Consider the following 65,489-nt stretch of genomic DNA (forward strand, 5'->3'; position numbering starts at 1 on the left):
ATCTTTCTTGGTGACAGGTGTGTATGATACTTGAATGGAGGGGTACAGATAAAGAGGAATATCAGAGACTGGTAGATTGCACTTAAAAGGAATGTTAAGTTTAATGAGATTGTAAGCATTGTTTCTCAGCCAATTATCATAAAAGGAGTGAGTTGGTATGTCGGCACCAGTCAAAAGGGTGTTAACAGCACTAAATAATTTGTCTCTGAGCAATGCAGGAGATGTAGGATCTCTCATGACTTTAAGACAGAAGGTAGTGTTAACTTGCATTATTCTCTCTAGTATGGTTGGAAACTTCAGTTCTTCCCTCATGTTGATGATTCTTGTGCATCTTGGGGCACCAAGAATTATCCTCATGGCCTCGTTCTGTATTACTTCAAGTTTGTCCAACACAGAGGAGGGGAAATTAATTAAGTGCAAAGCATTATAATCAACGAGAGATCTAACAAACATCATATAGAATAGTCTAGCATATTTAATATTGATACCAATATTCTTACCAGTAAGTGTTCTCAATGGTTTTAGTCTTTCTTTTAACCTACGGTGTAGATCATTTACAATGTCACTGTTAATACCAACTCCAAGGTATTTGTGCTGCCCACACGTCTCAATGTTCTGGCTGTTGACCTTGAAAGCTATAGGGACATGAGTTTTCTCTTGGGGATGGAGAACTCTGGATTTAGTTATAGAGATAACAAGACCACATTCAATGCTTTTAGCAGCGAATGAATCAAGTAGAGCTTGCAGTCTAGTTTGGGTATTTGCAACAATGCATATATCATCGGCATAACAAATGACGGCTTCGTCAGGTAGTGTGGGAATATCAATTGTTAATTTATGCATCAGAACATTGAACAGTGTGGGACTTAGCACTCCACCCTGGGGTGTACCCAACTCAAAGGGTGCACAGAGTTTACTTTTGACCCCCTTGAAAAGGACTGAGGCGGTTCTGTTACTCAGGTACCCCCTGAGCCATGTCAACAGTCTTCCCTTAACTCCAAAAGAGGCTAGCTGTTCTAGGATTATTTCTTTGTTTGCTGTATCAAAAGCAGTTTGGAGATCAATAAATGCCGCCTGAGAGTTTGGTCCCCCTCTGATAAAATACTCAGCAAAGCAAGTTTGTGTGCATCTTCCAGGAAGGAAACCATACAGGTTAGGTGCAAGGTGGGGCTTGATTTGAAACATTAGTCTGTCGAGAATAATTCTCTCAAGAACTTTACACATGCACGACGTCAGAGAAATGGGTCTAAATTTTTGTGAATTAGGCTTGGGTATGGGTATTATGAGTCCTTGTGTCCAGCGGTCAGGTAAGACACCCTGCCTTAGACTTTGATTAAACAATTCTAGCAAAGGGCTGTTTGGCAGCTCAGCAAGTACTCTCATGGTGTTGTATGTGATGCCATCCTCTCCAGGAGAGGTAGCCTTACCTTTCTTGAGTGCATTTTTAATTTCAAAGGGGGTTATGCCATAGTTATCATCAGGCCCTATTTCACTACAGGCAATTTCAATATTGAAGTTACGATTTATTTTGGTACTAGCCAGATAGTTTTGCACATCTAGGGGCAGGCTGCTTATACTAGCAGTGCTTGCATATTGCTGAAGCAGCATGTCGGCATAGTCTACAGGTGAATGGTGATCAAGTTGACGACTGCTAGGACGAGAAATCTTTTTAATTTTATTCCACATTTGGGATGAGGATGTTGCATGATTGATGCCTTGCAGAAACTGTTCCCAGTGCTGGTTATACACCTGTTCCTTTAGCTCTCTAAACTCTCGGCTGGCTTTAAGAAATATGTTGAGGGTGTCAGCTGTTTTATGTGTTTTATACTGCTCAGCTAGGAATAGAACTCTGTCATGCAGGGGCTTAAGGCGTGAGTCAGTGAACCACCTCTGTCCCTTCCTCACTGGTTTGGGTCTTGTGGATTTTACAACATTGTCATAAAAAGCGGTTACTTCAGTGACCAGCTCCTCATATAATGCATTGACGGTAGTAAAGCAGTAAGTGTTACACCATTCAGAAATGCGGAATTTGAAGAGCATGTGTAAATTTTCAGGGATATTAATTATTTTTTTTCCAAAGCTTAGGGGTTTGACATTATTGATAGTGTATGAACTGAATATGGCAAAGTGATCACTAACTAATTCGTGAACAATTGATCCTCCGACAGCATTATCAATGAGGCCGTGACCAATGACATAATCAAGCCTGCCACCCCTGAGGTGTGTGACGTTAGAGGAGTCAAAGTTGAATACGGACATGTTATTATCTCTTAAGTATTTTACAAAGACTCTGCCATTCCCGTTTGTTTTGGTGCCACCCAGGCTAGTGTGTCTAGCATTAAAATCACCCATTACAATGGTTTGAGAGCTGCTGGTATTTTTTGGGAGAGAAGCTTCCACCATTTGATCACACCTTACATATACATTAACTAAGTTAAGAAACCCGGTCGCTGTAGCAATCTGAAACTGCTGATAATATGAGTCGTCACTTTTGTGGTTTTTAACATGTTTACACACTAGGTTACTTTTAACATACGTCAAGATACCGACATCATGGGAACCAACATTTGAGAAAGCTACATAACCTGGCAGTTTGGGTGGCGTTTTATTTTTTGTGTTTGCAGTGTATGGTTCCTGCAGGCACAGTACATCAATGTTGTTGGCACCAGCGTACATCATTAGATCAAACAGCCTCCTTCGCACGCTTCTCACATTCCACGTGAGAAATTTAAGAGTGAGTTGGTCGTGGGTAATGGTGTTCATAAACCTGACGAAGAGAAGTGTTTATAAGATTCACAAGTTGTAGACTATTGCTTACAAATACCAATTGTTCATCGTCATTAATGGCAAAGAGTTCTTTCACCTGTTTCAAGCTCAGCTGGCTGCCTGTATTTTTCCTATCATTTACAATCATTTCATGTTCGTTAGGAATCGTAGACACACAAGCGGTATTGTTTTTAATGAGTTCTTGAGTGAATTTGTTAAATACATCTAAGATACACGGGTTTTCATATGTTTCACTCGACACAACGGTACTTACAGCACTGGAGGAGGCGTCAAGACTTGCTCGAGACGTGTCAACACTTACAGCACTGGAGAGGGGGTCAATACTTGCTGGAGACGGGTCAACACTTATAGCACTGGAAGGCATTTCACTAGAGACTCGGACGTTCGCTTCACTCCTCGGGCTGGCGAGATGATCGCTTGAACACTGACTCGGGTTGTCCATGGTGATCTTAGCATAAATGCTGTTGAGACCATTTTCAATCTTCGTGAGTGTTTCTTGGAGCTTATTGACGGTAATTTCTATTTTGTTCATGCGAGCTGGAAGTTCTAACACCTCCCTCTGCAGGCTGGCGTCAGGCTTCCCAGGTAGGCCAGGGAAGGTTGTCAGGCTGTTGGTGTCAGGAACGGTGGTGGGGTCATTCCGGGTGTGGGGGCGGGTAGGTTTAGTGGTGGGGCCACCCCGGGTGGGGGGGGGTTGACTGGGGTGGTGGAGGGTTGCCCCACTGTGCTGTGCGGGGGAGGCCGCCTGACACAGTCCTTGTGCCAGGCGGTTACTCCCTCCCGCAAGCACCTGGAACACTTGTGCTTGGTGGCTGAGGTACATCGCCTGCGCAGACACGGAGTAAAGTCTGCGGACAATACAACCCAACATTCAACACACTGACAGCATAACATGTTTGGAATCACCTCGGGTCAACTGAAAGTGATATAGTGGAAGATGTCCAGCATCTAACTAAATGTTGATAATAATGTTCAACATGTAGCATGACTGTAACATCCAGTGTACTATATCAAGAGAACATTAAGGTACATCCGGGCGAGGACAAATACACATATAGAACAAGCTGATCAACCCCACACCACTGCCATGTCCCAACTCAGTTCGCCAGTGTTAATCGTACACAACAACTTATCTAACAGCTAAACTCACGGTGTACTTTACATTCTGAAATGCAATGCCCCAAATGACCCCTCAGAGAATGTACAATTAATTACCATAATCATGTACTCACCTAATTGTGCTTGCGGGATTTGAGCTTTGGCTCTTTGGTCCCGCCTCTCAACTGTCAATCAACTGGTGTACAGATTCCTGAGCCTACTGGGCTCTATCATATCTACATTTGAAACTGTGTATGGAGTCAGCCTCCACCACATCACTGCCTAGTGCATTCCATTTATTAACTACTCTGAGGACGTATGGTAATGCATGGTGCTGCAACTGCAGACTGTTGAGCACCAGCTGGTAACTCATCAACACACACACGACTGGTAGCAATAATAGTCATCATGTTCTGAGACACGTGTAGTGGCCAGATGATGACTCCCGGAGCCCAAGAACTTACTCATTTTGTTGTTATTGTGAGATGGTTTTCTTTTATTAGTAGAGGAGTAACTGAAATATCTCACTACATTAAAACATGGCCATAAGCATGGTTAATAAGTGAACACACACATGACTGGTTAAGAGTGTACACACATGACTGGTTAAGAGTGTACACACACACATGACTGGTTAAGAGTGCACACACATGACTGGTTAAGAGTGTACACACATGACTGGTTAAGAGTGTACACACGTGACTGGTTAAGAGTGTACACACATGACTGGTTAAGAGTGCACACACGTGACTGGTTAAGAGTGCACACACGTGACTGGTTAAGAGTGCACACACATGACTGGTTAAGAGTGTACACACATGACTGGTTAAGAGTGCACACACGTGACTGGTTAAGAGTGCACACACATGACTGGTTAAGAGTGCACACACATGACTGGTTAAGAGTGCACACACATGACTGGTTAAGAGTGTACACACATGACTGGTTAAGAGTGTACACACGTGACTGGTTAAGAGTGCACACACATGACTGGTTAAGAGTGCACACACGGGACTGGTTAAGAGTGCACACACGGGACTGGTTAAGAGTGCACACACGTGACTGCGACCTGACCATAGCAACACACACAAAGCAGAACCATCTGCGCCAACAGTTCCCCATATAAGTATTTCAAGTAATACCTGATCACAACACGTACCAGTCCGGTCCTCCTAAGTTAACAGAAACATAGAATTATGCTTCAACTCTCATACAATATTTTGAATAATTTACTAACAACATGCCAGCAATAATAATGATAACATTAACAATAAAAAACTAAGCTAATTATTAATATACACAAATAATAACAAGATAGTAAAATAGAACGTGAACATTATATTAAATCATACACACACACACACACACACACACACACACACACACACACACACACACACACACACAGGTACCAGCACACACACACACACACACACACACACACACACACACACACACACACACACACAGGTACCAGCACACACACACACACACACACACACACACACACACACACACACACACACACACACACACACACACACACAATGACGCAAATTTTGATTTGCGTCATTGCGTTTGAATGAATTTTGCAGATGACGCAAAATTAATGAGAAGAGTTGTGACAGACGAGGATTGTAGGATCCTCCAAGAGGACTTAAACAGGCTGCAGAGATGGTCAGGGAAATGGCTACTGGAGTTTAACACCAGTAAATGTAAAGTTATGGAAATGGGATTAGGTGACAGGAGACCAAAGGGACAGTACACAATGAAGGGGAACAGCCTACCTGTAACGATTCGAGAAAGAGACCTGGGAGTGGATGTGACACCTAATCTAACTCCTGAGGCACATATAAATAGGATAACGACAGCAGCGTACTCTACACTGGCGAAAATTAGAACTTCATTCAGAAACCTAAATGAGGAAGCTTTTAGGGCACTTTACACTGCCTACGTGAGACCCGTCTTAGAGTATGCCGCGCCATCATGGAGCCCCCACCTGAAGAAACACATAAAGAAACTGGAGAAGGTTCAGAGGTTTGCGACGAGGCTTGTCCCAGAGCTACGAGGGATGGGATATGAAGAGCGGCTGAAGGAACTGAACCTTACGACACTAGAGAAAAGAAGGGAGAGAGGAGATATGATAGGGACATATAAAATACTCAGGGGAATTGACAAAGTGGAAATAGATGAAATGTTCACACGTAATAATAACAGAACGAGGGGACATGGGTGGAAACTGGAAACTCAGATGAGTCACAGAGATGTTAGGAAGTTTTCTTTTAGCGTGAGAGTAGTAGAAAAATGGAATGCACTTGGGGAACAGGTTGTGGAAGCAAGTACTATTCATACTTTTAAAACTAGGCATGATAGGGAAATGGGACAGGAGTCATTGCTGTAAACAACCGATAGCTAGAAAGGCGGAATCCAAGAGTCAATGCTCGATCCTGCAAGCACATATAGGTGAGTACATATAGGTGAGTACACACACACACACACACACACACACACACACACACACACACACACACACACACACACACACACACACACACACACACACACACACACACACAGGTTCGAAATTACAAGAGATGAGGTCAAGAAGAAGCACCTATTGGAGCTGGACGTGAGAAAAGCTGTTGGGCCGGACGGAATCTCACCATGGGTATTGAAAGAGTGTGCAGGAGCACTTTGCTTGCCACTCTCCATAGTGTATAGTAGGTCACTGGAAACGGGAGACCTACCAGAAATATGGAAGACTGCTAATGTAGTCCCAATATACAAAAAGGGTGACAGACAAGAGGCACTGAACTTCAGGTCAGTGTCCTTAACTTGTATACCATGCAAGGTGATGGAGAAGATTGTGAGAAAAAACCTAGTAACACATCTGGAGAGAAGAGACTTCGTGACAACCCATCAACATGGGTTCAGGGAGGGTAAATCTTGCCTTACAGGCTTGATAGAATTCTACGATCAGGTGACAAAGATTAAGCAAGAAAGAGAAGGATGGGCGGACTGCATTTTTTTGGACTGTCGGAAAGCCTTTGACACAGTACCCCATAAAAGGTTGATGCATAAGCTGGAGAAACAGGCAGGAGTAACTGGTAGGGCCCTCCAGTGGATAAGGGAGTACCTAAGCAATAGGAAGCAGAGAGTTACAGTGAGGGAAGAGACCTCAGAATGGCGTGAAGTCGCCAGTGGAATCCCACAGGGCTTTGTGCTTGGACCTATCCTGTTTCTGATAAACGTAAATGATCTCCCAGAGGGTATAGACTCATTCCTCTCAATGTTTGCTGACGACGCCAAATTTATGAGAAGGATTAAGACAGAGGAGGACAGCTTGAGGCTTCAAGAAGACCTGGACAAGCTGTAGGAATGGTCGAACAAATGGCTGTTAGAGTTTAACCCAAGCAAATGTAATGTAATGAAGATAGGGGTAGGAAGCAAGAGACCAGATACAAGGTATCATTTGGAAGATGAGATACTTCAAGAGTGAGAGAGAGAAAGACCTGGGGGTTGATATCACGCCAGACCTGTCCCCTGAAGATCATATCAAGAGGATAACATCAGCAGCATATGCCAGGTTGGCTAACATAAGAACGGCCTTTAGAAACTTGTGTAAGGAATCTTTCAAAACATTATATACCACATATGTCAGACCAATCCTGGAGTATGCGGCTCCAGTATGGAGTCCATATCTAGTCAAGCATAAGACTAAACTGGAAAAGGTTCAAAGGTTTGCCACCAGACTAGTACCCGAGCTGAGAGGTATGAGCTACGAGGAGAGACTACGGGAATTAAACCTCACTTCGTTGGAAGACAGAAGTGTTAGGGGGGACATGATCACCACATTCAAGATTCTCAAGGGAATCGACAGGGTTGATAAAGACAGACTATTTAACACAAGGAGCACACGCACAAGGGGACACAGGTGGAAACTGAGTGCCCAAATGAGCCACAGAGATGTTAGAAAGAACTTTTTTAGTGTCAGAGTGGTTGACAAATGGAATGCATTAGGAAGTAATGTGGTGGAGGCTGACTCCATACACAGTTTCAAGTGTATATATGATAGAGCCCAATAGGCTCAGGAACCTGTACACCTGTTGATTGACGGTTGAGAGGCGGGATCAAAGAGCCAGAGCTCAACCCCCGCAAGCCTGCAAGCACAACTAGGTGAGTACACACACACACACACACACACACACACACACACACACACACACACACACACACACACACACACACACACACACACACACACACACACACACACACACACACACACACTTGAAAGTTTCAATAGCAAGGTATATATGTACGTGGTAAATATGTACACCTGCCCCTACAAAGAATGTAACCTGCAATCTAAATACATAGGTATGCAACCCGTTCTCGCAAATTCGTAAAGTCAATATTGACTTATTAACTACGTGCATAGGTGATATACTAAACATAATAGATACCCTTAAAAAGATTCATAGAAAACACCGACCTTACCTAACCTTGTTAGTATCTTAAGATAAGCATCTTATTGCTTCGTAATTACAATTATTACTTAACCTATACCTATTATAGGTTAGGTAATAATTGTAATTACGAAGCAATAAGATGCTTATCTTAACATACTAAGTAGGTTAGGTAAGGTCAGTGTTTTCTATGAATCTTTTTAAGGGTATCTATTATGTTAAGTATGTCACCTATGCACATATTTAATAAGTCAATATTGACTAATTAAATTTGCGAGAACGGGTTGAGGTATGACGTCGACCAAGCTGACGAGGCGTTTGACCTGTCATCTTCAATCCGGTGCCCCAAAATATCACATGAGACAAGCCCATGACATCACCCTAACAAGAGAAATGTTGAATGAAAACACTTGTATAATAGACAAAACCCAAGATGTAAGATTACAAATTCTTGAAGCAATCCATATAAAAGTTGAACAACCCACCATAAATACTCAAACAACGGAACTATTCACTCTACCCACCATGAGAGTGAGAACACTCTACCCACCATGAGAGGGAGAACACTCTACCCACCATGAGAGGGAGAACACTCTACCCACCATGAGAGGGAGAACACTACCCACCATGAGAGTGAGAACACTCTACCCACCATGAGAGTGAGAACACTCTACCCACCATGAGAGTGAGAACACTCTACCCACCATGAGAGGGAGAACACTCTACCCACCATGAGAGGGAGAACACTCTACCCACCATGAGAGGGAGAACACTCTACCCACCATGAGAGGGAGAACACTCTACCCACCATGAGAGTGGGAAAACTCTACCCACCATGAGAGGGAGAACACTGTACCCACCATGAGAGTGAGAACACTCTACCCACCATGAGAGTGAGAACACTCTACCCACCATGAGAGTGAGAACACTCTACCCACCATGAGAGTGAGAACACTCTACCCACCATGAGAGGGAGAACACTCTACCCACCATGAGAGTGAGAACACTCTACCCACCATGAGAGTGAGAACACTCTACCCACCATGAGAGTGAGAACACTCTACCCACCATGAGAGGGAGAACACTCTACCCACCATGAGAGGGAGAACACACTACCCACCATGAGAGTGAGAACACTCTACCCACCATGAGAGTGAGAACACTCTACCCACCATGAGAGTGAGAACACTCTACTCACCATGAGAGGGAGAACACTCTACCCACCATGAGAGGGAGAACACTCTACCCACCATGAGAGTGAGAACACTCTACCCACCATGAGAGTGAGAACACTCTACCCACCATGAGAGTGAGAACACTCTACCCACCATGAGAGTGAGAACACACTACCCACCATGAGAGTGAGAACACTCTACCCACCATGAGAGTGAGAACAAGACAAACGCGAAGTTGACAACACTGACGTCACTTCTCAAACATCACGTCCACTACACCGAACTGATCTTTGGACGTATTGGCCCATGTCTCTTACCTTAACTCATTACTCGTCACCTAATTGTATGTACCTGACCTCCCAGCGATATAAATTGGATGTTACCTCCTGGCTCCTAGAGCCAAGCCCGACATTAGAGGCAGATATAACATAACCACAGCTAATCCGGATATAATCACAAACCTCAGGAACACAGAACACCTAGTGGAACTGAAACCAGAAGAAAAAATCACCAAAATGATAGTTCAAAATTTCCCGGTCGAAAGTCATGCAAACAGACTCCTAGACTGCCCAAATGTCACAACGGCGGAAAGATGCAAGCACAACAATATCGAAACAAGACAGGTTCTTGTAACAATAAAAGGACCTCGCCTGAACACTCTGAGTGTTGGGTTCTATGGTCAATTCAGGCCGAGACTGTACAACCCAGAACCCATGCGCTGTTACAGATGTCAGCGCTTCGGCCACCACAAAGATGGCTGCAGAGGCCCGGAACGATGTGGTGTATGTAGCGAGCTCCACAATACAGACATATGCAAGAATCTGCACAAAGAAGGCAAACAAACGAAAGCAAAATGCCCAAACTGCGGGGATACACATCACGCCTGGAACAAACGATGTCCAGAAAGGGTAAAAAGAATACTAGCTTTCGGATCAACCCAGCAACCCAAAGTCACAACTTCTAGACCACAATCGACCAGACCCTCGGTAAAAAGCCAGTGGTACACTCCTCGGCAAGTCCGAATACATAAAGATCAGCAACAGTCTGACGCACCAAATCCTTCTAGTCTGAGCAAGGACAGGACCTCCAATAACTAAAGAAAACAAAATATTACTCCACAAGGCAACAGCAACAGAATAGATCAGGGCAGCAATAGATCAGGGCAGCAATAGATCAGGGCAGCAATAGATCAGGGCAGCAATAGATCAGGGCAGCAATAGATCAGGGCAGCAATAGATCAGGGCAGCAATAGATCAGGGCAGCAAAACGAATATACCTGCTATTGCCTCCAAGACCTCCCAAGCAGAAATGATGATCACTACATCATCAAATGCCACAGTAGCTGGATGTAGCAAAGACGCCACGACCCAACCAAGAGTTTCCTCACCCACCAAGAAAAAAGTCTCCACTCCAGCCAAGAAGACACAAGCCGTCGGGAAAATCAGCACTTTAAAAACTACCATGAACTCAATGACTCCACTATAACGGAATAATGGACAATCTCAAGATTATACAATGGAATATTCAAGGATTCAAAAACAAAGCACAAACACTCAGAGCAGTGCTTCTCAAGAACAACATTGATATTGTTCTACTTCAAGAAACACTCACCAGGACTAAAAGAAATATCAATGTACAGGATATCAAGGTTTCCACTGCCCTATGGCACAAGGTGGCACCAGAGGCATTTCAATTCTAGTAAGAAATCATATCAATGCCACGGCAATCACAGACCTGCCCAACTTTGGCGAGAACGTCGAAATTATGGGAGTTAATCTCACTATGAGGAACTCAACGCTGTCCATCTTCAATGTATACAAGAGCCAGAGAGAACACGACATGGATCTCTCTGCAATCTTTGAAATAGCAGTCACTACACCTACTATCATCTCTGGCGACTTCAACACTCATAGTGAATTACTTCTTGATTCACCAAGAACCGACGCCAACGGAAGACATATTGAACACCTTTTGGATGAAGTGCCAAAAATCAGTCTGCTTAATTCGACGGAACCAACCCACACTGGTGGGGGAAAGTTGGATCTCACGTTTGTTTCCACCAGTATTTATGAGTTGTGTCATTGGTCAGTGGATCACGGTCTGACTAGTGACCACTTTGCTACAAAAACAGTTATTAATATAGCACTACCTCCCAGACCTCCAGCTCCCGAGCCCGGATGGGACTTTATCAAAGCAGACTGGACGAAGTTTCAGGAAGCTCTCGAAACTTGGCACCAAAACTACACTCCTCCTGACAACACCGAAGAAATGGAAAAAGATTTAGTAAATGCAATACATAGAGCAGCAAATCACGCCATCCCCAAGAGGAAAACAATTACCCAACAACACAAGGGGCCTCGTAGCCTGGTGGATAGCGCGCAGGACTCGTATTTCTGTGGCGCGGGTTCGATTCCCGCACGAGGCAGAAACAAATGGGCAAAGTTTCTTTCACCCTAAGTGCCCCTGTTACCTAGCAGTAAATAGGTACCTGGGAGTTAGTCAGCTGTCACGGGTTGCTTCCTGGGGTGTGTGTGTGTGTGTGTGTGTGTGTGTGGTGTGAAAAAAAAAAAAAAAAGTAGTTAGTAAACAGTTGATTGACAGTTGAGAGGCGGGCCGAAAGAGCAAAGCTCAACCCCCGCAAAAACACAACTAGTAAACACAACTAGTAAACACAAGGACCATTGGTATTACTGTGATAGGATCAAAGAGCTACATAATAGACTAAATTGTGCACGAAAGCATTTCAGAAGAGATAGAACCAAAGCTAATCTAGGACTTCTTAGAGCTGTCCGAGATCATGTGCACGAAGAAACAGCAAAAATCAGAGAAGGAAAATGGCTCGAGTGGTGTGCCAAGCTAAATCAGCATACGTCCTTGGGCGACATCTGGAGGCAGATCAACAAAGCCAAAGGAAAATCGCCATCTGCTCTGCCGCATCATGTTCATCCAGAGCAAGAAGCAGAAAGGTTAGCAAATCTATTTGCTTCAAGAGCCAATTCCACTCAACTTCTTCAAGAAACTCTGACTCACCGACAAAGACTTCAAGCAGCAAGATGTAAAAAAAAATAGATGATGCTTTAGCTTTACCTGACGAACTAGACCAACCTTTCAATCTGAAAGAACTCAGAAGTGCTACAAAGAAAACTAAAAATACAGCTCCAGGTGAGGACAAAATCACTTACAACATGCTGGCCAAGCTAGGAGAAAAGGGTGAAGAAGCCTTCTTGAATCTCATCAACAGAGTATGGGCGACAAGAACTCGACCACTCTCTTGGAACAGTGCAATTATAGTTCCCATTCCAAAACCTAAAGACCCAGGAAATCCAAGACCCATCTCATTAACAAGCTGTCTGGCCAAAACTGCATAAAGAATGGCCCTTAATCGAATTAAGTGGAAGCCAATCCACCGCACCAAAATATGTTTGCTTACAGAAAAGATGTTGGAACCACAGAATGTCTTTCCTCTCTCCTGGATAAAATCAATGACAAACCTGGAATCCTAATTTTTCTAGACCTTGAAAAAGCCTTCGAGTTAGCCAGTGCTCCAGCTACACTGTGCTGCCTGGTGGATAAGGAAATCAAAGAACACGCTCTTGCTTTTGCGAAAGGAAGCCTGCTTAACCGAGAAGCTACAGTCAAATTCCAAGGAAAAACGTCGTCCTCATAGAGGCTGGAAAATGGAACTCCGCAGGGAGGAATACTCCTCCCTCCTCCCCTTTCTCTTCGACTGTCTCATGGAACACTTCATGAAGCTCAAGTTACCAAAGGCCAAACTACTTAACTATGCAGACGACTTTGTGGTCATCATCAATGGCAAAGTCGCCAGGAACCATGCACAAAATGCCTAGATATTATCATCGAGGAAGCGGAACGCATAGCAGTGAAAATAAACAGCAATAAAACCAAAGCAATGGCCGTTAAAATGAGAACTCAAGACATCAGACTCGCAATACAAGGACATGAAATTGAGTGGGTTACCTCTTTTCAATATCTTTGAGTCATAATAGACAGCCAGTTAAAATTCACTCAAGAAATTGAATATCTTCGGCAACGCTGTAAAGCCAGAAACTCAGCTTTGCGCTCCCTGACAAGTCTTAGAGATGGTGCATCTCTACCAGTACTCAAAATATACTACGTTCAAGCAGTTAGGTCACTTATTGACTATGCTGCAAGGGAGGGAATCATTCGCCATCTCACAGTGAACGATCTTGTAAAATCAACGCAACACAGGTTTGTTAAAAATATATCCTATCGTACAAACCTGCTCACATTTTTGGAAACGGTAAACATATGTTCATACAAGGGACTTAGATGTTGTATACATGGACTTTGCTACAGCTTTTGATAAGGTACCACATGAAAGATACCAAGGAAATTACAGGCACATGGAATAAATGGAAGAATACTAGAATGGCTAAAACAAAAGGTCGTGCTAAAGGAAATTAATCTGATTGAGGAAATATGGTGAGCGGGGTACCACCGAGGTCCGTTTTGGGGCCTACCCTTTTTGTCAATGACTTAGACGAAAATTTTACAAATGTCAAATTTGCAGATGACGGTAAAGATGATGCAGATGACTTATGGTAAATTGGGAAGTGAAAATTATATTGAATCCTTACAAAGAGATCTACATGAGATCCACAAATGGTCAGATTAAGACTGGCAAATATATATTAATATCGAAAAGTGCTGGACCTTGCATGTGGGCCGTAACAATCCACGTTACAACTACCAAATTAATAATAATAATAATTATATAATAATAATAATTTTTATTTAGGTAAAGGAACATACATAAAGAGATTTTACAAAGTTTGTTGGCTTTATAGATAGAGCTAGTACATACAATGCCTAAAGCCACTATTACGCAAAGCGTTTCGGGCATTAACATTACCTTGCAGATTGCTGAAGAGAAGGACCTTGAGTCAGAATCTACCATTCACTGAAAGTTGCACAAGTGGGAACAGTAATAAAGAAAACTACCCAAACACTAGAAAGAGTCTAGCGAACCTTTGATTTTAAGGAAAAGAAGATAGTTATTCAGTTGTATAAATCTCTGGTGCCCGGTGCGCCTCCATTTGGCTTATTGTATCCAAGAATGGAGACCTCAACTTCAGGCAGACATAGCTGCCTTGGAGAACGTTTATCACCGGGTAACAAAAATAATTCCAGAACTAAATCGACTCTCATACCAAAGTTGAGCGCTATGGGCTAATATCGAAATTTTGAAAATATTGAACAATTTGGAGGATATTGATCCATACAACTTCTTCAAAAGGTCAGATATAACACTAACAAGGAACAACGGTTTCAAGCTCAACAAGCCACAATATAGGTAAGAAAATATATGCTTTTTCAGCCACAGGGTTATAAACCCATGGAACCGCCTACCTGTCGAAGCCGTAAATGCCAAAACACTATTGAATTTCAGGAATATCTGCGATATAGACGCCTCTAAATTCTTAGATTTGTTTTTAAATTATAATTTAAGATCTCACTAATATATGACGTTAGTGTGGTTTCCTTATGTAACAGACTTAATGCTCCCGCTAAATTCTAGTAAAAAGATGTTGTACCTATTTCAGCGTTGCTTCTTGAGACTTGTCTTGTTTTCTTAAAGTGATCCAAAATTTGAATATATTGTTTAATTAAACAACTTACAAGATATTTGACATAATTTATCTTTCATAAAACAGAAAATTAGGGTTATATTCAATAATATTATCAAATTTAATTTTTTTCTAATTATATTTTGTATTTTACATGAGCTAAGATGCTTGGTTAACATTTTATTAACTATATTAATAGCTATTATATATAACATATGTATAAATGTTATGGAAAAATGATATTTTAGTAATGTAGCGGTTTGAAAAGATGCTCTGCTCCATCCCGTCATTTCCCTTGGAGTGGTGGAGGTAGCGGTGGACCGCGCGGCCTTTTTCCCACAGGCCACTTGTCGTATTTTACACACTTTCTGTCTACTGTACCTGTGTGCGTTCCATGCAATAGATCCTTCAAGATGTCGAGATCATATCAGAGGCCGGAGAATGCCCTCAAACGGGCCAGCGGTAAGTAATGCGATGTAATATGGTGGTGTGTAGGGGCCATGTTTATATTCCGTCCAGCTGGGGGAGGGAGGAAAATGTGCTCGCTGATGGCAGTGACTGGAGCTGTGATGGGCGGCGCTGGGCTCGCTGCTGAGCCTAGGAGGGTGTGGGTGATGTGGGTGTGGTGTGGGTGGCCAGTGAGGTCTTAACACAGTAAAGGGCTTCGTCACGCCTGCCGGGGTCACGAGCAACACACACATGGACGTTTCGTACAAGGCTTGTGTCCTATTTTGTGTATCTGTATGTTGGGGTTACGTCAGGTTGGGCTGGGCAGGAAAGATGTAGCTTTATCAAATATGTCTTATATTACACTATTAACCTTTCATTACACAGTGGTGTCCAGTAATGCCATTACCCCCCCCCCCCCCCCAGTCATAGCTAGTATAGGTACTGTCAGAGGAACGTACTTTGGCTTACCATTACATAGCCTTTCTGGCTTGGTGCCTTCTTTTGATAATTGCTTACCATTGATATGCCCCTACACAGTTTTACTATAGACCATTGGGCACCTGTGGTAGGACATCCACGCACACTACCCATTCTCAAGTTCATCGACTTGAGAATGGCCCAGGACGGACCGAAACGTCGTCGTCCCTTCACTTTGTAGTGTGTGGTGTGGTGAGCAGTACCTTGACAGTACAGTGTTACAAGTAGTACTGTCTGACCTGGCGGCTCTCACAACACTGCCTAAATATAACAGTTAAAGTGGTGAGGAACTAAGAGGGAGAGAATCTTAAAAATATGGAAAAAGTATATATTTTTATATGTATTTAAGGAAATTTAAATATATCATAGCATTGAGATTATTTGTGCTAGGTGAAGCTTTAGGTAAAATGAAAAATGTTACCTGCAAGAGTGATGAACACTAGCAATAACTGATTACCCACAAAATGATTCATGAATGCAAGTAACAACACAACAGTAATTAACAAATGGAATGCATTAAAGTAGTGTTGTGGTGGAGGCAGGCTCCATACACAGTTTAAAATATAGATATGATAGAGCCCAGTAGGCTCAGGAATCTGTATGATAGTTGATTGACAGTTGAGAGGTGGAACCAAAGAGCCAGAGCTCAACCCCCTCAAACACAACTTGGTGAGTACATTCAACAATATTCAGAGTAACGTACTTACAGGTACCACCACCTTCCTAGGAAATAAAGCAAGACATTATTGTCTGATGTTTTGTCTAAATATGTAAAATGGAAAATAGCCAAAGTCTAAGATGTGAGAACTATTCAGAGTTTAAAGTAGTAAGCTTAGCCGAGTGTCTCGGACTAGTTCCTACCTTGTACTCACCCACCTAATTGGGTGGGTGAACCCTGTTCATATCTTATAATGTTGTTCTGGCCATGTTATCCTGGAGCTGCCATAAGCTTTGAACATAACGAGTGAACTCCCTAGTGCCACAGCACACACTGGTGTAAACACATGATCAACTTCGATGAGATAGTTAGCATTGTTGTAGGCAAGTAAATACAATACATTATTATACAGTGGTACCTCGGAATGCGATTGTCCCTGTATGCGAGGTTTTCGGAAGGCGAGGTGTATTTACTCCAAAAATTTGTCTCGGAAGGCGATGGTTACTTCGGGAGGCGAGTTTGGACGCGAGTTTGTTGATACGCGTACAGCCGACCTAGCGCGTTCGTCGCCCCTCCGCCCCTCAGTTTATTATTGTCTCGCGCTCAGTGACTACTCCCACATCAATTCTTCTCGCGGATTTTCAGTGTTTTGTTGGATTTTTGGTGATTTGTCTATACAATTTGTTATTATATATCTCACCATGGGTCCCAAGAAAGTCAGTGGTAAGGATAAAGGCCAGAAAGCTCATGTGAGGATGACAATAGAGGAGAAACAAGAGATCATTCGGAAGCATGAGAACGGTACACGTGTTGTTGAACTTTGTAGGCAGTACAACAAAGCCACATCAACAATATGCACTATACTTAAGAAGAAAAATAAGATTATGGGTGCTAAAGTGGCAAAAGGAGTAAGAACATTAACGGCACAAAGACCACAAATACTTGAAGAAGTGGAAAAGTTATTAATTTGGATACACGACAAGGAGTTGAGGGGTGATAGTGTTTCGGAGGCCATTATTTGTGAGAAAGCCAGGGTGTTGCACGAAGACCTTCTAAAGAATACCCCTGCAACGAGTGATGCAGATAAGAAAGAGTTTAAGGCAAGCAGGGGCTGGTTTGAAAAATTTAGAAAGAGAAGTGGTATCCATAGTGTTACAAGGCATGGGGTTATGTGATGTGATTATGGAAGGGGACTCCCCTTCCAAACAGTAACTCCTCTCCTCCTCCCCCCTCCTCACCATCTTCCATACGCCTACAGCACTCGACAGCAAGGTAAGTAATAACTGGAACACAGTTTTGTAGGTTTATTTAGATGAATTAGGTATAAAAATTTAGTTTGATGTGGGGTTTTTGGGGTATTCAGGAACGGATTAATTCATTTCCCTTTATTTCTTATGGGGAAATTAACTTCGGAATGCGAGTTTTCGGAAGGCGAGGCGTCTCCAGGAACGGATTAAACTCTTATTCTGAGGTATGCCTGTACATTCTATACTTTTACGTAACACTAAACATGTAGTTATAATTATTAATATTATGTTGGGTAGATATAACAGTAACTAAAGAACATTATACTGGACTTTTAAGTAATATTTATACAATTAAATACTGTATTGTATAAATATTCACCCTACCACACCTTGTTTACCCCCCCCCCCACACCTTTCGCAGCCGGCAATGCCACTTGGTAAGGCACAGAAGAGAGGGGAGAGCCGATACCCAAAGTAGTTGGTCATAGCATTATCTCTCAACACCATCTCATAGGATAATGGAATGTAGCGACTTGTCTGCACAATTCATGTCAGTCTCATTGGTTCAAATTTCGGCTTTCAAATGGGGAATGTTCTAATGTTATTCACGTCACATCGTCCATTGGCCTCCTGTACCCTAGTTGCCTCACTGGTGTGTAAAGACAGGTCAGTTGACATTTATTAGCACCTAGTTACATCACTTAAAGCTGGTTATGTAACACTTAAAAAAAAAATGGGCACTAAAAGATTTCATAGATAATCATGTACAAAATCCAATTTTATTATGGTGTGTCTTGAAACTAATGTTACTTCAGTTTACTAAATACTTGACTCCATGTAAATAATAGCTTATTCTATATTTTTGAGAGATGGACAAACTTAGGTAAACCATATTGTGACCTGCTGGCGTGTTGCAAATATCCTACAATTGTTCACTTATAGTTCCTTGTCTACATTGTACCATCCAAGTGTTATAACTTCTCCAGCTTTGTGCTATATCATGATAATTAAATTAAATTTAATGTTCAAGTAAATAGCATAGTTGTCATTTATGTACAATATCCGATAAACAAGCAGAGGGAACCCAGAGGGTTTACACCCAGACAACCCTGGGTGTAAACTATAGTATAGCAGCAATAAAGGGTTACATCTGATGGAGCAGCACAATGAAGGATGACATTGTTGCATGCAACTATAATTGCATAGACTAATTACCTTAATTTTTTTCAGAATTCATTGATGTTGGGAAGCCTAACAGGGCCTTGGAGGTCCTCTATGAGGTCATCAAGAGAGGCAAGATGCGTAACACATTCTCCGAAAAACTCCTTGAGCCAATCATGTTCAAGTACCTGGAGTTGTGTGTTGACCTCAAGAAGTCTCATCTGGCCAAAGAAGGCCTTTACCAGTATCGAAATATTTTTCAAAGCGTGAGTATTTAATATTTAACTTGAATTACATGTTAAAGAAAGGGTTGCCGTGACTTTTACCCATTGTTAGTTATACTTTTTCTTATCAAGTTTCCATCCATTGTCTGGAATACCTCATGTTGATTGGGAATTTAAAACTCATTAGTACAGTATGAACAAAAATGTATAGGTGCTAACAAAACTGAGGAATGTACCAATATTGGGAATGCTTATCTTGAGGTTATCTTGAGATGATTTCGGGGCTTTAGTGTCCCCGCGGCCCGGTCCTCGACCAGGCCTCCACCCCCAGGAAGCAGCCCGTGACAGCTGACTAACACCCAGGTACCTATTTTACTGCTCGGTAACAGGGGCATAGGGTGAAAGAAACTCTGCCCATTGTTTCTTGCCGGCACCTGGGATCGAACCCAGGACCACTGTAACGGGGGGTGGGGGAAATAGCTCTATCTTGTCCATTATTCCACCCCCCAGTTAACTAACGAAGCCGGGGGAAACAGCTCTCTCTAGTCCGTTATCCCGTCCCCAGTTAGCTAACTATTCTAGAGCACTCCCAGAGTTCCTACGGCAGCCTCTCATGTTCAACACCTTGTAACCTAGGTATTTGACTACCTAGGTGCTAAGACTACAAGGCGCCGTAACTTGATCAGTTACCCGAAACTCTAGAGAGAACTCTAGAATACATTTCACTGCCACAAATGTATAAGAGAAAACGAAAGGAAAGAAACGAAAGAAATGAATAGTGAAGTAATTAGTGAGGGTTTGGGGTGAGAGGTAGAGAGATGGGAGGAGCGAGGAGGGTCATTAGTTGAAAGTGAGAGTTTAGAGAGGGGTGGAGGGAGAGTTGTAGATAGGTAGAAGTAGAAGAGTAGATAGTGGAAGTAGAAGAGTAGATAGTGGAAGTAGAAATAGGAAATGCTGCCACCATCCATTCTAGACCATTACATACAAGACAAGGAATGGAACTTGTCTGTATCAAAATATTCTCAAAAGATGTTATTACCATGTATCAACTCCAAACATGTACTCATTAATATCATGAACCAGTAACCACAGAGGCTTTCTCACCTCAACTCACAAACTCTAGGGAACAAAGTTAAACCCAATTTAAATAATAAATTCATAATTATATTTCACATGAAGTATCATAATTTAGCAATTCAATTAAAATGTTCCAGTTTAATATGCAAAGTGAGTCATCGCCCAAGAATTTGAGAACCCTACAACTTGATTGCCCCTGATCATCACACAACATATGTAAACACGACCAAGTCACCTTAATGTTCAACTTACCAAGTGTCTGCCTATAGCTGGATTGAGAGGAGGGGGAGGTCTGTAGTTGATAGAGACTGTCCCGCCCTGCCGGCCGACAGCCTCCCTGCTAGGCCATCTTCTCTCCTCTGCTGGCTGCTGTTCTTCTCTGTCTCGTTAATGCTCTCGAATCGATCGCTCTCCGAGTATATATTGGGGAACCTAGTAACTAACTCTGCCCACAAGTAGATAGCCTCCGGCTCTCTACCAAGCCACTCCTTAAACGTCGGCATGTTTGAAGGCTACCAGGCTCCAATTATAAGATTAGCAGAAGCAAGGTGAAATTCGCATGATCTGACCTCAGGTCACTTGGGGTCATTAACGCTTAGAGGTGTGAGTTTCCGGTTGACAAACTGGCGCCTTCTCAAATCCCTGTCTGTGACTCCTGAATCTCTATGTATTTTAAATACAACTAAACCAAACACCTTTTACAGTGTTACACCACAAGTCTCGCGTGTGTATCATATTGTCCCGCTTATGTGTATCATATTGAAATATCTAGATTTGTTTCATAGGAATACAGTAGTAGTTAGGTCTTGTAGCAGATTTTAAAAGTGCAATAACTTGCCTGTGTCCGGTAATGGCAACTGTATCCTCCTCAATCAGTTTACAATGTATTTTACATTTAGAATTTACTATACAGTACATTACTGTACCATTATTAACAGTATTTGTATTGAGATTTGCCTAGGATGGGAACTGGGAATTTCTTATGATCAGCTGTGATTAAAACATGTTTACAGCAGTTTGGAGTTTTTCTGTTGAAAGTAATTGATGGGATACACAGTTGTAAACTAATTTTCTTTTAGGTAAATGTGTCTTCCTTGGAGACTGTAGTCCGTCACTACTTAACACTGGCTGATGAGCGAACAGAAGCAGCTCGTAAGGAGAGTCACCAAGCTGTTGTAGATGTTGATGATTTGGACAACCTGGCAACACCAGAAGAAATTTTGTTGTCTGCTGTATCAGGAGAGGATGCTCAGGTTTGTTTTGAAGGCATCATCCTCTTTTGTTTTCTTTCTCCTCCCTCAAGCCTTGCAGTTTGGATTGCATCATCTCACAAGTTACATTGCTTGTAGTTTAATACATGTATGTGTCCTTTCCCACTTGTTATCTATGCATGTGCACATTCACATAGGACAAGTTTTGTTTACAATTTGTATATGTGGACAAAGTATGAAGCGATACAAGCGTGCATGTGTTTTCCGTGGACTTGTTTGATGAAAATATAAAATGTACTTTGATATTCAAAAACAAATATTTGATAAAATTTAAGATTTTCTCCTTGCCCCGTTACAGGACCGTAGTGATAGGACAATCTTAACACCATGGGTCAAGTTTCTTTGGGAGAGCTACCGGCAGTGTTTGGAGCTGCTCCGTACAAATTCCCGGGTCGAGCGACTTTACCATGACATTGCTAAGCAGGTAGAGGAATTGAGACTTGTGTAAAGTTTATTACAAATGTATTAGTATGTTAATATGAAATAGGGATTTAATTTTTTGGCAGAATCGGGCCAGTCAACAAATACAGCTTGGTGGAACAGACATGATATTCCATTTCACTAAGTGGGTCAGTTGGCCAATTCTTTCCAGAATCACTGTCATCCATTTGAGCAAAGTCCCAGTGTAGATAGAATACTCTTTTTTTCAGTTAACACAGGAATTGGGATAAATCCATTTCAGCTGTTAAAGAATACTGTACAGGTAAGTTGCCTAGAATCATTGTTGTACTGTAATTATTTACAACTGTCATCTGAGGATAATGTAGTTTCTTATTATTTTTGTTTTCTTAACAGGCCTTCAAATTCTGTGAGAAGTACAGTCGTAAAACAGAGTTCCGCAAGCTTTGTGATAATTTGCGTACACACTTGTCCCACATCCAGAAGCAGCAGGGGTCAGCAACTGCAGTCAACCTTAATAATCCAGAAACCCAGCAGGTAATGATTTTATAGGTATTTATGTTAAATATTGAACATAAGTTTGGTGCACTGTCATGGTATGAAAATTCATAGTGTATAAGATAAGGCAACATTTAGATATGATTTCTTGTTAATATTTGTTGGCAGTTAATTTTCATCTTCATAATTGGAGCACAAGGGTTATAGTGGTCACTGAATAAAGAAAAAATGGAAGAATTACTGTACAGGAATGAAAATCACTCACATACATTGTCATTCCCTCATTTTCCAGGTTTTGGGGGTAGAAAGGCATTATCGTAGAGAATAATGCTGACAAGCGTAGGATTCTGAGCCCAGATACCAAATATCAGTTGGACAATGTTGAAATTTCCAAATTGGAATGTAGAAAAGATCTAGAAGTAATGACTAATAGGGATCTTAAGTTAAAACATCAATGTATAGAATACAGTAGTGTAAATATAATACAGGGATTCATATCTAAAAGCATTAACAATCAGACATCAAATGTTATTCATGAGCTTAATCTTGGCCTTGTTATTGCCTCTTAGATTATGCAGTTCAGCCATTAGGGGACACAAGGGGCTTTAACTGTATTTTAACTATTGGTTGCAAGTTGTTAATGCAGTTTTATTCTACAGACGCTATCTGAAATTACTTTTTTTGTGAACCACCTCTGCTTGCAATGTCAGCAGTTGCAATATGGCCAACAGCTCAGAGGTTATGCTAGGGGTAAAGCATGTCACCCCATTGCGAGGTGTTGTTTTCTTGGAAGGTAAACCACTCAACAGAGGTGTCCAAGTGAACTCTGCTGGAGTGTTGGTTGTCTACTCGACCTGTATTTAGGCAGAGAGCTAGAGGCTGGGTTTACATGGTTTTCTTTTTGGTGTATTGCTAGCATAAACAAGGTTCCCAGATGGGGACGACAGTTAAGGGGGGGGGAAGGTTCACCGATATGACTATGTGTAAATTTACTATTTATTACTGCTTAATCCTACACACATGGTTTGGTGATTTCTCTTTACTTTATGAAGTATCGTGCACAAAACTAAACGGTGATATGTATCTCGCCCGGCAAAAGATACTCGACCCACATGAGGGATCCTACCTTAATGTTTACCTAGGATGCACTTCACACTATGGTTTCCTAATTACTGCTGCAATTAAGAGGATTACAGGAGTTCCAATGGGGATACTTGAGACATGAATTTACATGCACAAACATAAAAATATCCTACACATGGTGTAGCTACATATGGTCTGATAATCTATACATCTGCTCTACTTAACTGCACTTGTGGAAGTCATCACTCAATGCAGGGCACATAAGGCTTTAAAATGGAATATCTCCAGTTGCTCAGATTCCACCACCACCTATTTCAGGTGTGTGTGTGTGTATAGGTGAATCAAACTGAGCTATCCCATGGGTTGTCATGAATGCAAGACAATTTACACTCAAATAGTTTTTACTTAAATCAGGTCACACCAAGTGCTCGCAATACTTCATTCACATAATCCTCGTTGTGACTGCAGATGGCTTAAATAAATAGATAATTGTATCTCATCTGCCTGCAGTATCCATACCACAAACTGAAGGAAATTACTGAAAATAATGTTGCTGCACTTTCCATAGATGTGCACAGTCAGGTGTTTTCATTTTACAATTGGGTCACATGTCTGGGATAGACTGGCTACCCTTGGCTACAAATTGCTTATCTTAACCCACAAACGATTCTGGGTTTGTGGCAATACCGTAGTAATAAATTGGAGCTACCTTAACTTGATGCGGTCAGCACTGCACAACTATAGGGTTTCTGTTTTGGCCAAAATTGGAAAAACACATTTGTGTGTCAATGGCGGCCCTGAGAATGAATTTTGTTGCTCATGGCCCAAGTGGATGCTTGCTGGTTTCACCAAGCTTCTGTATGAATCCACCAATCAAAAAGTAACTTCTACATTGGCTTCCTATCTGATTGGCTCTTCCCAGAGATAACATGACATCACTGGGTGTCGAGTCGATGTTCTCTTTGCCCTAGTACCTTCTGCTGCTGATCATTTGAGTTTGTGCCACTTCCTTCTACCTAGAAATGGCAGCTCCAACTGTTATACATATACAAGTACAGTAAGGTTTCCCTTGATCTTGTAGCATAACCTGACATTGTATGTTGGCCATCATACTGTATCTAGATAACAAATGAAAACAGCTATCCAGGGATACCCCCCCACACAATGTAATTCAACCAGAAATAATGCTATTCATAATTCCATGCACTGTAGTGAACAATCACTCATCTTGGGTGTGCACGTTTGGCTGAGAAAAATCCATCTTCTCATAATCACACTAGATAATTGAACCTTGACTTCCCAGGAGGATAACCCAGTTAGTACCAAGCTTAAATTTTAAATATAAGTGCATGTACAGCACCAGTATACAGTTTGTAATGTGGGTTAAGTGAATTGGATCTGTGATATGAGTTGATTCTTTTCATGCCCATGACCCACTATTCATCCCTGGCTGACTTTGTTTGCATGTAAATGGCTAAAATTGTTGTCATTTAAACTACTTGTTTGAATATGCTGTATTAAACTATACTCTGTTGCTTTAAAGATGAATCTTGAGACACGCTTGGAGCAGCTGACTTACGCCATCAAAATGGAATTGTGGCAGGAAGCCTACAAAGCTATTGAGGATATTTCTGACCTTATGAACAAATCAAAGAAGATGCCCAAACCACATGTGATGGCTTCTTATTACCAAAAGCTGTCCCTTGTATTTTGGAAAGCTGGTAACATGCTCTTCCATGCTGCTGCCCTCTTCAAGCTTTTCCAGCTCTTGAGGGACCAAAAAAAGAATATCACAGGTGAGAGCAAATGAGGAAGTTAGAAGAAGAAATTGAATGATAAGTGTTTATAAGCTCAGTATTTTCAAGCTATTAAGTGAACTGTCCAGTATTTTGTTAAGTGCAGCAGGTATAGATGTGATATGATTGCCATTTGCCTTTTATCTCTTCTGAGGGGCCCCAGGATATTTTGCTAGATATATTTTTTTTTAGTTCATAGTTGGGTAAATTGTTAACACTTTGATGCTTTGGGTGCACATGCACCACACTACTACGGGTGGGTTTGGGTATTCTGCGGGAGCGCACGGTAATTCTGAAAAGTGTGTAATCTTTTCAACTTTGTTACCTCAATTCTCGTCGTAGGTTTTTCAATTTGGTATCATTGTGTTTGCAATAGAATTCTCTACAGGACTAAAGTCGTATTAAGTCCAAATGCCCAGTGTATCGTCCACAACAAACAGAGAGTGAGAGCGTGTTACCCGGGAGAGGGCAAGACCGATAAAATGTGTACACTCCTTTCACTTTGGTCACCTCAATTCTCGTCCTAGGTCTTTCATTTTGGCATCAATATGTTCGCAATAGAATTCCCAACAGGAGTATATGCATATAATGTAAAAAACAGTGGTGCGCTCCACCTGCCGACAAGATGAAAGTTACCAGAAAGAGAGCGCTGCACCACACCAAGCGCCTCTCATTACAATAGAGAGCACGGTCATACCGAAATGTGTATACTCTTCAACTTTGTCATCTCAATTCTTGTCCTAGGTTTTTCAATTTGGTATCAATGTGTTCGCAATAGAATTCTCTACAGGACTAAATGCATATAAAGCCCAAAAGCCAGGCGAGAAAGTGAGAGCGTGTTACCCGGGAACGCTCAAGAGCAATAAAATGTGTCCACACTTCACTTTGGACATCTCAATTCTCATCCTAGATCTTTCATTTCTTTGTCATTGTGTTCGCAATGAAATTCCCTACAGGAGTATATGCAACTATACAATCCAAAAGCCCGGCGTCCCACCCACAGCAAACAGAGAACGTGACGATGCATTACTGCAGTGAGCGCTAATAAAGAGCAATAAAATGGGTATATTCTTTTCAACTTTGTTACCTCAATTCTGGTCCTAGGTCTTTCATTTTGGTGTCAATGTACAGTATTCACAATGAAATTACCTACAGGTGTTTATGCATATAATGTCCAAAACCGTGGCACACCCCTTCCGAAGCCGCCACCCATTTGCCGCCGGAAACGAGGCAATGCTGCGTCGTTACCGAGCCGTAGTGTTAAGTAACTCGTTACACTTCAAACTTACTGGAACACAACTCTTTGGAGTTGAATACTTTACAAAAATAAATCTTTTGATCCAATTCAAAAACCAACTGAAGCTGGTAACTTTGATACCTCTTGCTTAAAACTCCTAAAGTCAGAAGGATCGATAGGCATTGCTTTAGCAATCTGTGTTTGTGTTGAAAATAAGGATCAAGCCAGCATTTGCTGTTGATTTCAGGCAGTAGGCAGTCACCCTACTAACAATACTTCACAGGCCTTGTACCTCAATTACTGTCTATAAAACACACAAATTTAAACTTTAAAAAGAACTCACTCAGTTGTTTTATTTTACCAATGATGAGAGCTTAGAGAGAATATTGTAGAGAATGTGTGTATTTAGTGGCCATTTGTATTATGAGAGCCTGCCAGGCACTCACATACTCCTTCGTATGTTATATCTCCTCGTATTTACTCATTTATTTTTTATACAACAATTAGTATACTGTATGTTAATTGTGTATAAACAATATACATGTGATGCAATATGTACAGTTAATATATTGTTGGCAGAGAGGAAAAAGACGGCCGAGCCACTTAACATCCTTGTTTACACGTAATCTCCATGTTTAGACTCGAGTTAATGAGTATTGTACTCATTCTTGTACTTGATTTATGATGAAATACCATGGTTAATAGTGCAGATACAATAAAAAACATACAATGCTTGGAAACATAACCTTTGTGTGACGGAACATCGGCAAAATCACAGGACCTTGATTGATAAAAGTGCAAAAATGGATATTAACACGGTATAAAATATATCGACAGAAAATGGAACAAGACAGTGTATATAAATTTGAAGTCAAGATTTAAGGAAAACCAGGGTGTATACCAGTTTTGAAAAATATTGATGATTCAATTATAATTATGACATGGATATGAATGAGTTTGGGTGGATGTAAATAGGAGCTGCCTTGTATGGGCCAATTAGACTTCTTCAAATTCCTTAATATCATTGTTTTTAATGAGCCAACATTATATAATATAAAATGAATCCAAGTATTGTAATATAATACCTGGCCATATATTCAAGGAAGAAATCAACACAGCCCCCCCCCCCTTTAATGAAATTCATTCACATAAGTTATTTTTGAAGAATTTAGACTTGCATTAGGCAGGTGTTTTCTTGTACTCAATGGCTGCAACTACAGGGCCCATAGTCCTGTTTTAAAGGCAAGATTTGTGGATAAATCTTACTGGGGTGTAAAAACTGAGGTATTTACCAATTTTCTTTTTCTTCAGTAAATGCCTGTCACATCTGGCAAGTTTGCCTACCACCTCATCCAAAGGCAGATGCTTAGCCTGAAATTGTCTTGGTACAAAAATATTAGTGTTAATTCTGTTCTCAATTGATAGCATTGCATTTCACCTAACTAAACTTTATCATAGGCAGGTTATGCATGCACTCATGTTTTGACAATTAGCAAAGAATAGTTTTATCTTTTTTTATCTTTGTTTCTTTTGTCTCTATTTCAGCCGAGGAGGTAGGGAAGCGTGCATCAATAGTGCTGATCGCTACACTGGCAATACCTTTACCTTCTGCTCACCCTGAGTTTGATAGATTTATTGAGACAGAAAAATCAGCTCTGGAGAAAATTGATAAGCTGGCAACTCTTCTCTCTCTTCCTAAACCACCTACACGTGTCTCCCTTATCAGGTAAGATTATTCCGAGGATTTCTATATTAATCGTTGAATTTTGCATTTTTTTTTTTTTTTAAGTTGTCTTATTAGATTGGTCTGTATTGTGAGAAATTCTTACAATGCTTGTCCTCTTTTATGGCTTTTGCTAGGACCCATTTCTAGATTTAATTGTTAAATTTAATTGCCTTTTTCACAAAACACAGGAAAATTAAGACATTGAAAATTGATTACAGAGTTTTTGGGCTCTTATCACCACGTCTCACTAATTACCTTCACACAGATTCCACCACTATTATCCTTACTATAGAAACTTGAAGGGAAGTAGTACTTCGTTGTAGTTACAATGCGTCTTAACACTTGCGCACGCCCCAACCCACCCAAGGGTGGACCTGGTGTTTCCTTGGAGTGCGCACCCACTCTAACATAGGTACTCTTTCCAGTGTTCTGACCTCCATCTTCGAGCTACGTAGTTCATTTTGGTATCAAATTGTTCGCAATCTAAAGTTGCGCATTTTAAAACTAGTCCCATAATGAGGGGATAAGAACTATAATTTTAACAAATATTTTAAATTTTTACACAACATGCGTCACCAGCAGACATCCATCAATTTATTGACGCAGACTGCGTCGCCACGAGATGAAAGTGTTAAGAACAGAAGCAGCGGCTCTCCTCTGCTCGGGGAGCCGGTAGGCCGAGCGGACAGCACACTGGACTTATGATCCTGTGGTCCCGGGTTCGATCCTGGGCGCCGGCGAGAAACAATGGGCATAGTTTCTTTCACCCTATACCCCTGTTACCTAGCAATAAAATAGGTACCTGGGTGTTAGTCAGCTGTCACAGGCTGCTTCTTGGGGGTGGAGGCCTGGTCGAGGACCGGGCCGCGGGGACACTACAGCCCCGAAATCATCTCAAGATAACCTCAAGATATCATGAGGTCAGGACATGGCGAGGGTAACATTGGTGAACATGGGGTAGATACTTTTGTGAAACTGCGTATAATGCAAGCAATGAGGGGAAGAGGTGGATCTGGCATTATTAGACCTGGTGTTTACCCAGAGTACAGCAGTTATGAGGTGCCACTTGGTGCAAGTGACTAGTGGCACCCTCACTCCTCTCTCTCTCTCTCTCTCTCTCTCTCTCTCTCTCTCTCTCTCTCTCTCTCTCTCTCTCTCTCTCTCTCTCTCTCTCTCTCTCTCTCTCTCTCTCTCTCTCTCTCTCTCTCTCTCTCTCTCTCTCTCTCTCTCTCTCTCTCTCTCTCTCTCTCTCTCTCTCTCTCTCTCTCTCTCTCTCTCTCTCTCTCTCTCTCTCTCTCTCTCTCTCTCTCTCTCTCTCTCTCTCTCTCTCTCTCTCTCTCCTCTCTCTCTCTCTCTCTCCTCTCTCTCTCTCTCTCTCTCTCTCTCTCTCTCTCTCTCTCTCTCTCTCTCTCTCTCTCTCTCTCTCTCTCTCTCTCTCTCTCTCTCTCTCTCTCTCTCTCTCTCTCTCTCTCTCTCTCCTCTCTCTCTCTCTCTCTCTCTCTCTCTCTCTCTCTCTCTCTCTCTCTCTCTCTCTCTCTCTCTCTCTCTCTCTCTCTCTCTCTCTCTCTCTCTCTCTCTCTCTCTCTCTCTCTCTCTCTCTCTCTCTCTCTCTCTCTCTCTCTCTCTCTCTCTCTCTCTCTCTCTCTCTCTCTCTCTCTCTCTCTCTCTCTCTCTCTCTCTCTCTCTCTCTCTCTCTCTCTCTCTCTCTCTCTCTCTCTCTCTCTCTCTCTCTCTCTCTCTCTCTCTCTCTCTCTCTCTCTCTCTCTCTCTCTCTCTCTCTCTCTCTCTCTCTCTCTCTCTCTCTCTCTCTCTCTCTCTCTCTCTCTCTCTCTCTCTCTCTCTCTCTCTCTCTCTCTCTCTCTCTCTCTCTCTCTCTCTCTCTCTCTCTCTCTCTCTCTCTCTCTCTCTCTCTCTCTCTCTCTCTCTCTCTCTCTCTCTCTCTCTCTCTCTCTCTCTCTCTCTCTCTCTCTCTCTCTCTCTCTCCTCTCTCTCTCTCTCTCTCTCTCTCTCTCCTCTCTCTCTCTCTCTCTCTCTCTCTCTCTCTCTCTCTCTCTCTCTCTCTCTCTCTCTCTCTCTCTCTCTCTCTCTCTCTCTCTCTCTCTCTCTCTCTCTCTCTCTCTCTCTCTCTCTCTCTCTCTCTCTCTCTCTCTCTCTCTCTCTCTCTCTCTCTCTCTCTCTCTCTCTCTCTCTCTCTCTCTCTCTCTCTCTCTCTCTCTCTCTCTCTCTCTCTCTCTCTCTCTCTCTCTCTCTCTCTCTCTCTCTCTCTCTCTCTCTCTCTCTCTCTCTCTCTCTCTCTCTCTCTCTCTCTCTCTCTCTCTCTCTCTCTCTCTCTCTCTCTCTCTCTCTCTCTCTCTCTCTCTCTCTCTCTCTCTCTCTCTCTCTCTCTCTCTCTCTCTCTCTCTCTCTCTCTCTCTCTCTCTCTCTCTCTCTCTCTCTCTCTCTCTCTCTCTCTCTCTCTCTCTCTCTCTCTCTCTCTCTCTCTCTCTCTCTCTCTCTCTCTCTCTCTCTCTCTCTCTCTCTCTCTCTCTCTCTCTCTCTCTCTCTCTCTCTCTCTCTCTCTCTCTCTCTCTCTCTCTCTCTCTCTCTCTCTCTCTCTCTCTCTCTCTCTCTCTCTCTCTCTCTCTCTCTCTCTCTCTCTCTCTCTCTCTCTCTCTCTCTCTCTCTCTCTCTCTCTCTCTCTCTCTCTCTCTCTCTCTCTCTCTCTCTCTCTCTCTCTCTCTCTCTCTCTCTCTCTCTCTCTCTCTCTCTCTCTCTCTCCCCCCTTCCTCTCTCCCCTTCCTCTCTCTCTCTCCTTCCTCTCTCCCCTTCCTCTCTCTCTCTCCTTCCTCTCTCCCCTTCCTCTCTCTCTCTCCTTCCTCTCTCCCCTTCCTCTCTCTCTCTCCTTCCTCCCTCTCTCTCTCTCTCTCCTCTCTCTCTCCTCCCCTCCCCCTCACTCCTCTTTCTCCTCCCCTCCCCCTCACTCCTCTCTCTCTCCTCCCCTCCCAATCATTACTCTCTCTCTCTCTCCTCCCCTCCCCCTCACTACTCTCTCTCTCCTCCCCTCCCCTGCACTACTCTCTCTCCTCCCCTCCCCCTCACTACTCTCTCTCTCCTCCCCTCCCCTGCACTACTCTCTCTCCTCCCCTCCCCCTCACTACTCTCTCTCCTCCCCTCACTCCTCTCTCCTCCCCCCCCCCCTCCCCCTCTCTCCTCCCTTCCCCCTCTCTCCTCCCCTCCTCCTCTCTCCTCCCCTCCCCCTCTCTCCTCTCTTTCCTCTCCCTCTCTCCTCTCTTTCCTCTCCCTCTCTCCTCCCCTCTCTCCTCCCCTCTCTCCTCCCCTCTCTCCTCTCTTTCCTCTCCCTCTCTCCTCCCCTCTCTCCTCTCCTCCCCTCCCCCTCTCTCCTCTCCTCCCCTCCCCCTCTCTCCTCTCCTCCCCTCTCTCCTCTCCTCCCCTCCCCCCTCACTCCTCTCCTCCCCTCCCCCTCACTCCTCTCCTCCCCTCCCCCTCACTCCTCTCTCCTCTCACCACCATCACTTGCATCATCTTTTGGGCACATGTTTGCACATTTGGGTAGGGAAACACATGATAACTTTGCAGGTGTAAATAACTTTAATGATCATTATTTTTTCAATATATTTTAGTAATCAAAAATAACTTATAATTCTGTATTTTGCTCTTCTCTTTGACATAAAGATTTTAACCATTATATTTATTTTTTACAAGGGACCTGATTCGTTTTAACGTGGTGTCGGCAGTTCCTCAAGAACTCCAAAACCTGTATCGACTGATGGAAGTGGAATTTGACCCTCTTCATTTATGTACAAGAATGCAAGGCAACATTGAGTGGATCCAAGAGCATCCTGAGCTAGGCAAGTATTGAGATATTTGGGGTAATGGTCCCCCCTCAACAGCTCTCCAAGCTGAGCACTGGTCCCCCCTCAACAGCTCTCCAAGCTGAGCACTGGTCCAGCCAAACCTCAAGAGATGCACCAGGCCTCTGAGACCTTCTATCAGGAGTTGGAACAAAAATCTGACTTGACCTTTGGGTACCTCATTTTCTTAAAGCAGTTGCTTGTTTTGTTGTACTTTCTGGTGTTTAAATCTTCCCTCAGTTTAGGTTTGATCCCCAAGTTTCCCTTCCCCTCTCACCTCTGAGCGTTTATCTGCCAACCTATCTGCCAAAGCCAAATTCTGGTCCTGAATCTCAGAGATGTGGTGCATCTTGCTAGGGCTTGGTTGACCACGTACTCAGCATGAGCTATAGACGGCCTAACAGGAAAAAAAAAATTACATTAAACTCTAGATTTATTTCATTTTTCCCCCCAACATTGTAATAAGGCATTATTAACCCTTGTACTATATATATCATAAAATGTTCAACCATGGTGTGCATATTATTCCAAGATGTTTTAGGTACAGGTACTTCGCAACATTTGAAGCTCCTGTAGTTTACAAAGGTTCCAACTTGGTAATTTAAAGTTAAACTTCTAAGTTATTTTGGTGTGAATGTGCACAAATGCTTGTTCTGTCAGTTAGGCTAGTTAAAACATAATTATTGGAAAATAATAGGAAAAAGTGGCCAAGAACATAATTTTAGCCAATAAAATAGTCAGCACTACTCTGTAGGGATTGTCCCCTACTCTTAATTATTTCTGCTTAATAATATTCAGTAGTGTTTCCAGTGTCATTATTACTTATTAAGATAGGTACTTGTTACACATTACAGGGTTGACTCAGTATGTAGGCGCGCTACAGGAGATGACTATTACTCGTCTTGTGAAGCAGGTGGCACAACTCTACCAGTCCATCACTTTCAAGCGCCTCTTGGAGCTTAGTGTGTTTGTTGCTGGCTTTCACTTGGAACGCATTTTAGTTGATTTGGTTCGTCATAATGACATGCAGGTAAGAATTAGGAATACCTTGTGGTTTTAATCCTCTTTTCCATCTTCCTAAATATCTAGAGAATGCTTTTGTTAATTAGCCTGATGCTTTTTATACGGTGGTGTAGAGAAAGTTCTATTGTTATTGGGTCATCATTCAGTGCCAATATTACACTCCCTGAACTCGGTATACCTCCGTGTTAATTAGGCACCTTATCATTGCACCACACTACAAGTATGCCGAGATATGCCCGCCTTGGAGATTGACATTCTTTACTGACATCGTGCTATTGAAACATACTGCAGGGTAAAAAAAGTGACGTGCAGTGACGTGACGGGTAAAAAAAAGTTTATAACATTTTTAAATTTTTTTATATTTTTATAGTACAGGTTTGATTATTTCATGCAGTGTCTGCATAATGCAGTGCTTATACATTTTTTCACTGTTTTAGAGTTGGGTGGCTCTTGCCAGTAGACAAATTGCAGCCTAAGTAAATAAGACTAAAGACCACCAACCCGCTCCCCCAAAATGCAGGTTCTCTTGTAAGATGTGCAGCATTACCATAAACAATACCTACTGCCTTAGCTATTGAAATGACATGTTTCCTAATCTGAATTTAACTACTGGATACTTTTTACTATTTTCCTTAAACATTGAGAAGTTATCAGGAACATTAAAATATCTTGCATTTGGAATCTAAAGTGAATTTGATAAATCCCCAAGTTTATTTTGTATACATTTAAACCTTAGATGTGTTACCCTCATACCTAGTCAATAACATAATTCACTTGTTTTTACACAATTATTTTATTTACTCTTAAGACAACTACATGGAATATAGATTGGATATGGGAAATAGTGAATAGAGAAATCTTATAAATGTTAATATTTTGACCCTTTTGAGATCAAATTTAAACATTGGAAATATTGTCATTTTGATAATTTTGAATTTTCTTTTAAACTTAATATTGTACAGTATTTAAAAAAAAGTCTGCTAGCAGAGGGATGCACTTAAATTGAAGATGCATACTTGTGAGAAAGGTACAGTAATAAAATAGGCAAGTATTGAATAATTGACAGAAATTATAAAGCTTTCCAACTAATCTCTTATTTACAGATCCGAGTTGATCACCGTAGTGAGTGTATCCACTTTGGTGCTGATTTGAGTGAATCTCAGCGTGAGGACCTGCCTGAAGGCCCCATGCTTCAGTCACTTCCCTCTGAGACTATTCGCTGTCAACTAGTGCAAATGGGCTCAGCACTGCAATCATGTCTTGACCTCATTGTTCCAGATAATAAAAAGGTAAGAGAAGAGATGATGATATAAAACATTTTGCTTGATAGTTGTTTATAAAAATATCTGATCTGTAATAACAGCAAAAAATATTTTATTACGCTATACACACATTATTTACATTTATCTATATTTTTATAAACTGTTACGAACCACTAAGTAATCCTTGTGTGTGTGTGTGGTGATAAAATCTTAGAACATGTACGCTACCACTAGTTTGTCACCTAACAGAGCAAAATACTGAACCCAGAAATACACTATGCACATGGCTATGATCACTTCGAACAGTATTATTATTATTATTATTAGACTTCTGCCACTAGATAATAAATATAAATAAGTTTCCAAGATTATTTTCTAGAAAAGAATGGTCACTTTGCATGATGTGTTGATTCACAAACCTCTGCTGTTTGCCATGAACGTTTTCCTCCTGCTGTGAACATCATTGTGTTCTCTGATATTTGAACATTGTACATAGTCTTTATTCTAGTCAAGATCATCTATGTTGGAGAATGTTTATTTTTCAATGCAATGAAATTTCACTGTCAATGTTAGGTGGACAGGAAATTCTCATAAAGTTTCAAACATTAATTGAAAGTTTCTTCTAACCTTACCGCGTAAGCCAGACGGCTCAAACAGAAAGTGGGACAGTACGTCACTTTTGTGAGTCAATTTCATTTCAAATTACATCCAAATTTGGCCATAGCGCGCATACGAGCAAAAAGCGATGTTATTTTTAAGAGGACGGGTTGACAATGCACCCCACTAATTGAGCACTGGTTAAAGGTACTGTTAAATCTGCAATCTTTCCAATTTTGCACTTTATTTTTATGTACTTTCTGTTAAGCTTGTATAGTGAGTGAGAACTGCTATTACATTGGATTAATTGTTCCTATCTCCATACAGAAAGAAATGGAGCCTCTGAGGGCACAAACTATCCAGTTTTACCAACAAACCAAACAACGTGAGCACATTAAGATTTTACAGCGTCAGCATATCATTGAAGAGCGGAAAGAGATGCTAGAGAACCAGAACCTGGAACGTGAAGAATCCATCCGTAGGGCTCAGGTATGATATTTGTTATAATTTTATTATAGTTAGTTTTGATTAGAAAAGGTAATACTCCATAGTAATTCAACAGCAAATGCCTTGAGACAGTAAATTAAAAAATTGGGTATGTTGAGGGTTTGTATTGATATGTAGTGTTTATATGATTCATAGTAACAAGATTATTGTGAATAACTGAACTCAATTACAGACACTAGCCTGTGCTACATGGAAAGTTTGTTCCAAGTAGTTGAATCTAAAACAGCAAAAAACAACGAATAACTGCATGTGTGCATAGTTTATATGTAGGTTATATGAATGTGTACTAGAAAAGTATTTTCTTGTAGAAAGCATTTAGACTCCCTGCATATCAGCACACACAACTGTGTATACCGTTGAACCTGGATGCTACCCAGGACTTGGAATACCTGAATCTTTCTACTGTATTGTTTTTTGTTAATGCCAATAATCTTTGAAAAAATGGGATTCATTCCATGATAAGAATTTATTGCTTAAAACTATAGCATCAGACTTTGCAGTGAGTAATGATCTAGAGACTGCTTTGGCTATATCTAGTGGGTTGGGTTAGCAGCTCGGTTTTTTATCTGTAAATTATTTTATAAGGTAAAGTTCTTTGATCAAAACTACGTAATCATCCCATGTTGTACTATATAACTGTTTAAACTTTTGTTGGTCACTCTTGGTTCAGTCTGTGTGAGACTAGTGTTTTCCTCTCAAGTTTCTTCACTCCCTCCCTATTTTCACCAATCTTTATTAAAACAGCAAAATTAGCTTCCTATATCTGCCTCCCTCTTGTGTTGTGGTATGTCCTGACTTCCAGGACGAGCGTGTGTCTTGCTTTCTGACCGTCCCTCGCGGTCACTTGTCCCTCGATAGTATTCTAGGTGAATCGGATACTTTTGATATCGTTCGCCTTATGCATTTTTTTTCTCGTATTGGCATTCTTGGTGATATTTAGTGCCTTCTGATTATTTCGCACTTTGATGGTGCTACATTGAAGAGGACGTAGGAGGACGACACGAGCCTGTCGGCCGAGCGGACAGCACACTGGACTTTTGGTCCCGGGTTCGATCCCGGACGCCGGCGAGAAACAATGGGCAGAGTTTCTTTCACCCTATGCCCCTGTTACCTAGCAGTAAAATAGGTACCTGTGTGTTAGTCAACTGTCACGGGCTGCTTCCTGGGGGTGGAGGCCTGGTCGAGGACCGGGCCGCGGGGACACTAAAGCCCCGAAATCATCTCAAGATAACCATAGCCTTCTCGGTTTGGTGCCTACTTTTGATAATTACCTTACCTTGTGTTGTGGTACCTTTCTGGCTTCCCTTACCCCTTGTCTAATTTAAATCACTTTGCATTTAATGGAATTCATTCTCTTGAATGGTTAAAAATTAATATCACCTACCTACTCAGGTAGTTTTGTTAGATCCTGTTTTGTAATAACCTACAATCCCCCTCTAATTTTTTATGTTGTTCGTCAATATATAGGAGCATACCACCTTGGGTTGGTCATTTAATTATGGTAAGAATTATCAGGGGTTGTGATCAGTCGTTGTCTTTTTAAATAAAGAGTGATCTTTCACAGAGGCGTCGGCGTCTTGTTGCACCTTGAACTTGCTTTAATATTTAGTACAGCCCCCTATAATTTAAGATTATATTGTGGGCACATACATACAAGAGTGTGTAACAATTATTTAATTATCAGTACTGCTGTATTTACATCTCCAGTGTAATTTATTATTATTTACAGGATGTATAATGCTCATTCTTCAATAAAGCCTAGTTTTAGCTACCTTGTTATTGCCAGTTTGCAACTGAAATAAAGTTCAGAGAATATGTACATGGGGTATATAGTACTTGGGGTAATTCTTGAAATTGAAATTGAAATAAGTTTATTGAGGTAAAATACACACAAAGGGATGAGGTAGCTCAAGCTATTCTCACCCCATCCAGTACAACGTGTTAATATATACATAGACACACATCACAAATAAACACATTACCAAACATTCTGAGAGGTAAAAATATACATTTCCTCCCTCACAAGTAGTATGGTATCAGACGTACACACAAATACTTTTATGACCTAGGTATACTGTATAGACAATTTGCAAGACACCTGCAGATAATTCAACAAAATATTACAATCTTGGTGCAAAATTCTTATATCTCTCAAGAATATCATCAACCTTTCCGTTGTGACACATCCAGGCTATTTGTTCAGGAACAGTCCTTATCTCAGTGTTTCTATATACATTAATCAACGGACAATCAAGAATGGTAATTCTTTGTTTGGAGAAGTTAATATCCTCTTGCATTCACAGGTGACAAAAGATTGGGGTTTGAACCCTGGCCAGGGAGGGACAATAAGGTACTGTTCTTTCACTCCTTACCCCTGTGCATCCAGCAGTAATTGGGGACTAGATGTAAAATTAACAGATGGTATTACAGAAAAATGTGGCACAGAATAACAGGTGGGGTTCCAGTACATGGCCTGTTCTAGATACAATACCATTATAACAAAATCATTACCTCAGAGACTTTAAACATGACTTGGTATTTATATCTGAAGTTCAGAAGATGTATGTGTATTTTCTTTCTGCACATTCAGGAGGAGCAGCTCAAGAAGCAGAAAGAGGAAGAGCAACAGCGTCTCGAACGGGAGGCTAGTCGACGTGAAAAGGCGAGGCAGGAGGAACAGTTGAAACAAATTCAAACAAAGCAAATCAAAGACAGACTCCTACAAATCTCTCAAACCTCTTATGGTCAGAAAATGATGGAGAAGTTTGACGAAGAAGTTAGTATCTGCATTATTTTTTATATTTTCTTTCATTCTTTCAAATCTCGCTCCATCAGTAGTGTAAATGGCATATTGTGAAAATATTTTAATATTGTTTATCTGCTTTATGAAAGTCATCCTTTTTTAATAGCTATTGACATGTTAATAACAGTATTGCTACCTAAGATTAACAGATGTATATGCTGCTTCAAATTGACTTTCCTTGTAGGAACTTCTTAACCTTGGAGCCGAAGAGATCCTACAGAGACAGGTAGAGGAATTGGAGAAAGAGAGAAAAGAACTTCAACAGCGCCTCAAGGCTCAGGAGAAGAAAGTGGATTACTTTGAGAGAGCAAAGAGACTGGTGGAAATTCCACTTCTAAAGAAAATGTTAGAGGATGAAAAGGTAATTAGCTTTTTGCATTATTTAAGGAAAAGTAAATTTTCCTTTGTGTGTGTTTTGAAATAGGGAATCGATTCAGTATACTGAGAGAAATTCTCACTTGCCATACAATATATCACTATTGTATGTTTTAGCCTCGACTATTAAGCTTGTTCATATTCCTGATACCTTGTTCCTTCTTGAGACTCCGAGAATCTTCCGCAAACTTATAAAATATGCTCAGTTGTTGAAGGTTCTCTTGAACATTTAAAGCTTTTGTCAAATAATTTTGTATATAGGTTTGGCTGTCAGAGTCGTAGTTAAAAATATCGTTGCTAGCCAAAATTACACATAATTAACCAAGTAAAATTACATGTGTATGAACCTGTATTTGTGCGGCTGCTTTTTTTTTTTTATCTTTTTCATCTCGCCTTTGTACTTATGGGTTGTTGAAATTCACTTTGGTCCTGCCTCTCGACCAACGATCAACTAGTGCACAGGTTCCTGGGCCTATCGGGATATTTCATGTTAACATTTGAAACTATGTAAGGAGTCTGCCTCTACCATATCACTTTCTAGTGCATTCCATTTGTTTAACTATGACACCAAAAAAGTTCTTTTTAATGTCTGTGGCTCATTTTGGGTACTCATTTTTCATCTGTTTCCTTGATAGTGTTCCACCTGTAGTAAATATTTTGTCTTTATCTACTGTCAATTCCTCTTGAGAACTTTGTAGATGGTAATCATGTCTCGCCTAACTATTGTCTTCGAGTGGTGTGAAGTTTAACTCTAGTATCCTTTCCTCATCACTTACACCTCTCAGCTCTGGGACTACAGAGCACCACTTGGTTTCCGAACCCCTTGGGGACGAGACCCGTCGGTTAACATGTAAGTTCGTATACGAGAAATAGAGGGGAAAAAATAAACTAGAAATGTAAAAAGAAATTTTTCCGAAAAAATTTACGAAAAAACTCTAGGGGAAAAAATCGACAGGTTCATAGCGTAAATGCGACTGTGTTTTGTTTGTACTCACCAATAAGTGAAGTCCTGATCCGCTTTATAAAAGTCCTTAATTGTTCCTAACTGATTATTAAGACGTCTGGCAAACATCCTCTGGATGTTTCCTGCCAGCCTGCAGGCACATCCTGCCTAAAATATACGATGATGTACTGTACATTTAAGAAACAAATCTGGGTCACAGGTCTGTGGAGTGTGGTTAGGCTTACGGAGTCAGCCGGTCCCTCCCCCACCACCGATACACCTCCCCCTCTCCCCCCACCCCAAACCCATACACACACACACACACTCAAAGGTCACGTGGTTCATGGTTCACTTCAACACCCATATATCGCTTCCTGCCTGCCTGCCTCCTTCCCAGCCTGCAAGCCTGCCTGCCTGCCTGCCTCCTTCCCAGCCTGCAAGCCTGCCTGCCTGCCTGCCTCCTTCCCAGCCTGCAAGCCTGCCTGCCTGCCTGCCTCCTTCCCAGCCTGCAAGTCTGCCTGCCTGCCTGCCTCCTTCCCAGCCTGCAAGCCTGCCTGCCTGCCTGCCTCCTTCCCAGCCTGCAAGCCTGCCTGCCTGCCTGCCTGCCTCCTTCCCAGCCTGCAAGCCTGCCTGCCTCCTTCCCAGCCTGCAAGCTTGCCTGCCTGCCTGCCTCCTTCCCAGCCTGCAAGCCTGCCTGCCTCCTTCCCAGCCTGCAAGCCTGCCTGCCTCCTTCCCAGCCTGCAAGCCTGCCTGCCTGCCTGCCTCCTTCCCAGCCTGCAAGCCTGCCTGCCTCCTTCCCAGCCTGCAAGCCTGCCTGCCTGCCTGCCTCCTTCCCAGCCTGCAAGCCTGCCTGCCTGCCTGCCTCCTTCCCAGCCTGCCTGCCTGCCTGCCTCCTTCCCAGCCTGCAAGCCTGCCTGCCTGCCTGCCTCCTTCCCAGCCTGCAAGCCTGCCTGTCTGCCTGCCTCCTTCCCAGCCTGCAAGCCTGCCTGCCTGCCTGCCTCCTTCCCAGCCTGCAAGCCTGCCTGCCTGCCTGCCTCCTTCCCAGCCTGCAAGCCTGCCTGCCTGCCTGCCTCCTTCCCAGCCTGCAAGCCTGCCTGTCTGCCTGCCTCCTTCCCAGCCTGCAAGCCTGCCTGCCTGCCTGCCTCCTTCCCAGCCTGCAAGCCTGCCTGCCTCCTTCCCAGCTTGCAAGCCTGCCTGCCTGCCTGCCTCCTTCCCAGCCTGCCAGCCTGCTTCCTTTCCAGCCAGCCTGCCTCCCTCCCTGCCATCATGCTAACGGGTAGTGTGTGTTAGGCTTATCTTCGGGAATGAGCCGGTCTCGCCCCCACCACCAACAAACCACCCGCCCCCCTACATCCCATCTCTCAAGGTCACGCGGTTCAACCGCGTGACTACCACTCACTCCCTGCTGCGCCTGCCTGCCTGCCTGTGCCTGCCTGCCTGTGCCTGCCTGCCAGTGCCTGCCTGCCTGTGCCTGCCAGCCTGCCTTTCCCTCCCTAATTCTCACTACTTCCGTCCCTTCCTGCCTACCTCCTAGCATCTCTCCCTACCTCCCCCTCCCTCTTAGCATCTCTCCCTCCCTCCTAGCATCTCTCTCTCCCTCCCACTCCCTCCTAGCATCTCTCTCTCCCTCCCTCCCTTTCTGACTAATTCTCCCCCCCTCTCTCATACTGCCTCCCACTTAAGTTCCCTCATCCATCCACCCACTGGTCAGCCATCACTGACGCAATGCGTGCATTTGGAGCCAACATGGTGCACAGATGTTTCTTGATTGTGCAGATATGTAAAACAAAAGCACAGAATGAACATTCCAGCCTTATGGCAATTCAAAATAATAGGAATAATAGGCCGTGAATCTGTGAAGTCACAGCGGGCAAACTGGACCATCTCCCACCCACCACAACAAACCGGCGTGACGCTTGGCGGACCCCTTCCTACCCGAACTTTGTTCGGGTAGCATGACTCCCCAACCCCAATCGGGAAACTGGAAGTTTCGGATAACTAAAGTTCGGAAACCAAGTGGTGCTCTGGTGTACTCTGGTGACATACCTGTGAACTTTCTATAACTTCATCTCGAGTTTGACTAGATATTGACTCCATGCTGGAGCTGCATTCACTAGAATTGGTCTGACATGTGGTATACAAGGCTGTGAATGATACTTTACATTAGCTTCTAAAGGTAGTTCTTATCTTGGCCAAACCAAGATAAGAACTTCATTTAGAACTGCCAATATGCTTTTGATGAGGGCTTTAGGGGTCAGGTTCAATGTGATATCAACCACCAGATCTTGCTTTTATACCTGATTCTTGAAGAATTTCATCTACCACTTGATACTTTGTGTCCAGCTTCCTGCTTTCTACGCTTATTTTCATTACTTTATACGTAGTAGTTAAACTGGAGTAACCATTTGTTGAACCATTCCTATGGTTTGTCCGGGTCTTCTTATCTCTTGCTAACTTCCTGTGTGTTAATCGTTCTCATAATTTTTGTATCAACAGCAAACATCGAGAGGAATGTGTGTACATCGTCTGGAAGAGTGTTTACATATATCATAAACAAGATAGATCAGAATATAGAACCTTGGGGGACTCCAGTGGGGAAATCTCCCCATTTTGAGATCTCCCCCTTGCAGTAACTCGGTTATCTGTAGCTTAATTACTCCCTTGTTCAGTAGAGCACCTTACTTGCTACTCCAGGTATTATGCACCGGCCTCTTACAGGGGTACTGTGTGTGTATATGTTTAACCACATTGCCCTGTGAATCAATGTATGATAATAACTGCACTTTAAAAGAGTTAATTAATTTTTGTGGCAGTTGCCACAAATAAAAATATATAACATGGTCAACCAAAAGATGGTCATAGCATGAATGTTTGTACATTCCATAAAAATATATTCCAGGATCCAAAAATCTACTTGCGGCCTGCGTTTATGTATTGTGGTCAATAACTGTAAACACTAAACTAAATTTTTTTTATGAATACTGATGTGAATTTCATCTCAAAAGCACTGCAAATTTTGTAATCGTTCGTATTCTTTTGTACTTATAAATGGTGCATTTTTAGCCCACATATGAATTTCTATGTAATCTCCAATTTTAGGTTTTGTAATATCAAGTGTACTTCCCCTATTGAGCTAAACTTTAATCATTATTTCTTTTTCCTTGTCATTTAGGAGAAAGATAAGGATTTCTGGCAATCTCAAGAGGAGGAACGTGTTAAGAAGCTTGTCGAGGAACATCAGGTTAGCTTAGAACACAGCCAGCGCTTGAAGCGCATGCAAACCGATCGCACAGATTTTCTTAACCAGCTCAAATCTTCACGTCGATCTGAAATTGAGAAAAAGCTTAACGATTTTAATGCTCGTCTTGAGGTGGAGCGAAAGAAGCGTCTTTCTGAAAGGAAAGACCAGAGGTGAGTGTATGATGCAAGTGTTCCCAGTCTCTCTCATTGGTTGAATACAATTTAGTTTTAACTGCAGGGTTTTAATTTCTTGGCCTTTATCAATTTTCTTGATTCTCTTATGCTGCTTTAAATCTCGTACAAATAAGAGTGTTGACGTTTAAGAAAAACCTGAATTTTTTTAACATCCCCTGCATTATATAGATCATGACATTGCTATGCACATTACAATTGATTTTTGAGGCAAGCAGGTTTTTATAAATAATTTTTTTTCAATGTACAGGTAAGTTTCATTTCCATGTAAAACTAGTAGACAATGACAGTAAATGAGCTACCCTAATGTGTTAATTAATTTTAAGCTTTTGTGTATTTGCAGTTTCTTTTATACAATTATTTGTAAATATTTTCAGACGACGTGAACGTCGTGACACTTACTACCGTCAAAAGGCAGAAGAGGAGCAACAGCGCAGGGATGAAGAGCTGAAGAAAAAGAGAGAAGAGCAGGAGAGACTAGAAACTGAACAGAGAGAGAGGGAAGAGGCAGAATACTTTGAGCGGAAAGCACAACTGGATCGACAGGCTGAGCTTCAAAGAGGTAAGGTTCACAGAGGCAGTATGCATTTATCCATCACTGGGTCAAGTGTAATGTCTTTTGCCTTTTTCCCTCTTGTTCTGGAGAAGGTGCTTAAATTTGGAATCCTTGTCCCTTTTTTACTTGTGAAGGAACATCCAATAAATTTAGTAATTCTACAGTTTTTATGAGTATTATTCAAGTAAAACAAGCACTGGTTATTTATAGTGAAATGTAAGAATGAAGCTTTCTCTCAAGCACATACATGTTACAATTAAAATAAAAGAAAATAAATAAAAAGCCCCTGTATATAAGAAAATGGAACAGTTTGGGTGTTCCAGGGCAGTTAATAATTCTTTATCTTCCTCTGTCTTAATTGGATAACCTAGAGAGGGTTTTGGGAGTTGTTCTACTCCCTGAGTAGAAGCTCAAGTGGCTTAAAAAAAATTGTGCAAAGCTTGATTTTTGATATAACTAAATTTTCCAAGGGTTTAAACTACTTCAGGTATTTTTTTTTTTTTTAAGGGGCTTCTTCTTTCCCTTAATCCTTAAACTGCGCATGGCGTATATATATGCCATGAGTAACATGTCCCACGGTGCACATGGCGTATATATACGCCATATGGTGCCAGGCACAATTCAAGTGGCCTGCGGCTACATGGGGTTCACATTAGGTTCCTCAGGGTTCTTGTAAACAGACGCCATGTTTAAACAAAATCGTGGGCAATATTCTCCGGTGTGAGAGCCACAGTACTGTTGGAGCAACCAAGGCTGGTGCACGCAGCATGAGCTGTTTAGCTTGTGACCACAGCATCGCCGAAAAATGTCAAAATAAAGTTGATTGTTGACCAGACCACACACTAGAAGGTGAAGGGACAACGATGTTTCGGTTCGTCCTGGACCATTCTCAAGTCGATTGTGATGAGGAAGTAGAGACAGGCAATAAATAGGCAAGAGAGAGCTGAGGAGCAAAGTAAGGTGTAGTAGAGGGGATAGTAATAATAATAAGAGCTGCAGAGGGCCTATAGGCCCATACGAGGCAGCTCCTATTATAACCACCGAATGAGAAGGAGATAGGAATAAGAAGAGGATAGCAAGGGAGCGTAGGAGAAGACAATGAACAGAAAAAGGGAGAAGAGAGAGAGAAAAGGAAAGAGTATTGTCACTACACAACCCGTTCTCGCAAATTCGTAAAGTCAATATTGACTTATTAACTACGTGCATAGGTGATATACTAAACATAATAGATACCCTTAAAAAGATTCATAGAAAACACCATCCTTACCTAACCTTGTTAGTATCTTAAGATAAGCATCTTATTGCTTCGTAATTACAATTATTACTTAACCTATACCTATTATAGGTTAGGTAATAATTGTAATTACGAAGCAATAAGATGCTTATCTTAACATACTAAGTAGGTTAGGTAAGGTCGGTGTTTTCTATGAATCTTTTTAAGGGTATCTATTATGTTAAGTATGTCACCTATGCACATATTTAATAAGTCAATATTGACTTATTAAATTTGCGAGAACGGGTTGCACTACACCACCCTTCATCAGAATCTGTTGGTACTGGGGTACGTGTGGTACGTCTGGCTCTGGCACGAGCTCCAGTACCACGCCGTGCACGAGTGGCAGTCCCAACCTCAGACTCCTCACTTTCATCACTACCCAAATCCTCATCGGCCGTCTCTTGTTTCTAAATGTCTATCCATCGTGGAGTAAGCGTAGATAGTTTCTAAAGCAGCAGTAAGAAATATAGCCACGGAAAATAGCCGAAATGTTCACACGTTTGAGACACGAGGGGAGGCGACACCGGTAACAACAGTGGAGCGAAAACAATGGGCCTACGGCGTGTGCCGCGCAGCCTGCGGGCCACGAGGCTCAACAAAGAAAATGGGAAGACATAGGTGCGTATTTAAAACTAGTCCCAAAAAAATCTGATAAAAACTTGATTTTTGGCAATTATTTTAGTGGACGACGCAACATTGCGTCGTCCCCGAGATTACCGACAGTAAACTGACAACGCAGCATTGCGTCGTCCCCGGACGAAAGTGTTAACAAATGGCAAAAATGTGTTTATTAACCACTTTACTAGACTTGCCTTTTTTTTTTAACTAGGCTATATTTTAATGGTTTTAATGATTTAATCTATGTTTTCAAATGAAAGTGATTGAGTTTGGAAACATTTTGACATTAACTTTACCTGAACATTTATAAAAACAACAAAATCATGTCCTTAACAATTGCACTAAGAAGTTTTTGCCGAAACCAGGTGCGTATTGCGATGGTTAAACACTTTCCTGCGTGGTCCATCCTCGATGCACTATTTCCTGCAATGTTCTAGGATGCTCAGGCACTTTTATTTAAGTGGTCTTGTTATCTAACTCTAGAGGAAATAATAGTTCAGTCCACCTAAACAAGGAAACTCATTGTGACACCAAAGAGCAGAATTCAAAGAATGGCATCCTTTCCCAGAAATAATTCTAAGACTCGGGGAATTCGAGGAACTTGACGAATTACTGGTTAGCTTCCTATGTTCTGTTCTGAACAACTGCTAGATGGCAATACTGCCACCAACTGGTTCTTGGTGCCAACTAACCTTCATTATTGTGTTTTTGTTATTGAAACATGTGAGTACATGGGCAACTGTAGATAAAGTTTGCAGCCATTTAGTTACGCATTCAACCATCAGAGGTCTTGAGGGACACGGTGGTCTTTAAGCACTTGGGAATCCATGTGCTCGTCTAACCTAAGCAAGAGTGACATATCACCTCCCATCTTGCCCTGTATCCTCTTAGACAGGGTATTCATGTATATTTGATGTGACGTGATAAATTATTTGTGAAAAGTATCGCCGTGAATAAATTTTTGCGAGGAGAGTACAGTGTAACAATTGGTGGCACTAGAGGGTATCTATTTATAATAACTGTTCTAATTATCTTGGTTTTCTAAACATATATTAATGCATTGGCTGTACCCAATCCACGCGTTGCTGTGGCTCAGCAACGCATGTGCATTACTGAGCCACAGCAATCTTTTTCTGTCTCCCAGTCCTCCACACCATTCCTCCCTCTCCTGTCCCCTTGTCCTCTCATCCATTCCCCATACCCTCGTCCTCCCCACCATTCCTGCCCTCCCTCGTCCTCCCCACCATTCCTGCCCTCCCTCATCCTCCCCACCATTCCTGCCCTCCCTCATCCTCCCCACCATTTCTGCCCTCCCTCATCCTCCCCACCATTTCTGCCCTCCCTCGTCCCTTTGTCCACCTCCCATCCCCCACTACACCATCCCCCTCGTCCTCCTAACCATTCCCCACTCCACCGCCCCCTCTGTCCCCTCGACCTTCCCTCCATCCCCTACTCCCATCCCCTCGTCCTCACCGCCATTCCCCGCTCCCTCATCCAATGCATCCATCACTGCAATATAAGAAAAACAGTAAAAAAAAAAAAATGAAAAATAGAAAAAACTATACTCATGAAATGAATGGTATGGTAAACAACACAGCTTAATTCCAATGCAATGTCACACAAAATAATTCAATCAAAATGAAAATAAATTGAAATCTATGAAAATTCAATTTATCAATGCAATCGGAAACATTGAAATAGAATCGTAACATAATCAGTATAGCGAGTCTTGCTATTAAGTCCAAAAGATGGCGCTGTTTTTCAAAACAAACATGTTTTTACCTATCACAGGTGTGGCATCTATATAGTAGGTATATGAAAAACAAGTGTATTCCATTGGAATGTCAAAATTTCTAAGCAATCTATAAAGAACTTTCGGAGATTACAGCGTGTGTTGCTCTTACGTCCAACAGATGGTGCTTTTTATTTACTGTCACAGGTGAGGCATGTATATAGAAGATAAATAAAAAGCACGCCTATTTGAATGCTATGTCAAAATTTCAAAGCAATTGGTAAAGTGGTTTCGGAAGATTTCCCTCACATGAAAAACACAGTTTTTCAGATTTTTACCGTCACAGACGCGACATCTATATAGTATGTATATAAAAACCTGCTCGGATGCGAATGGAACTTTGTGTGAAAAGTTTAAAGCGATTGGTGAAGAATTTTCTGAGATTAGCGGTTATGCACAAACGAACATTTCCATTTTTATTTATATAGATTATAATTCTTTTAGCACATTTCTGTTAAGATAAATAACCAAAATAATACAAATTGCATAACCTTGCTATCAATTATTCAATAATCTGGATTTTTGCTTGGATATCTGGAGTTGCCACTTAATCCATATAATTGAAGTTGCACTGTATTTCTGTCAATTGTTCATAGTAATGTATATTACTTGTACAACTATTTAAAATATAATATATGGTATGCTGTTAAAGGGCATTGCATTTTGTGCATTTTAATTTAATATTCATTATTTTATCAACTTATTGACTTTGAAATACAGTACTTGAAAATTCACACTTTACAATTAGAGAATGTTTATTATTTTGAATAATAAAACAAATTTTAAAACAAATTTCAGAGCGAGAGAGAGCTATTGAGGAAAAGCAGAGAATGGATGCAGGTCGTCGCGTTACTACAGAAGAGACAGGCTGGAGACGAGGTCCAGCACGAGACGACGTGAAAGATGAACCAGCTGCAGCACCCTCAGTAGCACCGACATTAGCAACGGCACCACCACCACCAGCACGTGAATCTGAAAGAGAAGGTGGTGAGCGTTCTGGCGTTTGGAAGGCTGGAGGAGGTATGACTTGAGTCTTTTATTATTATTATTATTATTATTATTAATACAATTAAGTTATTGTTTTACTATAGTAAATATTTACTATATTTCAACTTTGAAAAAAGCCAGATGGTCGTAAGTACTGAGTGTGTATGTTTTACAGTACAGTACCAATCTCCTACCCATGTTGTGACTGGGAACAAGGACTTACTGCCATGCAGATGTTAAATACATCATCAAAGCCCAAGGTTATCCTATCCCTTCAGGTTGATATGTTGAGTCAGTCTTCCCTCACTGTCATCGTCATCAATCCCTTAGTTATTCAGATCACCTTTGTTTAGTTGGAACCACCTGTCTTAAGTAATTCCGCTTTTCCTCCACCTTCTTTCCACACTTGTTTCCTGTTCTCTTTCGGTGGCAGTTTGATAAGACAGGCTGAAATCCTTTCACCCTCTCACACTGCTCTTTCCTGACCATCTGATCTGCCCATCCTTTTTCAAGGCACCTTATTCGACACTGCCCCATGCTGTGCCTCCCATGTCATGCAGAAGTGCTCTTGGGCTGTACACTATAAGAACTGGATCTTTACTGTTTTGGATGGCGAGTACAATTACACGAGAGAGCTGGAAGTCCTTCATCTCCACTGTTATTGTTGACAAGCCCTCTCACTCATATGTAGGAGAAAGTCCATAATGGTGAATTTGTTCAAGGCATAGTACCTGTCCTGTGGTTCTGATGTTGGTTGTGAATGAACTGGGTTCTCACTTCTCAGTTGTTATCTCCGGTACATTGCTTTTTCCTACTCTCCTTACTTATGGGCTCCTTATTGAATCTTTCCCCCTTTGGTCTTTACCACTCCACTCCAACTCGCCTATAACAATATCTACCCTCTTTGGAGTGCATGAAACAATCTGTAATTTCTTATAATGTGCACATTTGGTCATTCAGTGAAGCAGATGCCAATCATTGGATATAGCAGATTGACAAGACCACTTAATTTAACACTTTCGCGCTATCTGGACGCGCCGGCGCGTTCGGTTTCGTCTAACGTAAACGCATAGTGGACATAAAGTTATGTCAACTTTTAAAATATTTGTATAAAATTCAATTTTTATCCGATTTACTTTGGGTTTGTTTCAAACTGCGCGCTATGAGGCTCTCTTTCTCACCACTAGGCTGCATGGTACAATAAGTTCATGAAAGGTGTGGATAACTTCGATCAAATGGTATTTTGTCCCAAACTGGTTGCAGGTGGGTGACTTTAGCCGTTTATACTGGTAATTCTTCCCCCATATCATGTATTATATGCATATGTCTGTTTAGGGAATTTTATTCCGATCAATATACAACCAAAAATAACTGTGTGCAACAAGTATAATCTTGACAAACATAACAAAAGTAAAAATATTTCGTGTGTGTTTGACGCTCACTGATATGTTCCAGCGTTGTTTTATATTTGTCGCTATTCTAACTTACGCTTTGTTGATATTTTTTACCTATGGGCACATAGAACATTCTATTGCGAACACATTGACATAAAAATGAATGACGTACATAGAAAATTAATGTCATGAGAGTGAAATAAGTATAAACTTTCAAAGCGCCGTGCGTCGTCCCGTCACCGATACCGGGTAACAATTTCACCACTTCCCACACTCTTGCGGGCGGGCTGCATCATTATTCTACGCTTATATTCATATCACCGTGTTGGGAATTTCATTGCGAGTCCATTGATACCAAAATTAACGCTGTAGAACAAGTGTGGAGGTGATTACAATCCCAAGAGTAAAAACATTTTGTTGCTGATGGGCGCTCACGGCGAGTCATCTACGTAGTTATTTATTTGGTGCTGGTATCCCTATATGTTTCGTGGCTTATTTTACTAATGTTCTTCTAGAGAATTTTATTGCGAACACGTTGGTACCAAAATGAAATACGTAGCATGAGAACTAAGGTCAGAAGAGTAAAAAGAGTATACACATTTTTGTTTTTACGCTTAAGCGATAAAAACGCAGCGCGCACATTCGGTTGGCTGAGTGACCTTTGCGGAGAGCGCGAAAGTGTTAAATGGAACTATAGTGTAAGTGTAGCCAAAGAAAGGAGCCATCCATAGTACTTCCAAGTGCAACAAGAGGTCAACTGATCTACTTACTGCTGTTGAATATGCAATACAGCATACTGTAATACCTGCACTTTGCACTGGTCTCTTGTCTTGTATGCTCTTAACATTTGCATTGATTGGTCAATTATTTATATATCATGGTATCTTTACAACAATTGGCTGTTTGTTTGAGTATAACAGTTTTAGCGGAAGACTATGCAATGATGTTCTCCTTAACCCATTGATGACCATTTAAGATATTCTTTGTGAAGTGTAGTTAATAGTAAAACAGTTTCTTCAAGCCCACATTATTGTTTAAACTTGCAGGAAAGTTCTACCATGTGGCTTCCAATATTTCAGGTGGGTGGAGAGAGAAGGAGCGTGAGAAATTGGATGTGTGGCGACGCAAAGAGGAAGAGGCAGAACAAGATGCAGATCCAGTACCAGTACCAGTACCAGTACCGGAACCAAGAGACCGTGGGAACCGCGATATTAGACAAGATGAGCCACCACCCCCACCAAGGGATAGAGGAAATCGGGATATCAGAAGGGATGAACCTCCTAAAGATTTCCGTCGAGAGCGTGAGGATAGGCCTGCTTTCGGCAGAGATAGAGAAGAACGTGGTGGCTTGGGCAGGGAAAGAGAGGAACGTGGTTTTGGAAGGGACAGAGAGGAGCGATTTGGCAGTGACCGTGGTGGATTTAACAGAGAACGAGAAGATCGGTTTGGCAGTAGAGATGAACGAGGCGGTTTTGGAAGCAGAGATGATAGGTAGTGTGTTGTTTTGGTGTTTTATTCTAAGAGCTGTCTGTCTACTTAATACACTTAGTTTGAGAGTAATTAAATTTTTTATAACGGAGGAGCGGTATCAAGCAGACTTGGACAAAATAAGTGTATGACTCATCACATGGCAGATGGAATTTAATGCAGACAAATTTCTTGTAAAAACCTTATTATATAAAGACACTTGACAAGAAATTATTGGTGACTGATTTTAATATTATTGTAATGCAGATGTTGATATGCTAAAGTAGTCATACATCTAGGACTAGAATTTCCTTTTAAATTAGTGTTACATCAGTTATGTCTGTATTGACTCTGGCATTTTGAATTTGAGATATTCAGAAATCTTATTAATTTTTTATTTATTCAGGGACGGTGGCAGTGACTGGCGCCGTGGACCAGCCCGTTCTGAACGAGGAGATTTTGGTCGTGAACGTGGAGGTGGTGACCGTGACTTTGGGGGTCGTGGAGACCGGGACTTTGGGGGTCGTGGTGACCGTGACTTTGGCAGTCGTGGAGACCGGGACTTTGGCAGTCGTGGAGACCGGGACTTTGGCAGTCGCGGAGACCGGGACTTTGGCGGTCGTGGAGACCGGGACTTTGGTGGTCGTCGGGAAATGGGTCGAGATGACAGGGACCGTGGCTTTGGTGGCCGACGTATGGATCCTGACGATCGTCGAGGTGGTGACCGTGCTCCAACCCGTGCAGATGAAGGAGGTTCTTGGCGTTCTGCAGCCCCTCCACCACCTAGAGAGCGGTAGGAATTCATAGCAAACTTGTTTTGTGGTTGCATATGGCTATGAGAGGAAGTGTTATTTTATAGGTAAGAATTTCCTTTCTCCGTCAATTATTCACGTAGCCTCTATTTCATGTATGTCCTGGAATTCTCTGCTGTCATCTGAAGGAAAAGATCAAATTGTCTTCAGCAAATTGCTGTTTCTCTTCATTTGTTATATTTGTTTATAACTGATAAGCTTTACTAAAGCTGAATATATGTTGATTCATTAATGAATGTGTTATGTGAAAAGGCACTGCAGTAGTGCCCAGCAGGTGGAAGGCTTCAAGGTAACACAAGAAAAAAATATATTGACTTTTGCGGTGTGAGTATGAGGGGCAAAAATTAAGTGTCAGCAAAACAACAAAGTAAAATACAAAGTACTTTGATTACAACAAAATAAATTCCTTTAACACTTGACATTCATCTTGGCGGGTACACAGTATAATAAGAAACAAAGTACGTCAATGAAAAATAACTCTTTAGACTTGGAAAAGGATTGAGACAATTTAATACAATCAAAAAGCTACAATACTTTACCAAACACCGCAACCTGAGAATGATCAGCTGTGGCAGGTCATTAACAGCTAGAGATGTTTACAGCCTGGAGCATCTGAGAAGAGTCTATCTGTGACATTTGGGTGCTAGTATTTGTATGCTTTTTCCAGACGTTTGGGTATGATACCACAATTTTGTCAATGGGGAAAGCCAGCAGGTTCTGTCTGGGTTTCGGATTGTTGCCAGGTATGGAGGACGGTTTACTGGAAGTCGGCATCTCGTGTTACACGCTCATGTTACTTCAGTAATGTATAGTTCTTGAATTTTCATCACCATAGCTCAGATATAATCGGCCAAGACTGGATGGAAGAAGCAGGTTATCCGACTATGTAGGGTAATTATGTGACAATTGGTATCACAGTAATATTCATATTATACTGTTGTGTGTGGTGAGGAACAAAGTGAACAATGTATGACATTGGTCTGTATATATCATACATATATCATTGTACCACTAACTCATAGGCATGCTGTTCTTCCTCTATTAAGAAAAAAAAAATTTGTCCCATGTACTCTGCCCCTTGCATAGGTGTCTTACTACTATATATATGCTGGATCTAATGTGCATGGAGGTATTTTTCCACCTTTCATTGTGAAGTTCACAGAAAATATATATATATATATATATATATATATATATATATATATATATATATATATATATATAGGGTAATTATATATATATATATATATATATATATATATATAATATATATATATATATAAAAGGAATCATTTGTACATAATTTCTGGTGGAAACCCCTACGGCTCCCTGGAGCTGTCCAGGTTGATATGAATATCCCTAATTTTGGCATCAGTTGATGTGGGTGGAATTCTAGGCCTATAGGGAAAACAACACACAAGCCAGAACCTGGCCCCCCTCAGAGAGGCACGAGGAGCAATGGCCTATAGAGTGGCACATGTGATTTTGGAGCATTCTGTTTCTGCCATCCACTGGGACAGGCCCCCAGAAAAGTAAGCGCCCCAAAACAAACACCTATTCTGGTTAAAACGACGAAAATAGACAAACGAGTGGACAGAACTCCCCAAATGAAAAAAAGCAATTGAGCATGACGTCACATGAGCCATGCCGCATGTCTGTGCACCTTCCCCCTCCTGGGGAGGGGGAAGCCCCCAGGCCCCCACGCCAGCGTCCACACCCAAGTTCTTCGGCCGATATGAGGCATCACTGTCGTGTGGCTCCAGCTCCAGACTCTTGTGTTGTGTTATGCTTTGGTTCAATGCTGCTCTTACGGTGGCGTGCGAGCTGGGAGTATTATTCCAAGGTACTTGGGCTGCATGCGCTTAGGGTTCCCTTCCTTAACCACCGTGCTGCGCCGAGTTTATTGTGAAATTCACTTGGTGCGCATGAAATAAAGTGTTCCCAAAAAATTCTTTTTTCTTCATAAAATGATAAATTCCCTTCCCTGAACATATCTATGTAAAAATAAATGCCAAATTCCACTTACTTTGACTGTGGGGACATGGAGTGTTGTGACGTCATCAGCGCCTGGTCGCCCGTGCGTGACTTGCCCAGACATGGTCGCGCGGGCCATTCAGGCACTGGGTGTTGCCACAAATATGTTTTCAATTATTTGCTTCATGTATTTCCAATGCGGTTTTATTAGTTTTTTATCGTATATGATGCATATTTGTGTCCTTTACAATATGTATACAATAGAACATTCATGATGTTCCATGAAACTGTGATACATGTGTCAGTAATGTGTCCACAATAAATGTTTACTGTCACAATATTACCTGTTAAAAATTCACTAAAATTACAATATGTACAGTTTCACACACTACACAGTAACACACTGTATTACACACTCAGTACTTCAGAAGTGAGTAATAATCAACGAAGTAGTCCATGGTACACAGCGCGACTTCGCTCTCAGTGCACCAGGTACAGATAAATTTTCGCATCCTGTTTCTTCTTTCTGTGTGCTTGCAAATAACGCACTCACGTACACCCTTGGCTTTAGTACTTGTAGGTTGTATGTAGCCAAGCTTGTAAAGCATAAGGTAGTATTGAAAAGATTATAGGAAAAGATCAATTTGTAAGGTAGTCTTGAAAAGATCGCTTTGTATGGTCCCACACAGGAAGAGATTCAGCTAGCCTCAAAGAGTGTCCGTCAGTTAGGAAGAGATTCAGGTATTCTTGAAAATACCTGTGGAAAACACCACAAAGGAAGCCGCTAATACTGTTCATCTATGCTACTTGTATCAAATGCGTCATCACTGAACGCAGAAAACGATTCATCTATGTATCGTCTAAATAAATTGGAGATGGCATAGGATTGCAAGGGTTGACGCTCAGAGCTACAACCGGATACGCTCGCTGTATCCTCCTCATAGGTGCTGTATCACTTGCATCCGACCTTTGTGTTAGGTTCTTATTGCACCTAGCTTCACCAATATTATGACCCTTATGTTCTTCAAACAATAAGGTTTGAATTTCACCAACAGCGTTATCTTTCAACACCGCTTCGGACAGGTGTTTGGGCACCAGAGGCGCGTGTGCCACCCATGGTTGCTAATTCAGTACTAACCCAGCCAGCAGCCCTAGGGCATTCTGGGAATTTTTTCCAAAATGGCTGCCTCTCACTGGAGGTCCTAAGAGTCCATTTCGTACACAACCAACCTCGTACTCATTTAGAATTGGTATCAAAAAAATCTAGTGAGTTTTCTCGGTTGGCGTAGTACTTACAGGGCACTTAAGTGCCCTGTAAGTACTGCCCTTGTGTGGGACATTTGGGGCTTGAATCTAATTATTTAAATATTAATGTAGTAAATTAAATTACGAAGGACCACCCGCTTTTATAGTAAAGAGGGAAACTGAGAATTTCTGATCATTAGATAATTCCTAGATGAACCAGTAACTATGGATAAAATACTAGAGAATATGATCATAGAAATAATTAATGGGCTGTATAATTAAAGGAATCAAACCCTCAAACACCTACATTGGGGGGTTATTACTGGAAGTCAGTACGTCCAGGAACTAGTGTGGTTCGTTCACTAATCCAAATTATAATAATCTAATCCTATGAATTATAGTGAAACTAATGTCATTACCATGAATGGGAACATAGATTATGAATATAATAATGATAATCACAATAAACACATGTTAATCCAAAGGAATTCTGCATGTAAGTAATTTCAGAAATTTCATGAATAAATACAAAGGAATCTTAGCTTAATGATGATTCCTTTGTGTAAGCCACGACGCTTCCTCTAATTCCCTGGGCTCGGCTGGCTGACGAATGGGATAGATTAACATGGGAGAAGGCGGCAGGGAGAATTCTTCTCACGTGCTGCAAAACAAATATTTACAGTAGCAACTAATTAAACTACTGAATCTCTATGTTCAAGAAATTAAGAGTTACAGGTGATAATAAGTAATAACCTGTGGTTTGGTGTTGGCATACGTCGTCACGGTCAATCACCCAGCTACTACACTACACTTTACCGGATGCATCAAATAAAGAGAAGATACTTAGCTAATAAGGGCACTGTATAAGTTTTAAGATTGCCGAAATTCGCGTCCCAGGCTCTGGCTTCAGCCTATCCTGGATAATGGCGCGCTTCACTGGCCGGTCACGTGTAGTCAGGAACCAGATTAAAAAGGTTCCTTATGTTACACCAGCACCAGTTGAAGATATTATCTGCAAGGTTATTCACACCTCACAGTGGCGACTTTCATCTGAGGATGGATAACGTCTACCCTGATGGCTGGGCAATGGCGTCTCCTCGTGAGTACGATACGGGTAGGTCTGCCTCAGAGCTTCCCTCCACGTGTACTGGCGAGCCTCCCTCACCCACGCCGCGTCTCGCGTTCATTAGACAAATTATCGTCATGAATATTAGTATTTCTCGCATTTATGCTTGAAATGTTGGAGACAGGACGGGTTTATTATTGAGAAGAGGGAAATATTATTATTTGCCATTTTAGTGATAGTAAACATATAAGGGAGAGGAATTAATGTCTCCATGGCATTCACTTGTGACGTTAATTTTTATTACTAGATAACTGCTATGACTCTAACGCTCTATTCGGCTTTTAGTTGGAGGTCAATTTATCTGTAATTAATTACCACAGAGAACGCCTTAGTTATAGAGAATCAAATTCAATTCTCAGATACATTGGATATAATGTGTTTATTGTAATGAAATCTGACGCAATACTGGCGTCGGGTGACGTGAGAATTCTAGCCTACTGCACAGATGAAATTATTAGTACATGAGAATTCTACGTGGTGTTAATTTTACTTACTACAATAATTAGTAGAGTTAGTAATAATTAATGAGAATACAACAGTGTTGTATTCGGTGTTGGAAATTTCCAACACCTTGGGGTTTATGGTTATCTTCCACAAGTCACCTTGGGTCTACCTCTGTTGGTCTTTTGCTGCTCGACAATTGACTGCCCCTAGTGTTTGGGGGGTTTCCACCCTTGTTTACCTTGGGGGTAAATGGAAGTTTTTGCACTGGTAGGGGGCACTGAGTACTGCGCAGCTAGATTTCACCTATAACAGCGGCCGGCTCTATTCCTTCTGGGTACGCTGTCCTCTTTTGAGGCTTTTCTTTTCTTTTTCTTTTTGCCTGGTGGGGGAGGGGGGTCTGCCTTGGTGTTCCTTCTGCCCTGTTATACTATGGTTACTTTTGTTTGGTGGTACCCCCTGCTTCGGCCTCGTGAGTGGACACGTCCCAGGGGCTCAACATTAGCAGTGTTGGTTGGTAGCTTGGGCGCCGGTTAGCAGTACCATGCCTGATATTACTCTTAGCAAGCCCAGTCTAGCGGCCCTGGGAAACCCCGCGGGGTCACTCTTGTCCGATGGATGCAATCCCTGAGTTCTCTCGCTTTGTACAAGTTTGAGGGTTGCTCTGTCCTCTTGTCTTGGGGCAATACTCATTGTTTTTGCCTCCGTCATGCTGCCTGCTGGGTCGGTGACGCATTTTACCTCGAGTCCAGATAGCTTTGTTGCTTGTTTGTGACTCAATTCACCCAATCTATTGATAACATTCTTCGGGTGCAGGCAGCTCACGCATTGCAGGATATGTTTAGGTTGTTGTAATGTGCTAGGTTGGTTGCTTCCCCGGATGCCCCGAGGCTGCCCTGTTTTACTTACAAGGACCCAGACTTGAGGGTGTTGGTCGCGTCGGCCTTGGTTCAATCCGCTTCCCTTGTTCTTTCCCTGCTGTGGTTAGTTCAGTTCCTGTACCTCTTTCCCCCCCCACTCCCCCTAGTCAGCTGTTGCTCCAGGTCCTGGCTCACTTGGAAACTTACCAAGGGCGAGTAGTTCTCTTGGCCCCGTGGTTTTGGGCGCTGCTTGCCTGGTGAAAACTAGGTTTTTCCGTGGCTCCACCTTTGGACAGATCGGGCTGGTCCATTACGAGACTGGTTCACTCTTCTCGAGTCTTCGCGTTTGGTGTTTCTTACTCAAGTTTATCACCATCTGTATGTGATCTGGGGGCTTTGTCTCGGCGGCAGTATGAAGTTTCCTGGCGGTCCTTCCGTTTCTTTTTGACTCTGTTGTTGTACTTCGCTTTTGGTTCAGTTGTTGTCCTCTCTCTCGCGGTTGTTCCAGGACCGTCATCTTATGCCGAATACTGTCGCCTCATATCGTGTGGCGCTGGCGGAGCCACTGCAGTGTGCTTTCGGTATAGATATTTCTTCTGCGCCGTTTCGCAAGCTGTCTTGTGCGTTGTTTCGCCTCCAGCCTGCTCATGTAGGCCGGAGGGGAAACAACGCGTCCAAAGACCAGGATGGCTCCACCTGAGCTGTCCTGGTCTTTGGACAGAGTGCTCTCCTATCTCTCTTCTCATCAGTTTGTTGTGGCTCCTTCGATTCAAGATGGTTTTTCTAAGGCTCTTTTTTTTTTTTTTTTTTCCTGTTGGCATTGGCCTCTGGGGGTCGGGTTGGGGAGCTTTATGCTCTCTTCCGTCACAGAGGTGTCTGCTCTTTTGGTCATGGTGGTAGGTTTGTTCGTCTACAGCCAGCTGCTCCTTTTCTGGCGAAGAATGAGACTGCTGCTTTCCGGAGGGGTCCTTGGGTTGTTGATGCTTGGTTGGTCCGGCCAGGGTTGCATCATGTGTTGTGTCCGGTTGCTGCCCTTCGCCGTTATTAGCGCACCACGGCTTCTGTGTCTGGAGACGCGCTTTGGGTTGATCCGGTTTCCCTTCTTTCCTATTTGCAGGTACGGGTCTCTCAGGTCGTCTGCAGAGTTATTAAGTTTAGCCAGCCTGCAGTTTATCCTCGTGCCCATGACATTCGTAAGTTTGCTGCTCTTGCTGCCGTCTTTGGTAACATGTCCTGGGCTGATATTTGGGCATGGGGTTTTTGGCGGTCGAACAGGATCCTGGCTGCAAGCTACCTCCTTAACGTTCCTTGGCCTAGTCGGGCCTGTGTCGCTTTGGGTCGGCAGCTGCAGCCTGTCTTGACTTTAGGTTGAGATGTGAGCACCGACCACCTCCCGGGTAAGTCCCCTTTCTTTTTCGTCTTTTTTGAAGTAGGTCCGGGGAGCCATAGGTGCTCTCCTCAGAAAACCAGCGTTGAATGTAATGAATGGCCATTTTCTGGGCAAGTCCCTGAGGCTCCCTGGCAACCCTCCCTCCCTCTGGTCAGCGGCTTTTGCGTATTTTGATATCTAGTCTCAGAACTGGGGTGTGGATTGCTGGTGCGGGGGTCTGGGGCTCCCCCTTCCTCCTCCCTGGGAAGAGGAAGGGGGAGCTGCACAGACATGCGGCACGGTACATGTGACGTCATGCTTGTTTGCTCATTTTCATTTGGAGAGTTCTGTCCACTCGTTTGTCCATTTTCATCGTTTTAACGAGAATAGGGGTTTGTTTTGGGTCGCTTACCTTTCTGGGGCCCTGTCCCGGTCGACGGCAGATATAGAATGCTCCAAAATCACGTGTACCATTCTATAGGCCATTGCTCCTCGTGCCTCTGAGGGGGATGCCAGGTTCTGGCTCGTGGTCCCTGGTGGACCTAGAACTCCACCCATATCAACTGATGCCAAAGTTAGGGATAATGGCATTTCATTACATTCAACACTGGGTTTTTTCCCACAGGCCACGAATTGAAGAACGTGAAAGGCGTGTCCCAGACGAGAGGCGATCAGTTGCTGTTGAAGAGAAACGCCCAAGTGCCTGGCGTTCTCGTGAAGAACGTAAGGAAGACGTCCCAGAGGAAAAACCAAGGGTACCTCGTGAAGATGCAGATGATGATGGCTGGACTACTGTTAGACGTTGAGAGAAGCTTCTGATATAGTTTCATATCTGCAGAAATATTCTTGCTCTCAACATGGAGATAGTTTTATATTAACAGTGGAAGAAATGTTGAATTTAATCATTTCTTAATTAATAATGGGGGTAATTATTGTTCAGTATAAGGCCTTTCTTGGTGCTGCCGTAAACTTTGTGGCTGTTCTTCTGTGAAGGATCTAAATGATTACTACTGTAATGAAAGTCCAGAACTGATTTGGTACCAAGTTAAAGGTTTTTTTTTTTCTATAATTTGTGTTAGATAATTTTTCTTCTATGAATTTATGTATGTGCATACATATACTAGTATATCCAAATGTGTGTCTCAAACACAAACACACACACACACACACACACATGCATGCATACATATATATGTATATGTACTGTATATATAATAAACTCAGACTACTGTGGCCAATATAAAATAAAATGCCAGAGCATAGCTCAGGACACCTTTAGTCAACATTTTATTTGAGTCACCAACTTTCTCAAATGGTTCCATTAATGGAAATGACATGTTACACAGAGTACTGTGTACTAATAGGTGCATGGTTACATGCTAATTCAGTGCTTCCCTAAAGCCTTGGCAATTTTTCAAAAATGGCAGATCAATTATTCTGCTTTTAGCTGTCAAGATTGGTTCCCAGCATTTGCACCTTATTTACGTTTTTCGTGTATCAATATAAAAAAAATTGCACGTTCACCTCAAAACAACCTCCACCTTCCCAACATTACAGTTCGTACCTCTTCTATAGTTACCGGTACATCACCTGTTGAGTGCTCTTACACTCGCTCTGTACTGTGAATACCAAGGTCGGCGTTCAATCCCCGACCGTCAAAAGTAGTTGGGCACTGTTCCTTCCCCCGCCTCCCATCCCAAATCCTCATCCTGGCCCATTTCCAGTGCTATATAGTCTTAATGGCTTGGCACTTTCCTCTGATGGTTCCCTCCCTTTCCTCTTATTGCAGTCTATTATCCTCAAGAGTAATTTCCCCGCCTACATTTATTGTCTCGTATAATTTTCCCCCTTTACTATCTGTAACATTACCATTCATCAGTGTACCTGCTACACTTTTCTTATTTTCACTTTGTGAGGGTCTTGTTGAATTTTTTGTCCATCTTGTTTGCTGGTTTTTGTTTAATCTTCACATATCTTTGTGTAAGGGGGGTTCAGGTAACTATTGGAGTAGCAAAAATGAGAGTAATAGTGTCCCAAGCTGTGTGATACAAGGTCTTTTATTATTATTATATAATATATATATATATATAATCACACACACACACTGTACATTCATACACACATAGTACTATCTAATATTGATAAAATCATAAATGTTAGCCATAAAATTTATATAGATTTTTGGATGCCTCATTTTTTCGTTCTCAAGGTTTATTATAATTAATATCGTTTCCTTTGCAGTAACATGTCCTTTTTGTTATACTCTTTGTCATACCTATTCTGGTATTGCATATTTTGGCTTGACAATGTGAAATATTATTGTAGTCATCGATATATTATCAATAAAAGGTAGTGGTCTATTTTTGTCCTTTACTATTTAATCCTAATATGGTTAACCCCTTTAATGGTGATACTCCTTGTTGACTTCCCTTATTTTCAAGATGTTCAAGTGTAGAAGAAGGATACTGTCCCCCATATGATGGCTAAATTGAAGATGGTAAGGATACTTTTTCAATCCACATATTAACATTATTTAAAATGTGATGTAGATGGTGGCTTTTCTTGTACAAGTTTACCAACCTAGGGTGTCTTGGAGACTAGAAGCTGCCCCTATGTATGTGGTAACTAAACAGCTGGTATCAGTAAACAAACATTAGTATTAAATGTGAGCAAAAGTGTATGCCATTGCATACAGCAAAACAAGTAGTAGTGATTTCTGGAAGTTAAATATAGCAGAATGCTTAAAAAAAATTAGGGCAGTTCGTGTAAGGTGACCCTGGTGTAAGGGTCACTTTAAAGGGATATTTAGTGCATATTATATGTATTTAACTAACTTTCAAATATTAAAATTCAAAGAAATCACACTGGCATAATATATCAATGAGAGAATCATTCGTGGCAATGAGGTAACTTGAACCAGCATTTTCTTTGTGTTCTGAAGGTGTGTTGTAAGGTTGGGAACACCATAACTCACAGGCCAGAGTGTGTGCAGGCCATTCATAAAATCCTGGCTGTAGCACCAATAGGGACCTCCAGACCTTTGCAGCCATAGTAGTTCCAGGATGGCTGGTTTTTGTACTATAATGGCAGAGTGGATTAAAGTGACTGTCTGGGATTCACTGGCATGCTGATTCAACTCGTCTCATTGCCTCAAAGGATTTTATGATTAGAATTCATATACTTGTAATTGGTTATAGAAAATTACAAAATTTATGATAAAATCATGCTTTCTACAGTACCTTAGTGCTTACCTAGCAGTAATAGCCAGGTCTTGTTTGGCGATGCATTAAATAGGTATCCTTTATTATTTGTATTTTTTTTTTAATTTTGAATCTTGTTAGTTTCTCAAACGGGGTTTCCTGGGGCCCCAGGGCTTAGTGAGAGGTTACTAAGGGTTCCACAAGAGATAGTAATAATAAAAGATGATTATCCTGCCATTCATAGGAAAGCAATAAGTATACCGCTGCAATTTTCAACTTCTTACATGTGAGAAGGTTTTTCTCATTTAACCAGTATCGAGCAAAGATAAATCATCTCCTTTCGGTTGAAACTGATATCCATGTGTGTACGGTATATCTAAAGTTCAATCCTCCCAATATTTGTGTTCCAAAGATAAGCACAGGTGTCACAGAGAAGTAAAGTTCATTATCTAAATTGGCTAAAAAAATGTCGTGACCCACATGTTTGTATTGCCTTGATTTATCGTATGCTTTTTCAATGTGGTCAATGTTTATTTTTTGAGTTTACAGATATGGTTGATTTTTTTGTTCGATTAATAAGTGTAAATTTGTTTGATTAATAAATATATACTGTATGCAGGGGTTTACATAATGCAGGGGTTCCATGAGACAAATTATTTCAAGGGTAAAAAGGCTGAGAAACGCTGCTCTAGACCCTAGATTAATAAAAATTATATATGCATTATAGTTTGTGTTGCTGAGTATACAGAAGTTTATGAACATTTAATAATTATTCATCATAAAAATTATGGGTGCATTAGCAAATTTATCTTATAGTTATAAATGTTAAATAAGTCAAAATACATTCCGAAGTATATATAGTATTGTTTTTTAGATATATGAAGCAAAGATTATGGAGAAGACTTGAGTTCATTGAAAACTGGTGGGTCAGACAACTCATAATGAAAAGAAAGGAATTGTATTTTAAATAGGCTCTTTGTATTTACTACATACCATCTTATGACTGCACTAACAAGCACAAGTCTGGTACTGTAGTGACGACGACAACGCGAGTAGTGGTTACTAAGTTATTTATCAAATATAAAAGTAAAGCAGGATGCCATTAAAAACAAGCAGATCGGACAGTAAGGTGGGAATCTTGTTGACAGCTGGAAAATATCTATAAATCTGTTAATGTTCTGTAACTTTGTGTTATATAGCTACACTAGGTTACTACCACCACCTTATAATTACTTAACAAGTTAACCTCTTAATTTGGTATTTCAATTGGTGAAATAATCTGACATGCTTATGTCTTATTCTGAAGACATAAGAATGTCAGATTTCCATTCAAATGAAGGTTAGCATTAGAATAATGTATAAACAAAGAGCACCGCCAACTGTGGAAAATCTTTGTGCACACAATGTGCTTTTGTTTTCAGAATTAATTACATTATGGGCACATCCGATCCCACGACCGTCGTCGCCCCTAAATCAACACAACAATTACATTATGTAACTATGTACTGAGAGTTAATATTTCATGAACATTACTAGGAATTGTTAACCTTATGTACAGTATATATTAATGGGAATTATTAGTATTATATAAAGAAGTGAGAATTACTAATCGTTTATATAGGACTGGGAATTTCCCTCTTGAACATTTGGAAACTTGTGTTAACAAGATGCTTCCCGCAACATGCTGCTGGAGTGACAAAGGCTAGATGGAAGACCTCGTAGTTATTGCCTCACTAGAGTTGACCTCGCACCATCTGCAGTAGACATGACCGTAAGAGTTTTGCTGGGCTTTGTACCACATTGGTGTGGCCTTCACTCAGATGCCTCTGCTAAAGAAGCCATTCATGCCTCGACCCTCCCAGACGCGAATTCCTTCTTCCTATTTCTGCTGTCTATTTATAATGTGATACAATATTGATGGATGGTTAGTTACTGTGAATAACAAATTGCGTATTATCAAATGTGGCCTTCCTCCTGTCACCGAAAATGGAAAGTAAGAAACGTCTATGGGTAGGAGCATATTGCCCATATAAGATTAAATCATGGTCAGTTAATATAACAGACCTACATTAAAGATATATCTACATTTTCCATTGCAGAGCTGGGAAATTTACAGCCATATTTTTTCTGCATGCATAGTGACCCGCTTAAACTACAGGGACTAACTGTTAACTACTCATGGAATGGCGATCAGAGATTATCTAATGTACACAAGGAAAACGCTGGAGGGTCAGGTTCCAGACCTGTACAATAAAAGTACAACATACTGGAGAGAGATGATAGGAAGTGTAAAATGTATCTAAAAGTAGGTGCCATAAATCTGCCTACAAATATAAACAAAATATCGTTGGAACAATAATGGAAGCTTGTAAGAAAGAAATGGACTAAGTTTCTCTTGACGCTTGATCGGCCTGTCTTATGTCAGTGTGGGTCTTTGGGGTACGAAGACAGCTTCACAGACCAGGGAAGGCTGCCAGAGTAGAATACTAGTTCAAAATTGAAATTTGCCTTGCTAAAATCCTTGGTGAATCTGCTTCCCTTTGACACTGCTTATTGCTCATAGTCTCCCCGGCTTTGCGCCTTTTGATAATTACTTCACACTGCTTATCTTAATTATGCCTATGCTAGTGTTTTGGTAACCTCAATGATATCTAGGTATTACGGAATATTCTTATTAAATAGTATTTATAGCCATCTTGGCTTAGCGTTCTCTTTTACTATTTATTATTTACTGGTTTACTATTAATATTACTACTAACGTGCTGTTGCTACTGCTACTTCAACTACTACAAGTGATACTGCTGCTTTTGGTACAAACGTTCTGCTGCAGATATATTAATATAAAAACTACACTTTTTTTTAGACACTTTACACTTTACTATCAACTATAATGACATTGCAGGTATGGAATATTTGATGATAGCGGGTGACACTGCCGTTCCCGCCCCTTGAACCCCGGCTGGGGACATCCCTCAACAGATTAATTTTATTCGATATCTGCGTCTTCCCACAAAGGTCTCAAGACGGCTTATTGTCAACCTGAAACCTTACAAGTACCAGTTAGCTCTTGCTCATTGACGTCACTGCTGACTATCCTCCACCACCCAGGCGGCTGACCTGGGATCTTCAAGGCTCAG

At 41.6% G+C, this 65,489-nt stretch overlaps 1 protein-coding gene across 1 annotated transcript; it reads left to right on the forward strand.

Moving 5' to 3' along the window:
* Positions 1–15,424: 15,424 nt before the first annotated feature.
* eIF3a (eukaryotic translation initiation factor 3 subunit a) lies at positions 15,425–60,331 on the forward strand. Its single transcript, XM_045750694.2, has 19 exons — positions 15,425–15,600; positions 19,201–19,397; positions 21,512–21,685; positions 22,002–22,127; positions 22,499–22,639; positions 25,227–25,479; positions 28,262–28,442; positions 32,145–32,290; positions 33,148–33,323; positions 34,420–34,605; positions 35,503–35,664; positions 38,273–38,458; positions 38,670–38,846; positions 42,976–43,214; positions 43,613–43,797; positions 48,276–48,497; positions 50,938–51,349; positions 51,732–52,118; positions 59,778–60,331. Exons 1-19 carry the CDS (start codon positions 15,552–15,554, stop codon positions 59,956–59,958), a joined length of 3,780 nt encoding a protein of 1,259 aa, XP_045606650.1. The 5' UTR covers positions 15,425–15,551; the 3' UTR covers positions 59,959–60,331.
* Positions 60,332–65,489: the final 5,158 nt, after the last annotated feature.

This window comes from Procambarus clarkii, chromosome 52, assembly GCF_040958095.1.
Source record: "Procambarus clarkii isolate CNS0578487 chromosome 52, FALCON_Pclarkii_2.0, whole genome shotgun sequence".
Lineage (NCBI taxonomy): Eukaryota > Metazoa > Arthropoda > Malacostraca > Decapoda > Cambaridae > Procambarus > Procambarus clarkii.

Coding starts and splice junctions, on each gene's coding strand:
- eIF3a (XM_045750694.2), top strand. CDS start 15,552: ATGTCGAGATCATATCAGAGGCCGGAGAATGCCCTCAAACGGGCCAGC. Junction 21,686..22,001: donor TATCAGGAGAGGATGCTCAG/GTTTGTTTTGAA, acceptor GCCCCGTTACAG/GACCGTAGTGATAGGACAAT. Junction 38,847..42,975: donor AAATGTTAGAGGATGAAAAG/GTAATTAGCTTT, acceptor CTTGTCATTTAG/GAGAAAGATAAGGATTTCTG.